Source organism: Nothobranchius furzeri, chromosome 2, assembly GCF_043380555.1.
Source record: "Nothobranchius furzeri strain GRZ-AD chromosome 2, NfurGRZ-RIMD1, whole genome shotgun sequence".
NCBI classification, from domain to species: domain Eukaryota; kingdom Metazoa; phylum Chordata; class Actinopteri; order Cyprinodontiformes; family Nothobranchiidae; genus Nothobranchius; species Nothobranchius furzeri.
The window spans coordinates 87,941,951-88,014,039 of NC_091742.1; the positions used below are offsets into that span (position 1 = coordinate 87,941,951).

At 41.7% G+C, this 72,089-nt stretch overlaps 2 protein-coding genes across 3 annotated transcripts in view; both read left to right on the plus strand.

Annotated features, from left to right (window-relative positions):
- The first annotated feature begins 32,853 nt into the window (after positions 1-32,853).
- LOC107376790 (GRB2-associated-binding protein 1) lies at positions 32,854-53,321 on the plus strand. 2 transcript variants are annotated; one of them, XM_070548130.1, is made up of 13 exons: positions 32,854-33,289; positions 38,721-38,849; positions 38,938-39,103; positions 40,424-40,601; positions 41,211-41,827; positions 43,348-43,424; positions 43,514-43,623; positions 47,285-47,583; positions 47,744-47,812; positions 49,248-49,344; positions 49,580-49,709; positions 50,028-50,162; positions 52,564-53,321. In XM_070548130.1, exons 1-13 carry the CDS (start codon positions 33,215-33,217, stop codon positions 52,747-52,749), a joined length of 2,268 nt encoding a protein of 755 aa, XP_070404231.1. In that variant the 5' UTR covers positions 32,854-33,214; the 3' UTR covers positions 52,750-53,321. The 2 variants fall into 2 exon arrangements, with proteins under 2 accessions (XP_070404231.1, XP_070404232.1); XM_070548131.1 differs by lacking the exon at positions 32,854-33,289 and adding an exon at positions 33,321-34,741.
- Positions 53,322-65,105: 11,784 nt separating this feature from the next.
- LOC107376791 (uncharacterized) overlaps positions 65,106-72,089 on the plus strand; it is a 17,346-nt gene continuing 10,362 nt past the window's right edge. Inside the window, exons 1-3 of the mRNA XM_015946061.3 lie at positions 65,106-65,203; positions 65,506-65,580; positions 68,903-69,352. Coding sequence (XP_015801547.3) covers positions 65,535-65,580; positions 68,903-69,352 — 496 coding nt within the window. The 5' untranslated portion in view covers positions 65,106-65,203; positions 65,506-65,534. The remainder of the gene's footprint in view (positions 65,204-65,505; positions 65,581-68,902; positions 69,353-72,089) is intronic.

Consider the following 72,089-nt stretch of genomic DNA (forward strand, 5'->3'; position numbering starts at 1 on the left):
TAAAGAAATTCCATGAGCCAGACAGGAAGTGAGACATGTTTCAGTGAGGTGCATCCAGTATATTTAACACTAGTAATACTGAGCTTTTGATTTTTCTGGTGAAAAATATCTATAACTATGTTAATTTTACTACACTAATTACTGATAATCATTGCCACATTTGCATTCATTTACTCAAGCCTTTTTTAGAAGACACACCATGCTGGCAAATCAGCATAATACTGCCACCATGGCGTGTCTTATGAAAGTGGTATGGCAGCATGGCATTGCAGGAGTTTTGCAGCATTTGTGCTGCCACGCCTGGTAGTAATATTGCCACAATGCCAGACTTGTGAATGCATATTATGCCTTGGCACAACAGAGGGAGGTATCGTGATCATGTGGGGAGTTACTGCAGACCTCTGGCCGGCATCTACATTAAAAATGAAGGTGAACACGGGCAGTAAGTTTCACTTTTGTAATCAGAACCAGTTGAGATGATAAGCTGGAGCAGAGCAGAGCTCCAGGTGCTTCTCTCCGTTAGACCTTGAGGTCAGCTCACCAGAGACTGAGTGACAGCCACCTTTAGGAGCGGCTTGTTAAAAAAAACGTTACGAGCGTTACTTCGATCGCAATAAAAAGCAAGTTATGTGGAAGTTACACAGAATTCTGCTGCACTTCGTCCAGGAAAAAATTCTCAGGTTTACATACTCATGTCCCCCTTTACTATCTAAAAGTTGTATTCAATAGCAGGTAGAGTAACAATGTATTAAGGGAGCAAAAGTATAACATCAATGAAACTTACAACTTTATACAGTCAAGTAGAGTTATTTTACATATTGAATCAAGAGGGTTTATAGCAACCATCTTTGAACAGAAGGGTAACTAACATTTCCTATGTAAGAGAAGCCTGAGTCATCCTTTCTCATTAGGATATATAGAATATTTACCTTCTGATTGGTACAACAGGGAGACATGAACTATCTACATATCAACTCGAGAGTGCACGTAAGCAATGTCTGAAACATCCTTTCTCCTTTAGGCCTCTGGCAATCATTGAGTCCAACTTTTTTATCCAAAAGGATTCTGGTTCGACAAGAGAGGAGCCTGATAGCTAAAAGATCTGCCTCCCATCCTATTTTTAGTTATTCTAGGAACCACCAGTAAACCTAAAGTCTGAGAGCAAAGTGCTCTGTTAGGAACATATGGAACAACCATGTCACTGATGTATGATGGAGCTTGATTATTAAGAGAGTTATATGTGAGAAGCAGGACCTTAAAGTCTATTCTGAATTTAACAGGCAGCCATTGTAGGGAAGCTAAGACAGGAGAGATGTCATCTCTCATTTTAATTCTCATCAGAATTCTGGCTAGACTTTTAGTTACATTTTGTGGACTTCCAGATAGTAATGAAATTACAGTAATCTAGTTTTCAGGTAATAAATACTTGAACTAATTTTTCAGCATCACTCCTGGAAAGGATGCTTCAAGTCTTAGCAATTTTCCAGAGGTAAAAAAAAGGAAATTCTACAAATATCTTTTTAATGTGGGATTTGAATGACATTTTATGGTCAAAGATAGCACTAAAGTTCTTTACCTTTTTCTCGGAGGCTAATTTAATGCCGTTCAGATCAGGTGATTGACTAAGCAGTTTCCTTTTCTGAAGTTCCAGTCCAAAGATGAGAACTTCAGTTCAGTCTTGATTTAAAAACAGAAAGTTTAGAGTCATCTGGGTTTTTTTTTTGTTTGTTTTGTTTTGTTTTTTGTCTTCAAGACAAGCCTGTAATCAAATTAATTGATGAGGTTAATCAAGGTTTATGGATAAATATAACTGAGTGTCATCAGCATAAAAGGGGAAGTTTATCCCATGCTGCTTAATGATTTTACCAATTGGAAGCATCCATCCATCCATTTTCTGTACCCGCTTATTTATGCAGGGTCGCGGGGAGCTGGTGCCTATCTCCAGCATTCTTTGGGCATTCAGGCGGGTAAACATTGGACAGTTTGCCAGTCTATCATAGGGCAGCACAGAGACTCAAAGGATAAACAACCAAGCACACACACGCACATCTAAGGACAATTTTGAGAGACCAGTAAATTGACAGTCATGTTTTTGGACTGTGGGAGGAAGCAGGAGTACCCGGAGAGAACTCACGCATGTACAGGGAGAACATGCAAACTCAATGCAGAGAGACCCCAGGCCAGAATGCAAACCGGGACCTCATTGCACTAAGGCAACAGCGCTAAACAAAACACCACTGTGCAGCCCCAGTTGGAAGTATATAAATAGTAACTAGAATTGCTCCAAGCAATGAGACCTGCAGTACACCACATATCTAAGGAAAGATCTCGAGTAGCCCCTGTGTTTCAAAGTTTGAAATAATATTTGGGTTGCCATGTTTTTGCCCTCCTGGCTTGAGGGTGTTCTAATGATTCTTAATATTTGTTATTTAAGGATGCCCTTGAAGACATGCTTGGGGTGATAGCTTAATCATTGTAAAAAGGAATGTGTGTCTAAGGTCCCTGTTATTGGGAATTGTAGCCCATTGTAGATTGTTGTGTCCAGGAAGTTCAGTTGTTTGTCATGTAAGACAAGGTCAACACTAGTCACTGGGTGATGGTTGTTTAAGGTGTTTTTTGAAATCTTTAGAGTCTTCTTAGAAAAAGTCCATTCTACCCAAATGTCATTGAGGCATCAGTAGTAATAGGTGGGAAGTTTGCAGCATTTTGTGAAAACTGTTTCTTCCCAATCCACCATATAGATGTTTGCATAGGCTAGGGCAAACCACTTGCCCATAGTCATTCCTGTGACTTGTAAAAAGTGTTGTCATTTTGTGTTAAGCTGAGATGTAGTAATTGCATGAGTTCCTGATCTGGTTGGTTTTCTGCCAGATTCATATATATATATATATATATATATATATATATATATATATATATATATATATATATATATATATATATATATATATATATATATATATATATATACATATGTATATGTACATGTTTATTTGTACTTCTTGCATGCCCAGGGATACCTCAATGCTAGTGTATAAACTATTAACATCCATAATAAACAAGAGGAATGGATTTTTGAGTTGCATGGTCCTAATTTTTGGGGAGGAAGTCGTGGGTATCCCTGATATAACTTGGATTCAACAATCCCATAACTTTTACTTCCATAATCTGACACAATAGGGCAGCCTGGTGGGATGCAGCTTAGAATGGTCCACTTGTTAGTAAATAAGTACATTTTCTTTATATAGCACTCATCAAAGGCAGAAAATCCGGCTTTAAGTTTGATCTGTCAGGGTCATGTTTCAAATGTTTCATTGTCCCATTGTCAATCTCTATTAATCTTTTCAAGTCTGGTGATAGTTTTTCAGAATTTGGTTTCTATTACAATTTTAACATAAATGGTCTTTGTTCTGATTGGTAGGGGCCAAAATATTCACTCAAATTTCAGTCGTCTGTTGTATTCAGAGAGGGCAATGGTTGTTGCATGTCTGGATTCCTAGAGGTGGCCCATTTTTGGTAAAAAAAAAAAAAAAGACAGGCCCTTTAAGATTTTCATTTTGGGTGGTGTCAATGTCAAGACTGTTGATAAATTGACTACTTCTTTGTCCTGGTTGTTCAGGCTTTTTGGTGGGTTGTCTACCCTACAAAAACTGATCATGTGTTTCAATGTTGTGTTTGTCCAGTGTATTTTGTCTCTGTCTGCGTCAAACTGGCTTTTTGGTAGTCCAGAGATATGGTGTCCCGTGTTCTTGTTCAGGAAGTTGAAGGTCTGAATGTCAGATTTGATACAGCTTGGCAATCCCTCACTGAAGTTTATTGTTGGGAAGGGCTTGTGGGAAGAGGTCTTTGGCTGCCTGAAGCAGTGCCTGTAAGTCTTCCCTAAGTAGGCTGGGATTGCTCTGATCTAAATTGTTTATGCCAAAAGAAAGAATGACCTTCATTTTCCTGTCAATTAGATTTGATACAGCTTGGCAATCCCTCACTGAAGTTTATTGTTGGGATGGGTATTTGTCAGGGTATTTCAGCAGGTCTGTAGCTTTGCTAAGATTTGCTGCCAGAAAACTATCAACTATCTATTGAGATTGATGGAAGATGTGCAATGTTCGAATCTCCAATGTCCATTGTGGGTCTGGTTGGATTGAGTTTCCAGTTTTGTGATTTATCCCCATAAGGTTTGTGAAGTACGGATAACAGGGTTTCTGAGTTCTGGTTTAATTAATTGTTCTGTGGTTCAAATGTTTCTCTGTTTGGACTAGGGGTCCTTGTGATGTGATTATTGGTATGACCAGGCTGGTCCAGACATTTGTAGGATTCTCCTAGGACTCTCCTTCAAGCGGCCAGTTGTCATTATCATTTGTTGAGAAACCCGGGTAGGGGCTCCAACATGTACTGACCGGTGTAACTCATGATGTGGTGTCAACATTAGCTCCATTTTTGATTGATTTGGGTCTCTAATAGGCTTTTTGGTTGGGCATTACATTTTGGAAATGGTCTTCAGTAAGGAGGTGTTTGAGTTCCTCTATAGCCTGATGCAGTGGTGCGGTTTTAATCCCCAGTAAGTCTTTTTGTGACCCACCTTTTGGCCACAGTGATGGCTGAATCCCAATTAACCTTGGGAAGAGAGTGTATTTTGTTAATGGCATCTGTCTGTAGTTCTTTGTAATGTACCTCCAGCATTTGTAGTGGTGTGTAGGCCCAATTCTGATCATTGCATGTCTTCAGTAAATCAGTCTTGTCTGATGGACCGGCTGGTCAGACTTTGCTGGTCCTCTCCATTTAGAGTTTATGCAGACGTATCTTTGAGTCTGGCAAGCAGGAAGCATGTTGTAAGTGATGCTTTGCTTTACTAAATCGTGCAAATGCACTGACCAGGCATTGGACGGGACTGAGTTGCTTATTTTGTGACATGGTCACAATCTGTGAAGGTAAAAGAGAAAGGTATATTGGTAAGTCAATATTAAACTGGAATGATAAAAAGCTTGTTATTCTGAAGCCACTGGCTAGGTTAGGTGTGGTTAGCTCTCTTGATGACTTCCCCTGTCTTATCCAATGACTGGGCAGTTGAAATGGGAAGCCAAAGGCAATGCACGAGTCGATGCATGTCATTCGCAGCTCTATTGTCCTTATTGCCTACCAAACTGTTTAGTAGTCATGACCTATTATTTCCTTCCATTGTTTTCTACCTTTTGTGTTTTCATATTTGACCTGTATTCATAATGGTTCGTCTCTATTTATATTTCTTATTTATATTTGTCATTCTAGTAATTTATTTTCTTTGTCATTTCCGGGTTAGTTTCATCATATCAATTCCATTTTGATGTCATAGGTCAATTTTAGACAAGTCAACTTCAAGTTTTGAACTTTCGACTTTATTTATAAAGCCCCTTCCTACCCCCAATCAAGGGGACCCAAAATGCTGAACAATGTGTTAAGAACAGCTGAAACACAATAAAACAGCTCTACAATAAAATGCTAAAACACAACATCTAAAATGAAATAAAAGATTAAAAAAGCCATGAAACTAAAATGATCAGAACATTAAAAACTTGAGTACAAAAATTAAGAACCAGACTTAAGATGAGCCATCAGCCTAGCTTTAAAAATGTGGATGGCTTTATTTCTAGTGGCAATTGGTTCAAAACCCGAGGACCCAGAACCGAAAAGGCATGATCACTTCTGGACTCACGCTTTGACCGCGGAACCACCAGGAAGTCACTCTGACCCAAACGTAGTGATCTTGCAGGGACATGTCAGCAGTGAGGCTAAATATGGTGGGGCAGTTCCAGACAAAGAGGTAAAAACAAAGACCAGGATCTTGAACAAGATGCAGTGTTTCACTGGTAACCTGCCCAAAGCAGAGAGGAGTGACATGCTCCAATTTCTGTGCTCCATAAAGAAACCTGGCAACAGCATTCTGGACCAGCTGCAGCCAAGTCAGTAAGGACTGGCTCAAGCCAGCATAGAGAGCTTCAATACTCTAATCTTGTGGTAATGAAAGCATTAGCCACGGTTTCCAACTCCTGTTTTGTAAGGATCAATTTAATCTTAGATAGCGCCTCAACTGATAAAAGCAGGAACGAACAACAGAATTCACCTGATCATAGACTTAATTCTCATAGGGGAGCAGCGATAAAAGGTCAGATCCATTTGGGATAAAAAGTATAACTTTGGTTTTGCCCTCATTTGCACTTAGGAAATTGGACCCCATCCACTGAGTAACATTCGTCTAAAAAATTCACCAGCTGCTGTATGCTACCCCTGGCTCCTTGCTGAATTGGTAAATAAAGCTGACAATCATCAGCATAGAGATGGAAGCTAATGTTATGTTTTTTAAATACCAGTCCCAGTGGTAACAGAGCGAAAACAGCAGGGGGCCCAAAACAGAGCCCTGGGGAACTTGTTTAAAAGAACTTAAAAATGCAGAGGGGTAAGAAGGAGCAAGCAAATTATCAGCTAAGTTCTGAGAGGAGGCCGACCTCGCAGCAGTGGATTCTGGAATCATCAAGTGTTTTCAGAAGTACAAATTTGGTAGGTCTGTTAAAGAATTGATTTGGGTTATTTGGGGGACTGGTCAGGCTTGGGGAATTCCCCACCATTCATTGTATTGGACGAATTTGTTGGCCGATATCTTGGTAACAGAATCTACTGGGTCTCTAATTTTGATATAAATCAACACCAATACATGTGTGGTCCCTTATAATAAAAAAAGAAAAAAGAATTTTAGTTGCTAACATTACCTATGTCATGCTTATGCTTAAACATTATCCATGCAAAAAACTACTTCAGTTTAGGTTAGTAATAGAATTTTTTTTTTTCATTTGTCTCCAACAGCAGCTGAATGACATTCTCCCTGAGATAATCCTGACTGATGCTCTGTGATGCCTTTAGGCCTCAGATAATTATTAAGGTAAATAATAAATAGTAAAAGTGAATTAATGATAAAAAGGTTAAAATGTTGTAGGTTTTGAAAATGGATCAAAGTGAGACATTGCTGTTACAAACAATCTTTGTTATATTTTCTGTGACAGCCCTCTCAACTCAGACCTATCACTGACATAGATACCGTTCTCTTCCACTCCCAGTGTTTACATTTGGGCTCAAATGAGACATTAAACGGCACATGAACACGGTCAACATGGTCATCTTGCTTTATACATTCACACCTTGGAAAATATTTCTTTTTAACTATTGACGTGTTTAGGGAATGTTTGCACGTGAGTTAAAGTTACTTGGTTGATAAAATGTAAGCACCATGCGTGTGCACATGCTGAGCTAGGCTAATTGCTAAGCGTGATGCTAAGATGTGCGTATATGTCAGAAACTTATTTTTTCTGTTTCTGTATTGTAGTTAAGGTGATAAAATATTTATAAAGAGCTTCATTTAAGAAAAGCAAACCTTGGGTGAAGATTCTGGTGCTTGTTTTAGTTGGTTGTTTGCTAGTTGCTAGCTGCACAGCTATGTCTAAGGATAGCTGATCCTTTATATAGGGTGAATTCCTAATTATTCACAAGTTGCGCCAAAAAAAAACTAAAATATATCATAAACTAAACCTCAGATCTGCCTTGCTTTTGCATTTTGAGAAATAATTGATGAAGCTGAAGAGTTTGAGGCATAATATGTGGATGGCATAAGTTTGGTCATTAAAGAGTAAAAACTGATACCGATATTTTCCAATATTACATTTTAAGGCCAATATCAGCCGATATTATCGGTAGACCAATATTGTTGGACATCCCTACCTTGAACCTTTATTATTCTGACAATGCACTATTGTTCCTGTTCTTATAAGAAACATCAGAGGTAATGCAAGACTGTTGGGCAGTTGAAGCCAGAAAAAACAAATCAGTGACACACAGTCATTTTCATTCCCTACCAAAATTAGTATCATCTGAGCCAGATCCCCTGTTGATCTCAATGACAGCAATGCCAGGATCAGCAAAATAATAAAGAACATTCTAACTTTTGATTGGTCAACCCTCTGCCTGCCCTCTCCCTGTTCTCCTGGCACTGGACGAATCAAAACACGGAGAACTGAGATGCTGCAGAAGCAGATGACCAATAAGGAGGACATCAAAAGACAAACGTTTATAATCAATTCAACATTATCCCTGATTGTAAGGGTCCAACCTGCCTTAATAATGGAAAGCAGCCAGACACAGAGAATGCTTATGTTTCTGATTCTGACCCCTCTCTCATTCTTCAAGCTCATGTAGATGAAGGGATGAACCACGGCCAGGTAGCGCTCCACACACGTGAGGACATGAAAGAACACCTCTCCATACCAAATAAAGTTCATAAACACAATCCCATACGACATAATGTTCATGCTCTCCAGGTATATGCCACCACAGTAGAGAGCATTCCCAAGCACACCAATGAGCTCCATCATGACTAGGTGGTAGGTGAAGGTGTTGATGTGCCCCATTGTTGCTGCTGAGGAGGTAGAAAGAGTTTTTCTCCACTCCTGGAGTCCGTGGTAGAGGATTGTGATGCTGAGAGGGAGCATGATGAGCATTCTGGAGATGTATAATGTTGTGAGTATTAAAGAGTTTGGTGCAGACATGTAGCACCACGTGGAGGCGTTCTCATTCACGGATTGAGAAGGTAGAGAGTCATTTGGGTATGAGAAGAAGCCTGCTGACATCTAGAAAAACAGGAACAAAGTCAAATGGATTAAATTGATTATCATTTAAAATTAAGTTGGGGGGGAAAATGTTGAATCTGAAATAACAGATGCCACTGGTTAGAAAAGTCAGCAGTAACTTAATTTAAAAGGTTACTTTGCTAAATCAGTTTAACTGGTTCACATTTGGCAATCCATCTGAGATTTAGTATGACATTGTAGAACTGGTCCCACAATAAAGCTTTACATAACCCCACTGTTTTTTTAGTAGAGCACCCACCTTGTGTGGAGTCTTATTCCTTTCCTGTTGCTCCTTTTCTGGATCGGACACCAATGTGAAGTCATTGAACAAGCAGCACTTTGTCATGTTCTGTCATGGCTCATTTCAGAAGGCAAATGTCTTCCATTGGTTAAATATGGCCTGTTGGACATATTCCCATTTAAAATCAGTCTACCTGTTGGTAGAAACTTCATCAACAAGCACAACCAGCAACACTTCAGGCATGAGCTGTAGTTTCGTTGGGGCAGCAGTTTAAAATCAGTAGAATATTAACTACTCTTAGTGTTTTCATGTGTGAGATTTAAAAAGTAAGCAAATGCTCACAGTTACTGAGCAGGACTTTTTTTAAATTGATTTTCTGACTCAATTTGTTGACCCTGTACCACTCAAGTCCAGTCTCTCTTTCCGCTCAGTCCCACAATATTTTTGTCCAACCTACCTCAGCCCACAGACCCAATATTTAATTAAACATGTGTACTTTTGATCAAATCTGGTGAAATGCATTAAGTGTTTTATTAAATGCACCAGGCTAAAGACTAAAGGTGACAGATCATTTGCTGCTGTGGCCCCCAGACTCTGGAAGTCTCTCACTCTGAGATCAGTGGACTCAGTGGTCTCCTTTAAAAAATAGCTGAAAACTCTCCTGTTCAGGCTTTGGTGTGACCTTCATCACCACCCTCTCCTTATTCAGCTCTTCCTTTTCTGGGTTCCACTGATATAACCTCTTTCTTTTTCATTCTCTTTACTTTTGCTTGCACATTTTTTTCACAGTGTCTTTATTTTCCTCATTTTATATTTTTTAATCCTATTTATATTTCTACGTTTTTTTCCTTGTGAATAGACTTGTGATTTTTATCTTGAGAGGGACTATGTAAAAGATCATTTCTTCTTCTTCTTCTTCTTCTTCTTCTTCTTATTATTATTATTATTATTATTATTATTATTATTATTATTATTATTATTATTAATTCACAAGTCTAAGCTGTCCCATTGATTGCATTTTCTGTTCTTTTTTACTTTTCTACTGTCCGGTCGTAATTGTAGTACCAACCTCAGATTTACTCACCATCTGGTGACCATGGTACTCTGTGTGTTTTTGGTCACCTGCTCCCATCCTCAGCAGTCTGACAACCACCAATACATACACGGTTTACATTGGGTCCCATGGATCTTGGAAGACTCCAATCCCAATGCATGGTTTGGTAATCAGATTCAGATGTCATGTTCCTGAGCCGAGGTGAGCACTCTCTTCTCACTAACAATCTCTGAGGCAATCTTCCACAGGTGAGGAGCGGAGGGTGCTGCAGGTGTGCCAAATCTCCAGTCTGGAGGTCAGGTATAAAAGGAGGATGGAGACACCACACTGCGCCGGATGATTGCACCTGTTAGGTAGCCCCAGCCTCTCGACTTCGTTTGCTTGTTAGATCTTTGATATTGGATTACTGGCTCTGAACCTTGGACTGTTTTTCTGGATTATGCCTTTTGGATTTTCCCCTGAACTCTGTTTGTTTGCTCTGCTCAGGATACTCAACTCTTCACACTTCTCTCGCCGCTTGAACCTCGGATTTCCAGAACCACGTCCCATCCTCTTCTACGCCTGCCCGTTTATCTCCGCTGCCTCACCCGCCTCAGCCCTCTGAATTCCACCTGCGCTCACCTTGGCTACCCTCCTTTCCCACACGTTGTGGACTACCATATGGACTAACGCCAAACGGCACACCCTCACTGGATTTACCAGTGCACTTTTGTTCCTGCTTAGAAAATAAAGAACTTCTTTTTACCCACCTATTGAAGTCGTGTTGATTCTGCATGTCTTGGGTTAAACACCTCCCGCGAGTCAAGACACAGATGACTTAATTGTCTTTTATTCATATTTGCTTTTCTGAGCAAAACTACTCATTCTGCAAAGCAAACCTTGGTCAAAATGACAATCCTTCCCATTTTAGATTTCGGTGACATCATTTAGAGGACTGCTTCAAAAAATTCTTCATGAACTCGACATCATTTATCACTCAGCAATCTGTTCCGTCATCGGTGCCTCTTTCACTACTCATCATTGTGATCTGTACTCCCCCATTAACTGGCCATCACTCCATTCCTGCAGGTCAGTTTATATACAAAACAATCATCGGTAGAACCCCATCTTATCTTCGCTCATTACTCATCACTTCCAACAGCCAGTGTAATTTATATTCCAGTAACTTAATCTCTATGGTTATTCCCATAGCTCACACCTCCTTTGGCCGCTCCTCATTCTAGTTTGCTGCTTCCAACGACTGGAAAGGGCTGCAAAAATCACTGAAGATCACTACCTACATTCCATTATCTACCTTCAATAATTCATTGCAATCAAGTATAGTTTATAAAAAAGAATACAATTCATTTTATAAACTATATGCTTGACTCTGTCTGAATTAATACGAAGTGTGTTTATGGTCCCTAAAGAAGCAAAGAACCCTATAATCTTCTGATTAAACATTCAAAGATCAATCAGGTTGATATTGCATATTTATATAGAATCATCACATCTTATTGGTCATTATTAATATGTAGGATCAAGTTCAATTTCACTACAATAGTTTCTGATGAATGTGCCTGCTCCTGATTACTTAAAGACTGTTTCAAGTCTGTTTTGATTGTTTGTACATATTGTAAATTAGAACAGCCATTTGTCTTTATGTCTAATTGTTTTATCTTATTTTTATCTTGTATTTTTCTAATCTTATCTGTTTGATGTAAAGCTATGTCTGTTGCTGCTGTCTCTTGGCCGGATCGTCGTTGTAAATGAGAATGAGTTCTCAAACGACTCATCTGGATAAATAAAGGTTAAATAAAATCAAAATCAACATGCATGGAAAGATACATTGATGATATAGCCGTCAGTTAAAACTGACGCAACCTGAAGCTACCGGTCGCTAATGTTATGAACCAACCACCGGTTCAGATTGGTGAAACTTTCCATCCCTAGTATGCAGCATATGATATTGTTGGTCATGTTTATGGATTCTGCAGATGCTTTTATTCAAAGCAAGTGGGTTATCACAAAGCTTCTGCAGAGTTTTGTGTTAACATTTTTACAAAAATGCAAAAATATAAATCATTATTTATTTACCTTGGCACACCGATGAAAAACTTGTTGGCAGTGCCCACGTAAGAAAACAATGTTTAAAATATGTTGTATTATAAAAGAAACAAGCAGAAAATAGGAGTAACTCTAGGGAAAATATAGATACGTACATTTGAAAATCCTATGTAACTCAAAATAATGTACAATAATTTAGTACAACAAAACAAGAGAGAAAAGACCTCAGGATCTTGAGCCTAATCAGACTTGGTTATAATTGTAAAATGTCCCAGATTTAAATTAGCTATGAAACTTACCACGGTAGGGCTGAACACTCTTATTTCTTTGCTCTATGAAGAAACAGCAGAGGCAAGACCAGACTGTTTGGTAGTTCAAGCCAGAAACCACAAATGATCAGGATACAGCCGTTTCCCTTTGTTACCACATTCGCCGTACTTTCAACAATGTCCCAAGTAAGCCTCACTACCAGAAATGCCAATATTATCAAAATTATATAAAATCCTTTCTTCTTAGATCGGTTAACCCTCTCCCTGACCTCGCCGTGATCCCCTGGGCATGGACCAGTCAAAACGCAGAGAACTGAGAAGCTGCAGAAGGAGCTGACTAAAAAGGAGAAAAGCAGCAGGCAGAAATCTGTAACAATGATTATTTCTGTCAAGGGTCTCATCAGACCTGCCATCACAAAACAAAACAGCCAGACACAGCCAGCGCTGATGTTTCTGATTCTGGCCCCTCTCTCGTTCTTCAGGCTCAGGTAGATGAAGGGATGAACAACAGCCAGGTAGCGCTCCACACATGTCAAGACATGAAAAAGGATCTCTCCATACCAAATAAAGTCCATACAAATTTGCCCATAATTTACAATGTTTAGATCCTCTCTATACATGCCGCAACAGAAGACAAGGTTCCCAAGAACACCAAAGAGCTCCATCATGACCAGGTGGTAGGTGAAAGTGTCCATGTGACTCATTGTTGCAGCTGAGGAGGAAAGACTTTTTCTCCTCTCCCGGAGCCCGAGGCAGAGGATTATGATGCTGAGAGGGAGGATGAGAAGGATTCTGAAGAGGAGAACCCCTGTGACGATAAGCGGGATTGGTTTGGACATGAAGCAATACATGTAGAAGAACAAAGGTTCAGAAGGAAGAAGAGAAGCATTGTTGGGTGAGGAGGACTGTGCCATCATCTAGGAAAGGCAGAAAGATAATTAAGTAGAAGAAATCTGCTCAAGTTCAACAATGTATTTTTTATTTAACTACTTCAATGTAAATGCCAACAGATGTCAAGTTTCTGATATCACAGGGGCTTCAGAACCAAACACCACTGTAAACATACGATAGCAAGTCCTGCAAAAGACTGAAAATGTTAGCGTTTAAAATGGTCCTGTCTAAAACTGTTTAGCATCTTCCGATGAGGTGCAGATGTTTTCTATTGCAAATGCAAAACCATTCAGTGAGGATCTGTGTCTACATTAAACCACCAAATAGCTCCTGAGCACAGCCACAGCTGCAGCTCACCGCTCGCCATGGAGATGGGTCAAATGTGGAGATGAATTTCACCCTTGTGTGAAGACTTTAGATTTAGAACAGTTTATTTTTAAAGTAATCTACTAAACATTAAAACAGTGTAACATTAATTCACTGAAACCCAGTGTGGTTAATGGTCATAAAAACTGGGTTCAAATGTTTTATTCATCATTCAGTACTCAAAACTGTATCACATTCTGTTAAACAAAATGATACGACTTCCCAAACCTAATCTATAAAAATTTCTTTTAAATAGTGATCAGAGAAAAAAAATTATTTTGTAAGAACACCCACCTTTATGTAGGTTCAGCTCGTTCTTTCCTGTTGCTCCTTTAAAGGATTAGACACTAATGTGAGGTTAATGAACAGGCAGTACTTTAGTACCTGTCTGTGAAACATGTAAATTAATAACTTTCTTTTTCTTTAGCCAGCTGCAAAACAAATCAGTGTTTGTTGTTGTTTTAAATGGTTTATTTCAGTAGGCAAATTACCATATAATAAATTGAGCACCAACTGGTGGCCCGTGACACACATTCACATTTAACGTCATCCTTTCTGTGACTGAAAGCCTGAAAGTTGGAGACCAGTGGAGCACAACCAAGAATACAAACATGTTACTAACCCTGGATTTGATAAATTGGTCATTCAGTGCGATTGATAAGATTTTTTCAACAATGAGAACGGAGCAGGGGGCTCCCACATGTCCACAGGGGACACACCCGATGGGATATATGCTGGATTCCTGGAAGGAGTGGACGATCATATGCCACAGCCAGCTGTCCATTGAGGACATCAAAGAATTGTGAAAATTTGGTCTGATGATCACTGGATTTCTCCTGATTGGAGTGGGAGGATATCTGGTTTTCTGGAAATTTGGGAGGACGGGAGCAATTGGAGGGCAACCCGCACCCGCGGAAAGCACCGTCCGTGTGGAGACCTCACAGACTGGGACGTTACTTGAAGTGAATTGTAAGCTGGACAATGTTCTAGCTGCGATACCGGTATTAGTGCGCAAAATGGATGTCATCTCGGAGAGAGTCACCAGACGGTATGGACAGGTTTAAAAACCCAGAATTGGCTTCACTGAAGGACTGGAAATGATCAGTTTAAAGACTGAAGGCAGAGAGGAAAATTATCTCAGCCTGACCCAAACAAATTCTTGTTATCTGAATCTGATGCCCTGGTAGCCTTGAGCGGCAAGCAACAAACCCCCACGAAGGAACGCAGACAGATGCTGTGAAAACCCGAACACCCCCCCCCCCCCCCCCCCCTCGCCTTTGGATTGGTGGACTTCAGCCTGGCAAGGTCATCAATATGCAGGAGTCAATGTACTCTTCGCTTCTCCCAAGATCTCCCTCCCACCTGTGACTGTACAGTAGATGAGCGCCGTAGATGGCTCCTTTCGCTGGGGGAAACAGGATCCCAGCACCCCGCCTTCCTATTGGAGTCTCATGTTATGTTGTGTTGTCTGAAGTCTGTTGCATATTTGTTGAGGTGTTTTTTTGCAGAGCAAAGCTGCCCTCCTGGTGGGAGGGTAACTGTGAAGTGCCTTTTTTTCCCTCCTCCTGAACCAATCCTCATGTTACCCTCTTTATTAAGGTATTGCGACTCGGGTTACGAATGACCACATTCACCAATTCTTGTCATGTGTCTTGCCCATGTATGTCTGATCTCTGAATTGTGTGTACTGAAACTCTAATTTTCCTCTGGGATTAATAAAGTATTGATTGATTGATTGATTGATTTACTAGGTTTCGTTTCCATGTCAAGACCTATAATTAATGATGGGTAAGTGCTCATCCTGCTGCATAAATCTCAGCTGTGGGGTACCACAGGGCCTTATCCTTGGCCTACTCTTGTTCTCTGTTTATGTACTACCATCAGTGTAGATTTTCCACTAAAATTACAATGAATCCCATCTGTATGCAGATGGTATAGACAAAACAGGTATAATTTCCACTGTAGCAGGGATCAATGCACATTGAGAGACATATGGATGTGGATGGCTTTTTAAAAATTCAATGAAAAAAACTGAACTCAGTTTCCAGACACAGTAAGAGAGGCATGAAGAACCACTGTAGTGGTCTTGCTTTGTTAAAGGAGAAAGCAGTTGTCACCATCCTAGAGGTAAAATTGGATGAGGACCTTAAACTGCATGTCCAGATAAATTATGTTGAAAGGTTTAGGTTCCCAACACTTTACACAAGATCAATACAAAATTTTTAAAAGGTTGTGTATATTTAAAAAAAACACACCTAAAGGGAGACCCAGGACACGCTGGAGAGACTATGTCTCTCGCCTGGCCAGGGAACACCTTGGGATTCCCCCGGAAGAGCTGGCCCAAGTGGCTAGGGAAACGGAAGTCTGGGCCTCTCGGCTTAGGCTGCTGCCCCCACGACCCGGCTCTGAATAAGCAGCTGAAAACGGATGTGTGTGTGTGTGTGTGTGTGTGTGTGTGTGTATATATATATATATATATATATATATATATATATATATATATACGATGAACCCAGCCCAAACCGCATAACACTGAAGTAATTATTTATTTACCCAACCCAACCCAACCCGCGGGTAACCTGCGGCACCCGTGGGTTGGAAGACAATCCACGCACCACTGATGCTAACTCATCACACTTAGATTGGGACATGAAATCAGAAGCCAACTGTGTTGGTTGATTAGTTAGCCTCTCGACAGTGACAAACAGAACACAAGAATTGTTATTGATCAATTTAGAGAAAAAGGCTTGTCGCGCCTTATTTAATTCAAAGTTTTAAGTACGCAGCCACTGTCTGTAGGAGTGATAGTGATCAGGAAGGTTACTTTATCTCAGCTTTGCGGCATTCTCTCATTTGGTTTGTAACTGATTTAGTGAAATAGTTCCTCAAACTACAAGTCCCACTTTCACAGTGGTTGAAGATCATGATAAGAAACTGGATGGTCTTAAGGCACGTTTTACCAATGCAGCAGGCTTTGGTCATCACATCAGTACTTTCATGCTAGAGTGGTCTGCAGAGTGAGTTGTGCATGAACAGTGTTCAGGGTGTGTAAGATGTGAAATTGCACTTCTGTGGTTGGATTATTTTTGAAACTCGCTACTGAAATACGCAGTGCACAGGCAAGTGTATCTAAAAAATGGTTGTTTTTAATGTCACCATTGCCTTCAGCCTAAAGGGAGTTTCCCTTTTTTGTGTTGCATTCTGGCAATGTTCAATAGATTGTGTGTTGTGAGGACCACAGCAGGACTTTCATCCAGTAAGAAGGAAGACATAATGGTTTAAAGAACACCAACTGTTAACAGTTGTGAATTGATTTATTAATATTCTATTAAAATAATAAAAACCAAAAAACAAACATTGTTTTTTGAACAAGAGGTTTTGCATGCACTTGTCATCTGTCCTATATGGCTCAGTTCTGTAGGCAAATGTTTCTTTCCATCCCCAGACTGGAAGGAAAACAGCTGGTCAAGTATCAATCAGGATTTATTACACGTCTGACATCAGGAAGGAGTTTGGTCTTTGGTTTCAGTGATAAATGGTACAAAAACAAATCGTCACTACATCAATACCAGAGCAGTTTAACTCACATCATACATCTGAAGTAATACTATAGCAACTCTGTCTGTTGCATGAGCCTTTGCAAACATTCAAATAGCTGATTTACATACACAACAAGTGATATTCAAATGAAATGGGAAGACGTAGATTGGTCGTTCTTGTTGCTTAAAGATCATGAACATGGAAACAGATTACTTCTAAAATAGTTAGCTCTTGTTCAACCTCTCAATTGATCAATTTATCTATTTTCACCTATTTATTCTAGTCTAGTCTTGAGATGGTCCGAACACCCTGAACTCAGTATTACCCTTTTTACAAGACACACCGCGCCGGCAAATCAGAGTAATATCGCAGCGGTGTGTCTTATAAACGCGCCATGCCGGGATGGTGATGCGGGAATTTTGCGGCATTCATTCCGACTCGCTTGGTAGTAACATTGCGGTAATTGTCTGCCTTAAACGGTGATTGCTCCTTGGCGCAACAGAGGGTGGTGTCATGATCACAGGAGTTACTGCCGAGCTCCTGCTGGCAACTATACTGAAAATGAAAGTAAACACAGCCATAAGTTTCACTTTGTAAACAGAATCAGCTGAGATGATAAAATGGAGCACTGCAGAGCTCCTGGAGCTTTTCTCCATTAGAGCTGGAGGTCAGTTCACCAGAGACTGTAGGGGACAGACACCTTTAGGAGTGGCTTGTTAAAGAAAATGTAACAATCGCGGCTTCAATCGCAATTAAAAGCAAGTTATGTCCAAGATAAATGGAAGTCGGCAGCAGCGCCGAGACCGCTCCCATACGCCCTTTATACCACCATCGCCAGATCTTTTATAGTAAGGACACGGTTGCTCCACATTACCGCCACGGTCTGACTACTTATAAAAAACCTAAAGCTTGGTTTATGCTTGACGCATTTACTTTCCGCGCGGTGATGCGGCTCGCGGATGGAACGAGCTTCACAACTTGCAGCGTTTATGGTTCGTGCAGCTCGTCTCTGCGGTGAGCCAATATTCTCTCAAACTGTAGGGGGCAGCATGGAGCTCTACGGCATGCATCCAACACTACACCGTAGTAGAAGTAAAAATTACTGTTTACAACATGGTATTTCAGCATTTTTAACAGCGTCCTCGTCTTTTCCGACAGTGCGAGCTATTCCTCTCCAAGAATTATTAACAACATGTTGATCACGGTGATCTCTGAGAGCTGAATCATACAAATGTCTGTATTTACGAACCTCTGCCATACTAGTTCTTGCCGGTCTGCCATGTTTTTCCGCGTCCGACCGTCCGCGTGGTTAGAAAATTTCCTAGGTGCGGAAAGTTTGGGCCGTGCGGAGGAGCGGTGGAGGGGCATGGTTGTTAAAATGACGCAATTTCGCCACGCGGAGCCGTGCGGACCTCGCGGACGCGTCAAGCATAAACCAACCTAAGGCTCTCTGATGCCGCTTCAGCGTTGCAGCAAATTGACGGCCTTGTTTTGTAAAAACGGCTTATGAGTCCACTGGGCTAGCCGACCTCTAGTTACTACCATGTCTTCTTCATACGTTTAGCTCTACAAAGATCAGGAGAAAGTTGAAAGTTTTCTCATTCTTGAAACTTGCTTAGCTACAAGAATTATCAGTACCTTCAACTAAACTTTGGATTTAACGTAAAGATTGAAAAAGACAAATATTCTACATAAAAACATACGCTGCCATCAAGTGAGTAAAATAACCAGCATTTACTCTGTTTGTCCTTTTAAATTGACATCTGCAACGTTTTTTGGTCTTTTATGTGAAGTCCTTCCACTTTGCAAATCCTTGTCTTCCCCTGGTTTGATGCGTTTCCTACAACATTCAAATTTCCCCGCTCTATGGAGGAAGAGAAGAGGTAAAACCAGACTGCTAGGGATATTAAACCACACACAAATGGCCATTAGCACACAATGGCTTTCGCTCCCTGTAATAAAAATGACCTCCCAGACCACATTGAAGGCAATCCTAGCTCCCACCACTCCCAGAATAGCCACAATTGTGAAGAAAGACCTTCGCTTTGATCGGTCCACATTTCCCCTGCCGTCACCACGTTGTCCTGGATGTGGACGAATCAAAACGTGCAGAACAGAGATGCTGCAGAAAGCGATGATCATTAAAGCTAATGCCAAGAGAGAGAAGTCTAAGATGAAGTAGAAGTTTGAAAACATCATCAGACCCATCCCTGTAATGCTGAGCAGCCAGACACAGCCGATGAGAAGGTTTCTGTTTCTGATCACACGTTGGCTTTTCAGACCGAGGTAGATGATGGGGTGAACCACAGCCAGGTAGCGCTCCACACACGTCAGGATGTGAAAGAATATCTGTCCAAACCAGGTGCAGCTCGTGAAAACGCTCCCGAACAGATTTATAGTTAAGTTATTATATAAAATCCCAATAAGGCTGAGGATGTACCCAAACACTCCAGTCAGCTCCATGATGATCATGTGGTAGGTGAAGATGTCCGAGTGGCCCGCTGCCGCTGAGGAGGACGACGAGGGCTTTCTCAGCCGTTTTCTGACACCATGTTGAAGGATGAAGACACACAGAGGGAGGATGAGGAAGATGATGTTGATGTGAACTGTCATGAAAACAAGGAAGCTTGGCTTCGAAGTGAGGCAGTAAAGATAGACGTTCAGTGAAGAGCTGCCAGAGGAGAGGGGAGCAGGAAGAAGAGAGCCATTGAGCGACGAGTTTAGAGACATTTCTGCAAAAGAAGCACAGACAGCTACTGTGTGACCCCCCCCCCCAGAATAAACACCGTGGGCAATAAAACACATCCTCTAGTAAATATGAGGTTTTATGAAAATAATCACAAAACTATTTTTATTCTTATCTAAATTATTTCTATATTTCAAATAGCTAATAATAATAATGCCAGATTAATGTGTCACAAGCATTTTTTAAATTAAACTAAAAGTTTAAAAATTTATTTAAAAAATTGAAATGAACTCAAATGCTAACATATTAGCTTGTGAGGAAACCTACCTTGTCTACAGGATTTCTACCAACCTTCCTCTGGCTGCTCAATAATGCCAGAAATGTTTGTAAACTGAAATCTGACCCAGGTTTAGATTACTTAGAATAATTCATCACTCTGTGCCTCTGTGTGACTGAGGCGTTTGCATGCTGCATATTTGGACATTTAGTTTTACCCAGGTCATTTCTGTAGGCCAGTTCTTTTCCCATTTACTTTCATTTTATTTTTCCCCAGAAAATTCCATTTTGAAAAACTGTTTTACTGCTCATGGTCCATCTGTCAAGATGATCAGTTCTCCATCCATCCATCGGTGTCCATACCGTCGTATCCATGCAGGGTGGCGCAGGTCTGGTGCCTTTCCCCAGCAGTGTCCGGTCAAACAGGCGGGGTACACCCCGGACAGAATACCAGTCCATCACAGGGACACACACACACACACACACACACACACACACACACACACACACACACACACACACACACACACACACACACACGGAAAATTTAGAGAAACCAATCAACCTGATGGTCATATTTTTAGACTGTGGGAGGAAGTTGGAATACCTGGAGAGACCCCCCGCTGGCATGTGAACCCTGGACCTTGTTACTGCAGGGCACTAACCACTGGGCCACTGTGCAGCCCACGATTACTTTAGTGCGAGAGAAAAGAAGAGAAAAGGCAGAATTTTATCCTGATTCGACAAGAACCAACTAGTTAACCACTAGAATAAGGAAAAGGGTTTTAAAACTGTTGTCATGTTGGGTTGTAGTGTTTTGACCCACAATCAAGACACAAAGGCAGAAGGTAAGTAAAAAAGGTTTATTTTTGTACGGTGGAGGTGAAGATGAAGGTCGGAGTTTGGGTGGTTCCGGTGGAGTTCTAAAACAGAGACAGGAGTGAGTAATTGCGGATCGGCAGCTTAAAGAGTTATGGGATTCAGCTTACGGTTTCCAGGTTGTTGAGAAGTCTTTGAGAGGAGGGTAAGTCAAGGCTGGCTGAGTGAGTCGAGTGAGAGTCAGAAGTAATGGCCGAGTCCGAGATGTCCAGGTTGGCAGGTGGGGGTTGGAGAGCAGGCGATCAGGGGCGAGCGACAGGGCTGGCATGCAGGGTTTGAATCGGATGAGTCTACTTCTTGATGATGGAGGCTGGCTGATGGAGAGAAGTTCCTGAGGAGGTCAGAGGAAACAGGACAGGTAAGTACAGGGAGGCGAGGTACACAGGAGATAAAAACAATCTTAGATACAGGCAAGGAGCTGGCAAAAGTACTACCCAATACTGAGTATCATCCGGCAATGATGAGTCGTCCCGACGCTCCTTAAATCCCCTGATGAGCAGATAGGCAGCAGCTGCTCTCCGGACACACCCACCTGCACACAGAAAAGACTCAGCACAACACAGAGTTTAACTCAGCACAGGCCATGACAACAGTTTCTGTACAGACTTGCTGATAATAATCTCATGTTAAAGCAGCCCATTCATGTTGGCTCAAAACCTTAAGTTGTTATAAAGTCCTGGGGTCTTATTTATCAAACATTGCGTAGAATCCTTACTAAAACCGTACTTCAACTCAGCAAAAAATATGTACTTACGCCAAGTAGGTTTGTGATCTATCAAACATGGAGTACGCACAGCTTCTCCGCTTTATAAATCACAAACTTCCTAGAAAGGTTCTCGGGTGTTTTTTGATCACTTTCCGCCCTCGACACACCCACTTTCTGCCATAAATGGTCAATGCAAAGTGCCTTGTGGATCTCATGTATAAACATAAGCCGGCTCGTTGCAGCGCTCCACCATTAACGATGGCGACCGCAGATCCAGGAAGCGCAAGGAAGAGAAAATCCACGGAGTGGCACAGCGTTGCTGAAGCCGTCAATGCTGTGAGTTCTTCAGAGAGATCTATGGAGGATAGAAAAAAATGGTCAGGTCTGAAGGTGGAGGCAATAAAAAAATATGTTTTGCCACCGCCAGAGTGTGTGGCAGCTCTGATCTCCCACCGCCCGCCGTTAGGATCTCAGCAGTACTCGGACCGGCAAGTTTGTGTGGTATCGTGGCGGAGAAGGAGGGAGACACTGACCATGCTGAGGAGACTGGTAATGCTTAAGCCTTTTATTAGCACAGATCAAATGTTTCCATCATCAAAATATTAAACAAAAGCAAATCTCGTTGTTTCCCCCAGTGACTCTGGACAAAGCGTCCGACGAGGCATCCAGGGCGGCGACCGAAGATGTGGCTGCAGGGTCGGCCTGTCTCACCAGTGCACCTCGGTTGCATGGCGCACCTGGAAGCGGCCGGGTGCTAACTGACGCTGTCCTGCAGGCACAGAGGGACATGATTAGTGCGGTGAATGGAGTGCAAGAAGAACTGCACAGAATGTGTGATGTCCTGACTGAAATTTCAGGAACACTTATAATGCTGCAGGATTTCATAATTTTATCCTTCTCAGCAGCAGCACTGCAGGTGCTCTCCATGTTCAAAATGTGTGTAAGCAAGGTCCTTAGTCAATTTAAAGTTGTGCACATTTTTCCGCTACGTTTTCTTTTATAAATCCCAAAGTTTGCGTGGAAAATTGCTTACGCAGTTTTCCGACCCCGTTTTATGCGTAAGCAAGCTTTATGAATGAGACCCCGGGTCTCTCTGCAGGTCTAGATGTAGATTCTTGTTTCATTTCATTTCCCCCCTTTCCTCACCCCTTCACATGTCACATTTCTGTCTTTGCATCCACTGGCATTCAAAATAAAACAATTCCAGTAAAGTTTTGATGTCAGATGGGTCTTTATAGCTACAGCTGTAATACACTCTGCCTGTGAGAGGAGCAATGGAACATCTGGGTCGGGCCGGTTTAGCCCTGGCAGGGTAATTGTGTTTACATCTAGGATGTCTGCGCATTTTCCGAGCTGGGCTGACTTTTTTTCTTTTTTTGGCCCTGCTCCTCAATGGTCAGCTTGGTGCTGAGCCGACTCAACACACCCAAGTCCAACTGATAGACTCGCCTACCTACTACAGGGAGACACTGATTGCCGGGTAGAATCAGCCAGTAGCGGCTTCGTGCATACTTAATCCATAGAAAGTGGATGCAGTTTGGTAAACTTCTCTGACCACAGAAGCTGCAGCACAAGGACTGCCATCTGCCATGAACGCTCTTGGATGGAAGAGGACTCCATCACTGCTCAGTGAGAGTAGGAAGCTGTGTGCTTCATGTCAGAGTCTCTAAAAGTCTTTGTTTACTAATCTGTGGCACTGAAGGAGGACTCCACGGACTCCTGTGCAACACTTTGCCCCACCCATGGGCTGAGGGACATCTTTGTTCCTGAGAAGACTGTAAAAAAAACCTGGCCGTGTGCGGTCAGGCTAACCCAACTAAAGCCAGACAGAGCCGTCCGAGATACAAACGTGGCCTGTAAGGTTTGTGTTTGGCCCGCAGACATAACCCCAAAATTCTGCTATCTCCGTTGCGCTGCGCTCCGCTCTGGCACGAACTCCGCAGCAAAATCGGTCTCGTTGTAGTCAATCAGAGCTGTTCCACTACTGCGGCCGTGCGGCGCAGTGCGCCGCCCGCCGTTCCGCCATCCGGCAAAAATAGGATCGATTCTATTTTTGCCGGACGCCGCAGCACCTCCGCAGTAAAAGGACAGAAGCCACAACCGCCCAACAGGAAAGGGAGCAAGCACAACTTCCGTTATTTCACAATAAATCGATAAACGGCGTTTTTTGTTTCATATGCACAGGTTTAACAACTTTTAAAAACTATCAATGGCAGTTGAACTTTAAATGCACAAAAATAAGCCATAAATACAGTTTCTACTATCAAAGTAGTCACACTTTGTTGATCCAAACACTGCTGACCTCTCAACACAAATGATGGGCAGATTAAACAGTTCATTTCGAATCTTCTCCCACACAACGGGTGTTTGGATCTAACTTCTGCGTTTATTGCTCAGACTGTATCGCAAGATCTCGAAAATCTCGCGCAAGCCTGTTTGCGCACCTCAGGTTTCCGCACCGGAGCGGAGCCGTTGTACAGCGGGTACCAATAAAAAGCAGGGGCGGAGCGGAGGTAGTAGAATTTTGGGGTAAGTACTAATTGCTTTTGCTGCTGAACAGAACACCAGGAAGTTAAAAAGGTTGATTTCAATGTGCAGTTACTAATAAGTTTCATATTTATTCAAATGTAACATGAATGCCATAACTTTCAGCATAAGTATATTGTAAAAAAAAGAATAATTTTATATTTTCTTGTTTACAGAAAATACTAATTACAAGAAAAATTCAGGATAAATAAATGAATCAGTAAATAACTCCAAGTAGCAGATGTAGTTTAAAACAAAACGTCAGTGTATTTTATCTCTCTGAATATGCAGCATTTTTGTTAACATTTATATAACTTTTGCATTGATTTGACTATTTAAATATTGTTTTATTGTATTTATGCTTTTAATGCGTGGAAGATAAAATTACTCTGCACAATTTTTGTTGCACTTTTTAATTCAAATAAAAACAAACCCACAAACACAACCTGAAAGAGCAAACTATCCATCACACGTCATGCTGACTGCTGGACAAACACACAAAAACTGTTTATTTTGCAATATTTTCTGAAATCCAATCATTTATTTATCTGCTTGTTCTTTTTCAGATTTTGAGAGGAGCTGGTTGTACTTGTATTAAGCTTGGTTTATGCTTGACGCGTCCGCGAGGTTCGCACGGCTCCGCACTGCAAAGTTGCGTCATGTTAACAACCACACCCCTCCACCGCGCCTCCGCACGGCCCAAACTTTCCGCACCACGCACCTAGGAAATTTTCTAACCACGCGGACGATCGAACGCGGAAAAACACGGCGGACCGGCAAGAACTAGTATGGCAGAGGTTCGTAAATACAGACATTTGTATGATTCAGCTCTCAAAGATCACCGTGATCAACATGTTGTTAATAATTCTTGGAGAGAAATAGCTCGCACTGTCAGAAAAGACGAGGATGCTGTTAAAAAATGCTGGAAGGTCATGTTGTAAACAGTAATTTTTACTTCTACTATGGTGTAGTGTTGGATGCATGCCGTAGAGCTCCATGCTGCCCCCTACAGGTTGGGAGAATATTGGCTCACCGCAGAGACAAGCCGCATGAACCATAAACGCTGCAAGTTGTGAAGCGCGTTCCATCCGCGAGCCGCATCACCAAGCGGAAAGTAAATGCATCAAGCATAAACCAAGCTTTATACTCTCTATTTGTCCCTCACTGCTCTCTGTAGCTGTTTCCTCATTACGCGGGGGAGGGGTTTGGCATACATAATGTTCCGGTTGGTAGCCACGGTGAATAGGCTCACTAAAACACACACAAACGTCTCCAAATAATAAAAGTCGCAAAGCTAAATGCAAAGTTTAGAGCAGAACATTGACTCAGAGGTTCCCTGATTGAGCAGACACGTGAGAATACACTCAATGACCACTTAGAGCTGGAGCAAGCTAGTGGCTAATGCTTCTTCAAAGATTCATAATCATTTGTCCGCACCTTAATGCATCGATTGTTAGATTATATTCCTCAGCTCTACCAAGCACCCCAGCTAAACAAACCAACACACTGCCTTGAACTTGCTCTTGGTGTGTCTGCCGTGCTGACAGAAGCAGACTAGCAAATAGCGCGACTCGGCTGAGAAAAAATGTGCCAGTAGATGTTTCCAGAAATAATGGCACAGGTGATAGATCACAAATAGTTGGTTCTACGATCTTGGAGATTTGGTAGATCGTCGTCACTTTATAATCCTTAATGGTCTTACATCGTCAGATGGCACAAACCCAGATCATAGCACTGCCCCCACAGGCTTTTACAACACTAGGCATGATGGGTGCACCACTTCATCTGCCTCTCTGCTTACCCTGATGCACCATCACTCTGGAACAGGGTCCAACTAGTCTCATCAGACCAGTTATTAATCAGGCATTGGACAGTTCTTAACCCAGTTTTAGTCCTTTCTGCAATCTCCTTAGATGGTTTCTCTGATTGATTCCAGTGATCTGACCCTTCTCACACAGACTAACGTCTTTTTCACGACCACCAGACGTGTCTTTCCACATGGTTGTTTAGGACCATGCACCAGTTGGGTTAAAGACCTAGTTTTCAGCTGAGCGATAACCATCCATGCAGTAATTATCCAATAGGAGACTCCTACCTACGTGCTTAGTTAAATCTAAGTGGAGACGCATTTTTTTGGACAGTATGTTGTATGTTCAACTATGTCTGAGCAGCTTTTGTTCCTGTTAAAACACACGTTTCCTTTTTACTGTCACCCCTCCTGCTGGACTTGCTCAGAATGGGAGGATTACACTAAAGGTGGGCTTTAATTTTCATATGAGAACACACACGAGGTTTTCTGGTCAGGCCTTTAAAAATGAACCAAAACAAGTAAAGTGAGTGTTTCAAACACCCTCTGCTGGAGAGTGTTCTAACATTATTATAGTTTAGCTAAATTCCTGTGATAATAAATGACTTTTAAAAAGAAAAATGTTATCCTCTAGACATTGTTGGCTGTCCGGCGGCAGACCAAGACTCCCGCTCTCTGCAGGAACAGCAGCAGTAGCACCAGACTGCTGGGCAGATTAAACCACAGGGTGCACATCAGTATAAGGCATGCATCCTCACTATGCAGCGCAACCTCAATGCTCCAGACTATACCCGAAGCAAGCCTAACCACCATTACTCCCAGTATCACCATGATGGTGTAGAACGCCTTCAACTTTGACTTGTCAACACTTTTCTCGGCCCCGCACGGCTCTCCAGGTGCCGGACGAATCAGAACGAGGAGCACCGCGAGGCTGCAGAAGGCGATGATCATGAGAGACGAAAACAGAACACACGGATCTATGATGGTGGCGATTTCTGTCACTGCCAAACCCATCGCTGCAAAGCTCAGAGTCCAGACACAACCCGTGGTGAAGTTTCGGATCCTGAGCCCTTTTTCTTTTTTCAGGATCAGGTAGGCGATGGGATGAACGACCGCCATGTAGCGGTCCACACAGGTGAGGACATGAAAGAATGTCTCCCCATGCCAGGTCATCTTACAGAGAAGTACCCCTGCAAGTGTCAGGTTAGAATCCCGAATGTAAGCAGCCCAACAGCTGAGGCTGTAGCCGGTGATGCCGATCAGCTCCATGACGACCAGGTGGCAGGTGAAAAAGTCCGAGTTTGTCATCACTGGTGCTGAAGAGGTGGAGCGGTTGTGTCGGCGCTGCTGTAGAAAATGATGGAGGATGAAGAGGCTGTTAGGAAGGAGGAGGAGGATGTAGGTAATGTAGAAGGACATAAAGATGAACAAGTTTGAACCGGAGACAACGCAATTCATAAATGAGAGGACGCCATCTCTGGTGAGAAAGGAAGGCTGAGGAAAGGAGTCGTTGGAGGTGGAAGAGTTTACCGCCATGTCTGAGAGAGAGAGAGAGAGAGAGAGAGAACAACTTCAACAAGTCTGGTGAAACAAAAATAAAAGATCAAATATAGGAATGTTTATGTTTGTGTCTGATCAATCCGATCTCCACACGTCAAACACAAAACACCTTAAAGTTGACTGCGGTAAGTTACGGTTGTAGATCATGAACTTTGTTTTACTTGCTTGAGCCTGATAAGTAAGATGTTATGGTCCACAGGGTCAAAGGCGTTAGCCAAGTCAACAAACACAGTCAGCTACGCAGTATTCCTTATGGTCAGTGGCACATATGATGTCATTTAGCACTTTAAGTTCTGAAGCCAGACTGCACGGGGGTATGTGCTTCTGTTACGGGCGCAGATTAAAAAGTTCATCCAATTAAGTCCAAATAAACCGTTGTTCATTCAAAGTATCCAATTTCATAATGATCTGATTTAAATAAAAAAGCTTTCAATGTCATCAAATTATTAGAGCAACATATTTAAATATTTTCTAAAATTATCCTGTTTTATTCGGAAGCATTTAAGGATTGTTCAATGTTAATTTGGGTTCAATCAAAAAAATGTAAACATCAATCAGTAAATAAGGCATGTCTTCAAAAGACGACCTGTTATTTTCTTTATAGTTGATTTGGGTATTGCTTACTTTTTCACTTTATTATAACAATAAATTTTATATACCTCCAAATGAAGTCAGCCAAATGTGATTTTATTAATTTGTGTCTTTCATCTACTGAAATAAACAATAAACAAAAGCTGATCAGGTGAAAAGTTTACGTGTTTTAAACTTTTAAACTAAACTAAGTAGACCATATTTAAATAATTCAGTAAGGGATTAGTTATTTAATAGTTATTTATTTACTATTTTTATTCTTTTCTTACAGTATGTGTTTGGTGAAGCGCGTGTGCGTGCGCGTGTGCGCGCGCGTGTGTGTGTGCGTGTGCGTGTGTGTGGCTTCGGTGAGCAGATCTAATCTAATTTGTTCTATCTTCACATTTGGATCTTTAGAATTCGGGTTCTTTATTCTGCATTTTTGGACAAATCTCTTCAGCCCTCGAATGCAACTTAAGCTATGCCATAATAATTATTAGGAACCCACCTTGTTGTAGTTTCTCCTTCTGTCTTCCTGCTGCGTTTCAGAGTCAGAAGTTCTGAACCTGATGTGGATCTGATCCAGTACCTCAGCACTTCTGTGGGACTGTTTGTGCAGCAGCTGCGGGGAGCTCTGTGGATGCTTTTTGCATAATGCTGAGCAAACTCCTAATTTATCTTTTCTATATATGCTTCATTTCTACAGGCAAATTATTCTATTGTGTTTCTATGGAAACAAGAAAACACATTTGTGAGCAGATGACCAGTCGCCTCACGCAGCCTCTAAAACCGTTTATCTATGTCTTTTTAATATTTAGTTGCTTTAGAGGAATATAAAAGGAATCTTCTGGAAGAACTGATAAATGGTTTTGAGTGCCTTCACCCAGATCTCATCATCAGATCATGCAGTTTGCACATTCTACCACTAGATGGTAGTATCAGACACAAAACCTTCACCGTCCTCGCTCACTTCAATCCCTGGACAGGTTGACAGTCCATCACAGGCAATCAGACTCAGATGAACTTAATTGATGCTTTGGAAAAAGTTCATTTGGGGAAATTCTGTCTTCCAGAAGCAGCAGTAAATCATCTAATAGTCATTTATACCGGATAAAGGAAAAGAAATGAGGCAGTAAGTAAAGCAAGAGAGAAAAATGTAGCGGTCACACTTCATAGAGTGACGACTGCAAATTAATCATGACCAATAAGATGTAATTATTTTATATGAATATGAAATATCAATCTGATTGATCTTTGAATGTTTAATCAGAAGTTTATAGTTACTTTAACTTGTTCAGGGACCATAAACACACTTCGTAATAATGCAGAAAGAGTCAGTATATAGTTAAAAAGGAATTTTATTATTTTCTAAACTAATGATTATACATGACAAGACATGAATAATGAGATGTGATGGAGTGGATATGCGGTGATGGAATGTGATGTGTAGGTGGTGTGATGTAAGCTAGATGTTTATCAGAATCTTTGTATCTGAAAGAAACTGTGAAATCTGGGTGTAAAAGAATTTGTTGTCCGCTATAAACTAGAGAGTTGATTATTAATAAAACAGCATCAGACGCAATCTGTTGTCTACATACTCTGGCGGAGACCCCCAGCAGATCTGGACTGTCAGAAGTCGGGTGGACCTCCCGGCACCGGGATTTCGTAGATTAAACTCGAATATATATATATATATATATATATATATATATATATATCTGTATACGGTATATATATATATATATATATATATCTGTATATATATATACAGATATATATATATATATATATATATATATATATATATATATATATATCTGTATATATATATCTGTATATATATATATATATATATATATATATATATATATATATATATATATATATATATGTATATATATACAGGGAGTGCAGAAATATTAGGCAAATGAGTATTTTGTCCACATCATCCTCTTCATGCATGTTGTCTTACTCCAAGCTGTATAGGCTCGAAAGCCTACTACCAATTAAGCATATTAGGTGATGTGTATCTCTGTAATGAGAAGGGGTGTGGTCTAATGACATCAACACCCTATATCAGGTGTGCATAATTATTAGGCAACTTCCTTTCCTTTGGCAAAACGGGTCAAAAGAAGGACTTGACAGGCTCAGAAAGGTCAAAATAGTTAGATATCTTGCAGAGGGATGCAGCAGTCTTAAAATTGCAAAGCTTCTGAAGCGTGATCATCGAACAATCAAGCGTTTCATTCAAAATGGTCAACAGGGTCGCAAGAAGCGTGTGGAAAACCCAAGGTGCAAAATAACTGCCCATGAACTGAGAAAAGTCAAGCGTGCAGCTGCCAAGATGCCACTTGCCACCAGTTTGGCCATATTTCAGAGCTGCAACATCACTGGAGTGCCCAAAAGCACAAGGTGTGCAATACTCCGAGACATGGCCAAGGTAAGAAAGGCTGAAAGACGACCACCACTGAACAAGACACACAAGCTGAAACGTCAAGACTGGGCCAAGAAATATCTCAAGACTGATTTTTCTAAGGTTTTATGGACTGATGAAATGAGAGTGAGTCTTGATGGGCCAGATGGATGGGCTTGTGGCTGGATTGGTAAAGGGCAGAGAGCTCCAGTCTGACTCAGATGCCAGCAAGGTGGAGGTGGAGTACTGGTTTGGGCTGGTATCATCAAAGATGAGCTTGTGGGACCTTTTCGGGTTGAGGATGGAGTCGAGCTCAACTCCCAGTCCTACTGCCAGTTTCTGGAAGACACCTTCTTCAAGCAGTGGTACAGGAAGAAGTCTGCATCCTTCAAGAAAAACATGATTTTCATGCAGGACAATGCTCCATCACACGCGTCCAAGTACTCCACAGCGTGGCTGGCAAGAAAGGGTGTAAAAGAAGAAAAACTAATGACATGGCCTCCTTGTTCACCTGATCTGAACCCCATTGAGAACCTGTGGTCCATCATCAAATGTGAGATTTACAAGGAGGGAAAACGGTACACCTCTCTGAACAGTGTCTGGGAGGCTGTGGTTGCTGCTGCACGCAATGTTGATAGTGAACAGATCAAAACACTGACAGAATCCATGGATGGCAGGCTTTTGAGTGTCCTTGCAAAGAAAGGTGGCTATATTGGTCGCTGATTTGTTTTTGTATTGTTTTTGAATGTCAGAAATGTATATTTGGGAATGTGGAGATGTTATATTGGTTTCACTGGTAAAAATAAATAATTGAATTGGGTATATATTTGTTTTTTGTTAAGTTGCCTAATAATTATGCACAGTAATAGTCACCTGTACAGATATCCCCCTAAAATAGCTAAAACTAAAAACAAACTAAAAACTACTTCCAAAAACATTCAGCTTTGATATTAATGAGATTTTTGGGTTCATTGAGAACATGGTTGTTGTTCAATAATAAAATTATTCCTCAAAAATACAACTTGCCTAATAATTCTGCACTCCCTGCAGATTAGATCTGACTTTTTACAGATTAGAATTTGATGTTTATTATCTCACCTAAAATCTAGAAGAGATTTGTTGTCATGTTTAAAAAAACGTTTTGTTTCTGAATTAAGAAAAAAATGGCAAAAAAGTATGGATATTTTTTTTAATGAGATGCTGATGTTAGTGGAAAATTAATTAAAACAAACATAAAAAGATCTAAAAAATATTACGGGTACTTTTACTGTCATTCTGTTGTGGAAAACATTCAATGAAAACTCTGAAAAGCTGCTTAAACCTGCATTTTTTTATTATTGTGGGCCGATCTATGTTATTAAAATGATCAGAGCCACTACTGAGTAATGTGGTAACTTGAGGGGAACAGTGAAATAGTAAAGCTTTTGCTGTATGCTTCTTCATGTTGAATTCAAATGAAATATATACAAGAAATATTTAATAATAAGAATAATCATTGTATGTATATGTAACAGTGATGTTAGGGCTAAAAGGCAGAATATACGTTTTGTGTGTTTGTTTTTTCTCATTAAAGTGGAGCTTAACGTTGTCCCATATTTGAGTTGTCTCTGTCCCACGTGTGCCAAGTTGGGATCTGGTCACCCTTAGGTGTGATGCGAGCGCCTCTACTTGGAAGTCATTTGGCTCACGTGCCCGGTTATTTTTGGGCACTGGAGCAATGCAGGGTGTTCTCCAGAGGGTGGGCATTCCCCCAGAGTCACCCCCCGTTCGCCTCCTTGTCATTAGTTCTATTGTTTTGTCTTCCCATGTGGAGCAGCAGTCCACAAACCAGTCGGTATGGTAAGTGCGCAGCTCCAGAGATTCACGACTAAACCTGCGTCTGTTTTAAGGGCAGAACAGCAGAGGCGCTTGTGCATGAACGTTATGAGTTTGGTAATAAAAACGGTTCAGTGTGTGTGAGTGTAAAGCTCAGGGGAACGCTGATGAATGATGTGGAAGAAAAAAACATTATAGTTTATTTATGAAATGTAATCATTTAATAGTAATTATCACAGAGTGGTGGCTGTGGTAAATATTGGTATAATATTACAAAATGATGCCTGATATTTGTTGTATTGAAAACTTATTTTAACATACAATCGATCATCAAGGGGGTTTCGACAGTTCTCAGAAAAATTTAGTAAAAACATTGAAAAATGTCCGTTCTCATAACTCGGGATTTAGTTTTTTGCATCAGAAGACCTGAAAACTGGCGACGGTTACTGAAAGTTTTGTTTGAAAACCATTCCTCACACATGGGGGGGGGGGGGATTTTTTTCCTGTCTAACAGAATAGGGGGAGTGAGCAGGAAGGGGAGGAGCCAAAGAGAGGGAGGAGAGGAGAGAAGGAATGTCTGAGCTGAGGGATTGTGTTTGGTTATGGAGGGAGGAGTGATTCTGTTGGGAAATAAGTCTCTCAGGAGGAGGTGTGACTGCGTTAGTCAGCAGACGCGGAGCAGCTCTGGTGTGTGTGTGGATGAGCTCCTCCCAAACAGGATTCTTCTCAGCCAGGGAAACGTGTGTGAGGACAGAGCTGATCTGAGGTCCTGAGTTGTTTTGGGTTCTTCTGATTCAAACTCCTGCCGGCTGGAGTCTGGTGCGAGGTTCTGCTGGTTGAGTCTGTGGATTCAGACGGGATCTTCACCTGATCTGACTCCCGACCGGCTGTTGACAGGGTGACTGACTAACCAGAAACATCAGGATGAGCGGAGCGGCAGATGTGGTGTGTGAAGGATGGCTGAGGAAATCCCCACCAGAGAAGAAGCTACGGAGATACGTGAGTCCTCTCAGTTTCAAAAACTCATCTATTTCTTTATTTCTAACTAGATTAAACACACTCCACCGGCACTGGACTGGTGTTGATGGATGCTCATCTGAGTATTTTTTCTTAACTTTAATCATCATCGGTGTGCTGTCACCGTGGACGTGAGTCATTTCCTAAAGCCATGACTGTAAAACAATAAACACGTCCAGCAGAGAGCAGCCGCTGAGCTGAGACCCAGAAACGTTCTCATCTAACTTTTGTCTGCTGATAATAAACCAAACTGTTAAATCTGGATCCACAGCACCAGGTTTCCATTTCCTACTGTAAATCTTTAACAGTTAACTCAACGGTTAGTGGAAACGACACAAAGTTCATTCTGCATCTTTAAATTCAAATCTCCAACACCTGATGCCAGAGAGCTGGATCGGACACACACACACACACACACACACACACACACACACCACATTTCTGACATGCCTTCCCCGTGACTTGACCTAATCTCATCTCTCCTCCATATTTCCTCCCGTTTGCAGGGAGAAGCAGAACAATGTCTGCGGTCTACTCTTCCATCACTCTTTCTCTTTCATTTGTTGTACTCTCTCTTCCTCTCCTTTGGTCACATGCCTTCCTTTCTCTGTTTGTACGGAAAGTAAAGGAGGACTAAATCAGAGCAAGAGGGATCTATTTTTAGTAGCGTTGCTGTTTGAAACCTTCAGTTCAGAGAAAACGAGCTCAGATATGGGACATCCCAGCATGCTTCTAACGAATCAGCTGGTTTCAGAGATGTTTGCAGGAAAAGGTTTTTAGGAGGGAACCACTGGACAGGACAGGCGGTCAGCAGGGGAAACCAAAGAGGAAGACATCATAAAAAAGATTTAGTCCTCGCATGTACAATCTAGCACACACACACACACACACAGCTATGTTTCCATTGTCAACACCATAAAACCAGACTCGAGCGGCCCTAAAGGCTGCAGCAGCCTCCACGTGTTCCTGTAAAGAATGTGGATGAAGTTCCTGCTGCAGCCTACCTCCTCTTAACCTCCCTGCTCTGTCGAAAGCAGTGTGTGTGTGTGTGTGTGTGTAGGAGAAAGTGCGTTCGGGTGTGAGAGAGTGTGTGTTGCGTAATAAACTAATCGCTCTCAGCTGGGCCTGCCTGGAAGCTTTTAGGGCATCTGGAAACGCGGAGAGAGCGTAAACGTGACGTCGCTGACGTCAGCGGGTGTACGCGTCACAGATGCGTTTATGACAGTCTGACGGGAGGGAAGCTGACCTGAAACTTGTTTTCAAATGTAAACAAGTCTGATTTCACATTGTTGAGTTTTATTCTTCATCCTGTGATGGAACCATTAAAAGTTCTCCATGACTTTCGGGATCGATAAATGAGTGAGCCACAGCCACCCTCTGAGAGTCTGATGGCGACGTCACGTCTGAGGTTTCATGGACTCGGCTCTAAAGTTGGTGAGAGAGAATCGACATGTAGAGGGTTCATCTAAATAAGGAGATGTTTCTTTTGGGGGTAATTTTAGTTTGGAGGCAGGAAAAGGGAAGAGATATTTTAACTCTATTGTAGCTGCTTCCGGCTGAGGTCAAAGGTCAAAGGAGCAAACATCAGGAAACCAGAGGAGATCGCTGCAGGAAAATAACTTATCTCTATTATTACTAATATGTCGCCTTCACATGATTAAATCAAAAATAGAACACTTCTTCACAGAATAATTTTTAAAAAGCGCTTTTTAAACTTTTTTTATTCTCTGGTTCAGTTTAGTGGTTAGAAATAAAGTTTTATGTGGTTTGCTGATGTTGCTCGGATCAAAACTCATCTGTCATCAAACCTCTCCAGTCTCAACAGTGTTTTTATTTTTTAACCAAATTACTATTTTTTATGCATGAATATTAAAGTCAGACATGTTCATGGAAACAGGCGGAGAAAGCACGGAGAACGCTAATATTTGATCCTGTTGATTAGAATCAGGATCTACTTAAAACATCACCCTTGTTATTCCTAACATCTCAGGGAGGGTGGGGGGTTGTGGGGTGGGGGGGTAACGCCTTATGTTTATGTTTATTTATTTGGCCGACGCTTTTATCCAAAGCGACTTACAATGTATAACCTATAGGGCATGTTGTGATCTGTGGGGGAAACCGGAGTACCCGGAGGAAACCCACGCATGCATGGGGAGAACACCCAACTCCACACAGAAAGGCCACAGCCGAGTTTCGAACCTGCAACCTTCGTGCTGCGAGGCAACAGTGCTAACCACTGCGCCACCATGCAGCCCTGATTATTTCATTTCATTTATTTATTTAAGGACCGTGCACATTAATATACGTTACTGTAAATGTGCCAGTGTTAGCCAGCAGGCTAATTTTCAACTGTAGTCCAGTGGCAAGATGTTATACTGAACACGATGGCTAAGGAGAAGAAAGAAAGAAAAAAACAAGAAAAAAACAGATTAAATGAGCATAGTAACTAATTAATATACAATTAAAACATAACACACAAAATAAAAACAAAATAGAAAAAAGAAATAAATAATTCATATACAACTCATTAGAGAATCAAAAGTAAGTGATAACTGAATAAAAAAAAATTACGAGTTAAAGAAAATTAACCATTTGGGCTCAAAGGCCCCCAGTTGGGGAATATTAACCCTTTGATGCATAACGGTCACTAAAGTGGACAGGTACTCAAAATTGTTATTTATTTAATTTTGCCATTAAGCACAGCTGTTGAAGACTTTAATGAATTTGAGCTCCTCCATTTGGACTTCAGTAAGTCAAGCCAACATATTTCGGTACAACTGAGGTGGACATGTAAGAAATTATTTGTAAATTATTCAACGTTATAAAAAATATTGGTTGAAATTTGTTTCATTCACACCCAAATATGTATGAAAAACAATTGTTTCAAAAATCTTGGTTGAAGATTTCATAATTCATGCATCAAAGGGTTAATTCATGCTCTAAATATGAATCGTTGTCGTCAAGCTGCACCTCTAAAAATACATCAGAACCGTAGCTGCACGGCCACGCAAGCATTTCTTATGTGCTCCCAATCAGTGTTGGGAGTAACGCGGTACATAAGTAATTAACTACTGTAATGCATTGCTTTTTGCTGTAATGTGGTAATGTAAGGCATTACAGGGAAAGAAAATGGTAATATTTACTCGGTACAATTGTCAGTAACGCGGTAATTACAATGCATTTTTAAACCCAGAATCTAGATGCGGGTTTCCTAAAAATTCTAATTGCGGGAAGCCTGAAAAAAGATCCAGTATCCACATATATGACGTCATTTATGGACTCAGCTTTGCGGGCATTCTATGAGCAGAGAGGACGCAGTGGTAATGGCTCAAACACTCCAGCTGCGTCCTGCGCGCGGCCGCTATTATATTCACAAAATCGCTCCACCAAAACAAAGTAATTCGTTTGCGATGGTTTATATCAGCCCATATTCTCTGGTACTTCATGTACTTTTCAGCTGAGTTCATAATCTGTGCACCGGTGATTTCAACTCCTTGCTGCTGGAGTGCAGCGCAAAGCTTTTTTTATTTATTTATTTATTTATTTATTTTTGTGTTCGGTAGATCCCTTTGGCTGATTAGTTAGAAACTAGGAAATCTAGTTTACAGTTTTTCTAGAAGACGGAGAAAACATGCAGCATGCAGGAAGGTTAGAGAGAGAAAGGGCAGGAAATTATTCACATAAAATCAAGAAAACAAAACAAAGTGCTTGAAAAGAAAAAAGTAGGTAGATTTATCCCCAACACACATTTTTACCAGTGAAAAGCAATAATATATAAGCATTTAATATTTATACATGTGATAGAATCAGATCACCCCAGAAGTCAGTCCCACATCCAGGGCCGTATCAAGGCATTTGGGGACCAAGGCAAATATAGGCTTGGAGCCCCCACCACCTCACTCCCTGCTCAGCTAATCTAAGATGGCAGCGTGCTGAGAGTACAGATCATTGTTGCTTTTATTTAACAAACAATCATTTTAAAGCACTGTTATTATATCTGACTGTTTTTAACAGCAATCCTAGCTCAGACACCACATCACTTTCCACATATATGTCATGAGCTCACTGAGCGTCACATGACCAGATTTATATTGAAGTTGTTTTGGTGAAAGTAACTTAAAGTAATGCAAAAGTAGTGTAATGCCTTACATTTTAAAATCAGTAATATTGTAATGTAATGAATTACTTTAAAATGAGGGTAACAAGTAATAAATAAGCCCTGCGCCTTAAAAAATACACAACATCACACAAACACCAAAAACAGTTGTGTTTATTCCAACAACCAGAGAACATAGCAGAGGCTTTACCGTGTAACCCGACTGAATAAACCCGGTCTGAAACGAGGCATGGCCAAAAGAAACGTTGCACAAAAGTTTCTCCGTTTAGAAAAAAACAGAAACAATATTTTCCTACGGACTCCCGCCTGCGTCCATCAGGCTGGAGCCTCGGGACAAGCGATTATCAAACAGATTGTTGGGGGAAGAGAATAAACACACACTTCCACTGCCACTTCTTACCAGCATTTCCTGTCCAGCTACTTCCTCTTCCTGTCTGTGTTGGGAGAGAACCAAGTGCTTTAAAGAAGGTCACCTTTGATCAGAGGAACACACTAAAACATCTTCAACCTCCACAGAAGCACCAAGCTAAATCCTGCTGTTCAGTTTAACGTCTGTCGTTCCACACAACGCTTTTAAATAAAAACCTTTCTTCATGCTCTGATTCACACCTTTAAAAATCATCAGGCGCATTTAGCACTACCTACACACTAGCGCTCTACAACCTCTGACACACACACACACACACACACACGGGCAGTGAGTCATGTCTGAAACACGAGGTGCCATCCTGCGGGTGTGGGAGATGTCCTCCACCCGTAACGCTCCTTGCATGAAGGAAACATCCAGAAAACATTGTCCAACATTTAAAAATCACCTTCATCTCCGTTTTGGGTGATTTAATGTTTGTGCTAACCGGAGTGTCAGATATTGGAGCTAGAACATGCAGAAGCTGATGGAGGGAGAGAAAAGACCATTACATAATCAGACTCTACAGTCAGTAACATGGACGTAATTTTCACTTTAAAAGTGTGTGTGTGTGGGGGGGGGGGGGGGGGGGATCTTTACAGTATACTCTAATGGGAAACAGGCTTCAACACAAATGGTTGTTTTCCGCTTGGTCCTAGAGCTCAACCAGTGTCAAATTAGAATAGCGTAATATTGTTTTTGGATGGTAAAAAGTGCAGGGGTCAAAACTTGACTTTGGAAAAAGTGGGGGGCACATGTCCCCCCCCTGTCCCCCCCAAAATTACGTCCATGGTCAGTAACCTACTTTAGTTCCCAGCTGCAGGAATGTCCACAGGAGAAGTCTAGAACGCTCTTGGATAGCTGATGTTTTTCTCCAACCGTCTGTCCAGGCGTGGAAAAGGCGCTGGTTTGTTCTGAGGAGCGGTCGACTCAGTGGAGAACCCGACGTTCTGCAGTACTACAAGAACCAGAATTCCCGTCGGCCAATTGGGACCATCAATCTGAATCTGTGTGAACAGGTACGTGTTGTAAAACGTGATTGGAGAAAAGGTCAGAGGTCGCGTTGACGTGTTTCACGAGTCTGGATGTTCCTTGTCTCAATTCCAGGTGGACGCCGGTTTGTCTTTCACAAAGAAAGAGCTGGAGAGCAGCTTCGTGTTTGACCTGAGGACGGAGGAGAGGACCTGGTACCTGGTGGCCGAGTCCGAGGAGGACATGAACCGCTGGGTGACGTCCATCTGCCTCCTCTGTGGATTCAACCCAACGGATGACGGTACGGCACACTCAGGCTGGAAGACATGCCTGTAGATTTGACTTGTTTGGTGTTTGGAGATGGACGGTTGGTCTGTGTGGGCTGATGCTGAGTCAGCGTGAAAACTGGTAGGAGGAGAAACCACGAAAGCAGCAGAGAAAGAGAGGGACAGAGAGGTCGCTGGGACTGTCACTGAGTCAGTCATGAAGGACGTCTTACAGCAAAATGTAGAAATCTGTAATCATCCATCTAAACCGGGTCTTTCTACAGCTTAAGTGAACTTTTTACCAGATGTCTGCTTGCAGATGCATGAAGGCGATAGTTTTCTGCAGAGATGAGTGGATTTTATGTTTCGGCTGCATGGTCCAGTGTAAGTATTTACTACAGCAGCAGGCTGACAGTCAGGGTGCCCGTGTTTATAGATCAGATACCATCTAACTGGCTAACTGATTCCTCACACCTGTCCCTGATGTCTGACGTGTAAGCGCCTCGTGTCCGTGTCACATCCTCCCTCGTGCTTTAGCTGGTCAGTGTTAGGGCTGCTGCACACATGGACCTGACCTCCTCCGGCCCATGCTCCACTTGGGCTGGGGTTCTGCCGCACCGCACCATCTAGGAAAAGATTCTGTCTGCTTAATCTAGATTAGATTATTAAAGAAAATAATCTGATTTTAACCGTTTTAATACACCAGACGGAACTGATGTGATGGACAGAATTTAAAGTTATCAGTCGTTTTTAACTAAACTTCTAATTTGGCCTTTTAGACTTTTCTAATGACGTTAAAGGATTATTTTTGTTTTTTAGCTCTTTTTGACCCACAGACACACACACACACACACACACACACACACACACACTCCCCCTCCTCTCTGACACCTTACCTGAGACACAACGCATCAGCAGGGTCCCTTTTGTAAACTAGCTTAAATTCCAATTATAGAAATGCGAACGATATTTGACCAACTTTTCTTTGTTAGCTGGTTTTGTTCCAGACTAAATGTCACCATTAATGTTGCACTCCTGGTGCAGCAAAAGGTCAAAATACAGCAGGATTTCCTTCTGCTGCCAAAATATTATTGCTGTGCAAAATAAGGACCACAATACAACATGTACAGCTGTGTAAATGTTTACATAACAACAACGAGATGTGCTTTGAAGTCGATGACAGGAATAGCCGCTAACTCGCCGGTCCTGTTCCTAAACCAGCAGCTGGTTTAGTGTTTATTTAGTTATCTAGTCCAGGTTTAACCAGTTTAGTACTGTTGTGTGATGGACGAGTACGTTTTAACACGCGTGACTGTTCATGATTATGTTACCAGTTCCATTTTCTACATTTTCAGAAAGACGTTTGAGCTCCGCCTCCACATGCGTGACCACAACCAGTGGTACCCCCTCTATCTCTATGGTAACTGGGTCTGTCCCGCCTCCGTATGACCCGGTGGGCGTGCGTCACCTGGAGCACGACAGCAGCACGGAGGAAGACTACCTGTGGTTGTCAAACTGCCAGAGTCACATGGGGTAAAAAACACAAACACAGAACTAAATTATTACTTAAAGCTGGATTTAACAGTTTCAAACCTCCCTGATCTTACAACTTAATGACCCGGTATTAGCAAGATGAGGGCTAATGACGTTACATCAAAGAGTGAAATTCGTTTCCTACGCCTCCAAAACGAGCCAAACGTGCTGCAGCTTGCTTCAGTTTCATGCGCTTCCCAACTGTTTGGATCCAGTGAGACTAACAACACACTGATGACAATCAGAGGGATTAGCTCAGGCCTCTTTCGCATCCGTAATGAGTCAGATGTGCCATGAAAGATTAGCTCATTTAGTTCCTAGAACCACGGGTGTTAGAACAAGCCGAGGATCTCCAGGAAAAACCAGAACAGAGCAGCTGAGAGTTTCAGGTTCAGACACGTCGGACTGAAGGATGGAGGTCCTCCGCCTCAGTCACACCCACGTGTTCCTGGTGCATCTGTGGAAAGGATCCACAGATTCTTGGCTATTTTTTGTATTACAACTTTAAAGGAAAAAAAACATCATTGTTTTCTTTTACTGAGCTAGATTAAACCCAAATGCAGCCTTTTTAATCTAAGCTAGGTTAGGATAACTCGTATTTTTCTTCAGGCCTCCTTTGGGTTCTTTCACTTCCCTGGAAACTGATTACAACGACAACATCTTCCCTCATCCTTCAGCCACCTCCACCTCCTCTTCCTCCTCCTCCTCTCCGTCCCTCCCTCCCAACAGCCTCCCCCCTCCATCCTCCAGCGTCAGGACAGCCCCCTGGACTCTATCTGCAATGACGAGCCCCCTCAGCCAATCGCTGGACGCCAGCATGACCTCTGACTTCCACAAACGGGCCGGCAGGCCTCACTGTCACCCCTCTCCTCATCCCAGAAAACACTCTCTAGATTTCCACCTGCGTCCTGTGGCCGCCTCGCTCAGAGAGGACACACATGTGGGCGGGGACCTCTCGTTCGCAAATAGCGGTTATCAGGTCCCCCGTCCAGCGTCAGCCTCCACACCTCAGCAGCTTCCTCCTCGCCGGCCATCATCAACGCCCAGTGTAGACTCCCTCACACCAGCAGAGCTCCACGCTTCCATCCCAGCGCCCCCTCCTCGGCCACCCAAGCCCCCTCCCAGTGCCACTCATGGAGAAAGCTCGGGACCTGCTACGTTACCCAGAGCCAACTCGGAGCCAGAGAGGAGAGAGGGACGCACAAACAGAGGACACCAAACCAAAGGTAACAGCAGCATAACCAGGGGCGGATTTAGGATTGAAAAAGATCCGGGGCTTAGCCCAGATGAGTGATCCTCTTTTTTAATGAAACATTTCAACTTTCACATTTTGACCAACAGACAAATGCACTACATTACACTTATTCACTCATATGATATAATGCATTTATTGTTAGCTGGTTCTGTGAAAACAAATCCTCTCTACTTTAGGATGTGAGCCACGTTTACACAGTAATTCTCACATTTATTCATATCCTTCCATTAAAGAGAAGGCTAAATTCACAGAAGTCACTGAAACTCAAAATATAACTAATGAAAAATATAATTAGGCAACAATAATTAGAGAATTAGAAAGCTCTACTGAGAAACTTTGGGGTTCGGGTTAGCCACAGTCTGGCTGAGTTACTGAAGCTCCTACGGGCGACGGTAGCGGAGGCCATTTACCAGAAACAGGCTAGCAGTTAGCTTCTTTCAGTTCGTCATTCATCAATGGCAACCATCTTGAAAATTTTATGTTTAATTAAAGTTCCATTAGACATCACACACACGGGTGAAAGTTGTCCTCTGCATTTGACCCATCCCCGTAGGGAGCGGTGAGCTGCAGACACGGCTGCGCTCGGGAACTATTTGGTGATTTTAATTTCATGCAATTTTGCAAAATTTGATGCAATCTGTTAGCATCAAGATTAAGTTGTGAAGCCACAGCAAATTCAATTTTGCTTATTATCAGTCAAATTAAAGCAATGCTTTTGTGGGGGGTTTGTTCCCCTTTTGCTAATTGCACCTAGCTGTGGCGGCCATCTTTATTTGAGTTTATTCTAAAAGTCAAAGAATTTTCTAGATTTTCTGTCTAATAGCATAGAGAGATTCAAAGTGTCTCACACACACACACACACACACACACACACACACACACACACACACACACACACACACACACACACACACACACACATTTCTGCCAAAGGGCAGGAAAAAACTAGCTGCGTTATTGACACATACTTAATCAAACCTTGTGACCCAGCAGGAAATTAGAACACTGATGTTAAGAAGCTTTGCTCCACTCACATTTCAGCATCTGAAACAATTAGCACTTGTTTTATTAGCTTGATCAGCGTTAGGATCATTAGGATGAGAACTTTGTCCACCAGCAGGACAAAGGTGTGTTTCAGCAGGAACATTCTTCTACTGCGATGCTGAAACCGCTTTATTCCCTGTTGGAGAAAAAGAACATTAATAGGGACGTTTACAGCCGAATTCTCCTCATCCAGACAAGCATGGACTTGGTTTAATACACAGATGTGTCTGGTGCCAGGCTGTTAGCACCATCTAGATTCAGATCTGGTCAAGCTCTGTTTGCACTGTGGAAAACACACACAACATGTTTGCCTGAAAGTTAAAAAATATATATATATATAAATATTAGAGTGTTGTTGTTTTTACGTTGTGCATTATCAGAGTCTATCATGTTTCTGCGCCGTTGGAAGTTAAACGAAAATAAAACACTGGTGCTTTTGTGTTTCAGGCTCCTGGCACATTCCTCTGTCTCGGTCAGACAGAGCCAGCATGTTTGAGTTCAGCGAAAGTTTCAACAGCTACTTTGTAAGTTAAACCAAATACTTGCTGAAACTTAAACGCACCATGTGGACCTTCGGGTCACTTCCTCTTTGAAATGCTGTTTTGTTTCCCAGTTTAATAAAGGCATGGTACCCCTGGGCAGCGTTTGCTCTGAAGACGATGACGTAGAAGAAAGCTACGTTCCGATGAGCGCCGCTGCCACCGAGCCTCCGCCAGCATCAAGGTGGGGGGGGGGGGGGGGGGGGGGCTATTTTGTTCATCCCTGTTTGTTTTAGGCGACATTTAAAAGTTAGTGAAAGTCGTTGTGAAGACTTTGCAGAAAAACCTGCATTCAATGCATCAGTCTATACATGGACGTAGTTTTCACTTTAGAAGTGTGTGGGGGGGGGCACGGGGGGGGGGGGGGTCGTTATTGTATGTGCTAACGGGAAACAGGCTTCAACACAAACGGTTGTTTTCCGCTTGGTCCTAGAGCTCAACCAGTCAGTTTCAAATAGCATAGTATTGTTTTTGGATGGTAAAAAGTGCAGGGGTCAAAACTTGACTTTGGAAAAAGTGGGGGGACATGCCCCCCCCCCCCTAAAATCACGTCCATGAGTCTATATAATATTACATTATGTAATTAAATGACAGTTAAACAGAACTATAGAAATAAAATGGCCACAGGTGTGGACTCGAGTCACATGACTTGGACTTGAGTCAGACTTCATTCATTATTTTAATGACGTCTGACTTGCCTTGATAAATCTATAAAGACTTAAGACTTGACTCGGACTTGAACGACTTGCATCGGTTGGCTTGATGATGACTTGAGCATATTTGATATTTTAGCACAAAAGTGGTGCAACATGGACAAAAATCCTAAATCATTCTTGGTTCTGGGTTTGATCTTGTTCTGCTAAATGCAGCAGCACTTTGTTTATAATCTGTTTCAGTTGCACTTTCTGCTTGTTTGAGCAAATAAATGAAGCTTTAAGATGCTTTATTTCTGGAATTTATTTATTATCATCATTAAATGAAGTAGCACAGATGACTTGATTATGACTAGAAAATTCAAAGTTAAGGTCTTGGACTTGCCTTGGACTTCCACATCAATGACTTTGGACTCAACTTGGTTGTCTTTGACTTGGACTTGACTCAAGACTTGACTGGAAAGACTCATGACTTACTTGTGACTCGCAAAGCAGTGACTTGGTCACACCTCTGAAAATGGTCACCTGTAGACCGTACCACCAGAGGGCAGTAGACATGTACTTGACAGGACATGGCAGGGTTAAGGTGATGGAGATACTGATCCCGATACTCCACCTGGCTGCTTTAAGGCCACAGGTGGGTTCAGGTTGCGTGCTTTGTAGTTTTGACTTGCTTTTAGCTCCCCCTAGTGTGCGTTTAGTAGAACCAAAAGCAAAAACTACCTCCTTGCGGTGCGTTCGTCTTCTTAACACCTTAATCTAACTGCTGAAATGTCTCCCAGCATCCATTAGTGTCTACAGGAGTGATGCATCGCTAAATTAAACAAATCAGCTGTGTTCATGTAGAAAACAATCAGACTGCAGTGTCAGGCATGTCCGATCCATTTTTATTAAGTCCAACAAGTGGCGGCCGGCACTCTGAAGTTGCAAGTGCAATATTCTGGCCACAGAGAGTGTTGGGGGTCTGAGTGACTTTTCATTAACCCTGTAAAGGGTCATCTTAGCACATCCTAGCTCAAGAAAATGATTTATTAACGTGGAAAGGTTGCAGGTAATCCTCATCGGGATAAATAAACCCGTCTCTGGTAACTCTGAGAGAGGGAAGCCAACCAAAGGAAACATTTATTACCCATAGACACAAGGGCGGAAATCCCATTTCAATTTTGGGGGGGGGACAATAAACAGTAAAACTTCAGAGAGTAATTTTTGGGGGGGACATGAAAAAATGCTCTCTACATACAACACTGTATGTCCTTATAAGAGACTGACCTGCGACTCTGTGCCTGACAGGCTCTGGCTGCCTGTGCTCAAGTGACTGGACTTTGCCTAATGAAACCATTTAGAAACAATTTCATAGGCATTTCATTTCTTTCTTATAGATGTCTTTATCAAAATGCAAGTTTCTACTTACTTGACGTTCTGGAGCATTAAAAATCGACCTGATGTCTGCCGTTTTTCATTTCTCTGCCATTTCAACTGACCTGGTCTGCTGACAGTTGGACAGCAACACACACACAGATGGGATGTACATCTCCATAAGCATCCTTTCTTTTTGTTTTCATTTCAATAACAAGACTGTGGCCTAAAACGGAATAAGCAATTCAGAATAAAGATTTAAAAGTAGATCGTTGATAGTTGAAGCAACCTGTCCTGAAATGGCATGGCTATTAGCTGACCAACAGCTACACGTGTGGACGGATGCAAAGCATTAATTTTAAGTACTAAAACATATCTAACTTTTTCACAACAAAGAGAGAGAACATAAATGTCAAATTAAAATTTTATTAAATCACATAACATGAAAGCTACTAAAATCCAAATAGTTCCATATTGATTTTAATACATTTGAAATTTTCCTTCTAAATATGTCTAGAAAAAAAAACAACCTTCTAATCAGCTTTCACAAGTCAAGTATCAAAATGACTGAAATCTCTTTAATAAATCATAGAAATGTTTGTAGGCTATTAGAGAATAACTCTGTAATATTTAATAACTTTATCTAAGTCCTACTGAATGAAAAGATGCACAAAATCTAAAAAATATATTCTTGAAATATTTGTTTCATTTTAATAATAAAAATTAAAAACATCTACTTTACAAATACACTAAACATACATACTCTATAGTTTATCTTTCAGATTAACAGATCTCTCACTTTTCTCAGTTTTCATAGTGTTTTTGGGTCTGTGTGGCCAACGCGATCTTTGGCTCTATGTTTTACACTGAGAGCTTTGAGCAACGTGCCTCCAACACACATTTGCTGCAACCAGTTCATCCCTAAGCTGCACGGTGCACCTGCACTTTGACATATTGTAAACAACTGCAGAGCCTGGGGAAGACGGGATAAGAGCGGTTAAACGCTGTGATTTTCCATACATCGGACCAGTTAGTTTTGATTCTACCATATTCATCTGCTAAATAGGATGAAACGCGGACATTTTCATCGATCTATAAATGCTCCGCAGATTCCAGGGGAAGACCGTGAAAGCGTACGTGTCCGGAAAAAGGAACTTTTGATCACCTTAGTGAATGGAATAATAATAGCAGAATAATCCTGGAATGACCAGAGAACATGAAGTGACAACTTATTTTTTTTTACTGTGGCGGTGGTGGTCTGTCATAAAGGGATCTCCGACCGGTGATCAAAATCTAAAGATAATCGGTGTCTATGTTTGACATTTATGACCACATCTGACATACATATTTAAGTTTGTAGAACAAGCGTGTGATAAATGACTTACTGCTGGAAACCGCTGGCTTTTTGATTCCCGCCTCCTGTGAGCGCGCGGGCTGCTGTGAAGTTGTGAGCGGGGCAGAGCCGGCAGCCCCGCCCGTTGGAAACAGTGCGTGTGGACCGACCGTACCAACTTGAGGAATTGGGGGGGTGGGGTATGTGTGTGTGTGTGTGTGGGGGGACTATAATTTCTCAACAATTAAAAACACATTGTTTTGTATTTGCAGACCAACTTTTATGTTGTGGTTTTAGAAGACAATACAGGTTTACTGATAGCATTTATGTGTTTACAATAACTTTTGTGGGCGGGACAACTTTGTGTGAGGGGGGGACGCGTCCACCCCGTCCCCCTGGGATCTCCGCCTATGCATAGACACATCTTATCAGATCCTTATTATTCATCAGTTTTGCAAAAATAAGAATAATAATTTGGATGTTTATTTATAATCTTATTCCAGGGTTCTTCCTGTTCCTCCTCCAGACCATTCTGCCCAGATTCAAGATGGCAACTACGTCCCCATGACCCCCTTGAGCTCCTCCTCCTCCCTTCCGGCTAATCCCATTTCTACCACAAGCGACTTGGAAATTCTGGGGAGGCAGGTTCCCCCACCTGCCCACATGGGTTTCCGTAATTCCTCGTGGACACCGGTCATTCCCTCGACCCCGCCTCTCCGAAGGAATGCTGTGAACAGCAGTGGAGGTGAGGGCGAAGTCGTCCCGCCTCCGATCCTCCGCAACCTGAAACCCCAGTGGAAAGGTCAGTGGAGGCGTCTTTATGTCTCCGTTCACACATGGTGGTGAAACACTACCTAGAAGCTTCTAGTTAGTGTTAACCCTAACCAGTACAACTTAATGCATGCTACTGATACTTTATAAGCACAATAAAATCTCTTTTGACTTTCTCTCATCGTCTGCAGGAGTTTGTGTCAATCAGACGAACAAAAGCCACAGCCAGACTCCCGGAGAGCTGACGCAAAAAGTCAAAGGTACGAGTTAGGGGCTCCAAAAGCATCAGCGTGTCATACAGGTGTTACATAATTAAAATCACAGTTTGGGATATTTACAGAACTCTCCAGCAAAACCCATCTTATAAATCCAACTTAACGATTGTCCACAATAGGATTAGTTTGTATTTTCAGTCATTTTTACATGTGAACTTCACAAACCAACAGAATTTCAGAATAAAAGGGTTTTTTTTTGTTGGAATGGGATTAAAATGAAATCAGTGTTGGCACAGAGCAAATAAAACTAACACAGGTCTAAAAACCTGATGAAAGACTGAACAATGATGAACACCTCAGAGGTAGAGGAAGTTATAAAGAACGATCCTCAGTTGTTTTCCTCTTAACTTTAACTTTCTGCACGAATCCGCATTTTTGGATGTTTTTGAGTTTCTGCAAAACATGTTTTTCTCCTTTTTTGTACAAAAACCACTTCTACAAAAAGATCAGTTCTGAAACCAGTTCAGGTCTAAAGCCAGTTTCTGTTCCTGAATCAGTTCAAGGTTTCTCCCCTCCCATACCTTCTGCCTGTAGGGGTGCTGCCAAGGATGTTGCCCCATGAAAAGACTTTAAGAATCATCCCAACGTTTTCTCCAGCCATGGAAGTAATTTGTGTGTGTGTGTGTGTGTGTGTGGGGGGGGGGGGGTCCATGTCCCCCCCACTTTTTCCAAAGTCAAGTTTTGACCCCTGCACTTTTTACCATCCAAAAACAATATTACACTATATTAAATTGACACTGGTTGAGCTCTAGGACCAAGCAGAAAACAACTGTTTGTGTTGAAGCCTGTTTCCCATAAGAGCATACTGTAAAGATACACCCCCCCCCACCCCCCACCCCACCCCGCCCCCCCACTTCTAAAGTGAAAATTACGTCCCTGTCTCCAGCCTCCCTGCTTCACATCTCAGTTATTTAGTGCTGCTCTTGCTCTTTTAAGCCGTGTTAGGCTTTAATTATTTACCTGCTCCCACTTTGCTCAACATGAGGCGCTGACAGCAACACAGCAGAAAACATGCAGCAGCTTAGAGAAATGAAACATTAACACTGCTTCAAACTGACGTCACCCTAAACCAAAATAATTACACGGATAAGCGAGGAAGCATCTCTGGGCCCATTTAAAACGTACAGTCTTTCAGTGAGGGCTGCATTCCACTTCTACAGCTAGGCGGGCTGATTCGGCTAACGAGCAGAACAGCTTCTAAATGGAATGCAGCCCTTGTCAGCACTCTTTTGAGTCTAATTGTCTGCAGTGAAATAATATTTTAATTCATGTTCTTTCAGGTGAGCTGCCTTAGAGAAATGGAGCTTTGGCGACATGAGAAAGTTTGGTTTCTCCCTGAATGTTGTCGCCCAGAGAGTGTTTGGATGTTTCGTTTCAAAGCTTAAAAAACAAAAACAAATCATTTGTTTCTGTTTTCCAGTGAAACCAGCTCCTCTGGAAATCACGCCAATGTCCCAGGACTGGCAGGAAGTCCCGCCCCCTGTACGCTCACCTATCACTCAAACCTTCACGCGAGGGTGAGTTTAAAAGGAACATTTAAGTAACGATGTCGCCAAAAGTAAATACATAAATACAAGGAAAAGCTTCAGTCACCCTACATGATCATCAGAACTGTGTTGTGCTCTGCCACCACCATGCGGCCATATCCAGGTGTTGCAGCCTGTAAGGGCAGGTGGGAGGCAACAGGACCCAATCCTTTAAAATAAAGGAATAATGTCGTGCGTTATGATCTGGACTCTATTTGTTTTGCAGTCCGTCCAGTCATTGGTCAGTCAGACCAAGCTCGGCCCAAAGCTCCTCTCTCTCTTCTGATTCTGATGACCCTGATGAAAACTATGTCACCATGACGACATCCAACCTCAGCTTTAGCGCCGAGGAGCCGGTAAACACTCCTCCACCTCCAACCTCTACAAACAGTTGCTGAACTTTTCCTTGCAGCTTCACTTTCAAACTCTCCTTTTTTGGTCCTTACTTCCTTCCTGTCAGCCTTGATTTCCTTCATTACTGATCTTTTCCTAGAGAGTATATTTTATCATATTTTAGCAAACATTACTATTTTCTGTCTGCAGTCCTTTGGTGGGTATAGAAAAATAACAGCTGGAAGACAGAATGTAGAAACAAATTATGATATAAAAACAGTTATTGTCAGATCAGGACACACCCCCTTGTCCACATTTTGAATGTGTGTGTGTGTGTGCAGTCTCTCAGGCTTATGCTCCACCGAGTGTCTGAAGGTGGGGTTGGCAGCCCACTGGTACAACGAGCCAAAGCTGAAAAACAAGTGGAATACCTGGACCTGGACCTCCACACGGGACGATCAACACCAATGAGACAGGTATCAGGCACCACAAAATAAAAGTAGATATTTGAACTCAAAGTTTTATCTGAGTTAGAAGTTTCTACTGCACAGTGTTACAAACCCAGTGGAAGTGTTGTGCCCGAATGCATTCATTGAACGACCGTTTGTGAATTTGTTAGTTTTTTTTTTGTTAACTGAACTCGTTCGTATTTTACCTGATTATATATATATCCCGTAAATCCTCTAATACAGGCCCAGGCCTGTATTCGACTCAAGTTCATCAAGCTCCAGGCCTTTATTGGAAGGAGGACCAGAATTAGAGGCAGGCCTCTATTTCTATTTGAGCAAAATGAACTAATGGTTCGCTGGAGTTTTTGAAAATTTAAATTGCGCCCACATTTTCAAAGTTAAACACATTTCTTTTAACAACAGTAGTTTCTGCTTCAGCCCTCTCCCCCCTCCCCCCGCGCAGCAGCCGCAAACTCACTGATGCGCCTGCAGCCTCTCGGAGTTCCTGCTGCTCTAAACATTAAAATAATTATTTCATTTTCTGTTCCTCACTTCTGATTACCTTCAATGGTGTCTGTTTGTTGCAACCACCAGGTACAAAAACTAACTTGTTTTTATTTGACTATTTTTCTGTCCTGCCTGTTTATTATCTTCCTGCATCTCCTCTCAATCCTAAAGAGAAACTGCTACCCGGGTTCATATATATTCACCTTATGAGTTACCTTTGAACTGCAGTTCTAAAAGATCTACCGACCGCAAAAACAGCGGAGTGCTCGCCGGCCACATCAGTGAGGTGCGTCACCGAGGACAAAACAGGTGATGCGCCCCGATCCACAGCAGCGAAACGCATCAGGCACAAATAAAAGAATAAAAGACAGAAAACATAAAAGGAAATGAGCCAACATGAACGATCGCGTGTTAAATTAGTTTTTGAGGTGGCGACACCTGATTTGATAATGTTACTGTGGTCGTGCTCAGGACACAGATGTCTGGAGCGCGTCAACGATCAGAGCTTTGCATGAGCAAGCTGGTTAAGGTTAGGATGTGGGTGAGGGGAAGGTTAAATTGCAAGAGGGTAAACATCACAATTTGGTTAAATGTCCGTTTTACGGCGGGTGTCAGTACCGACGCTGAGGAGCTTGTCACCTGCTGACAGCAGGCTGCTGTCTTTTCCGAGGACTGCATCTTGCCGGTCATTATCACGTGACAGCGACTAGTCGATGACAGGCAAAAAGTCACTATAGAGCGGTGAAGTCGACTAGTGACTAGTTCATACAACCCCTGCTACTGCTCCCCAGTGTTCTGCAGCATAATCAGCACGTTCTCTTTGAACTTGATATCAAATTTTCGCCTCCTCTTCGTCTCCGCACGGTTAAAGTTACCTTCGCGGTCTATCACTGGCAAATCAAAAGTGATACAGATGACACAACCGCCCCCCCCCCCCACCCCCCCACCCCCCCCCCCACCCCCGTACTTGCTTGTTACCACATTCCACCCGGCCACAATAAAAAACCGGCCATTATTCACGTCCGCCGACTCCGACACCGGCCAAAATATGATACCCGGCAGTTAATTAAATACAAGCTAATATTAGAGGATTTACAGTATATATACATTTATGTATATACATATATATATGGAGAGAGAGAGAGAGAGAGAGAGAGAGAGAGAGAGAGAGAGAGAGAGAGAGAGAGAGAGAGAGAGAGAGAGAGAGAGAGAGAGAGAGAGAGAGAGAGAGAGAGAGAGAGAGAGAGAGAGAGAGAGAGAGAGAGAGAGAGAGAGAGAGAGAGAGAGAGAGAGAGAGAGAGAGAGAGAGAGAGAGAGAGAGAGAGAGAGAGAGAGAGAGAGAGAGAGAGAGAGAGAGAGAGAGAGAGAGGGGGAGAGAGAGAGGGGGAGAGAGAGAGGGGGAGAGAGAGAGGGGGAGAGAGAGAGAGAGAGAGAGAGAGAGAGAGAGAGAGATTATCCCTTGAGGTCCACATGGCAGGGGTGAGGTGGTGCTCACTCCTCACCCCTGCCATGTGGACCCAAGGGATAAACCATGAACCCTGCTCAATGGTCAACTTTCCTCGTGGCGTCACACCCATTAGGACAGTGGGAGGGTTAAGAAATGAACCACCTTGTTTTAAAATGTATGAACTGAACTTTGAACTAGTTCATTTTTAAAACTAACTTTCCCAACACTGCCCAATGGGAGTCTGACCACTAGGGTGCATTTTATCATCTCAAGATTTTAGCATTTGAAATACAAAATGTCAGCGTAATTAAAAACACTAATTATCATTCTGTGTGTGTGTGTGTGTGTGTGTGTGTGTGTGTGTGTGTGTGTGTGTGTGTGTGCGTGTGTGTGTGTGTGTGTGTGTGTGTGTGTGTGTGTGTGTGTGTGTGTGTGTGTGTGTGTGTGTGTGTGTGTGTGTGTGTGTGCAACAAGAAACGAAGCACAGCAGAAGGTGTAACCAGCATCAGTGAGCAGGGCGGAGCAGGGGAGGAGCGTGCACGAGGCGAGTGTACACGTGTCGACTATGTGGTGGTGGACCCCAAAAGGACCAAAGCTCTGAAGAACACCCGCGAAGCGTGGCATGATGGGAGGATGCTTACGGAAAAGGAGAAAAGCTAGACCTGCAAAAACAGGCCATGTGTAAAGACTCTGCTCCTTTTTCCCCTAAAATATCCAACTGAAAAAATATCGAACTTCCCCCAGTGTGTTGGCGAAAAGGAGACATTAACATCATGATGGATCAACATTACTAGATTCAGTTAGCCAATAAATAATTAAATTCGTTATTTGATCAATTTTAAGCTTCTCAAGTTTTTTTATTTATTTATTTTTTTTTTGCTTCTTTTAATTGGTCAGAAACAATTAAATTCCCAGTAAAAAAAAAAAACACTGTTAGTGTTCAGGACCAGTAAAAAATCCAGGAAATATTACATAATCAACTGTGCTTCACAACAACTCGCAGGTCTAGTGTACGTACACTGTAACTCTGCACACACGTGGTGTGTGTTAGAAGTAAATGTCATTCTAGTTCTCAAAAGAAAATAGACATAAAAACATGTCTGTTGTTTCATGTAAATATCTTGGAGTAAACTGTTTGAATTTGTCAGAAAATATAAAAATAATTTGCAACTTTTCAAATGTGTGATCATTAACAAACCAAATAAACATTATAGATCAGTGTTTTTCTTTTATTGGTGTCAGTTTTTTTTTCCATCTTGACCATTTTAAAGCCTGAAACAGTGAATGGTAATAAGTTAAATAAATTAAGTTGAGTTTATTTGACTTTAGTTCATTCATCTAGTGCCTATCCTTAACACAGTTATCTCAGGGAGTTTGTTCATTATTCCAGTTAGTTACAATGTTCTATCTGAGGTTTCTATATAAACTTAAAACAAGTGCTTGTCCCAGATTATCATCTGTAATAATCTGCTTTATGTTATGATAAATATAAAACAGCAGCATCGTAATGAGCATAGTTGGTTGACTGGTTGCCTGGCAGCAAGCGGGTTCTAGCCCCATCTGTGGCGACTTTCTGAGTGGGTATTCTCTGGTAATCTAGTAGATTAACTGGAGTCTCTGAATTGTCCCCACGGGTCCCAGTGATGGACTGAAGCCCGCATGCTGCCTCTCGCCTGATGGCGTTAAGACACCTGTGAGAGTCTACCGTAGTATTCGCCCTTGCCACCTAGGTCATCCAGCAGAGGGCAGTAGACATGTACAAGTGAAACTAGAATATGGTGCAAAAGTTTATTTATGCCAGTAATTCAACTTGAAAGGTGAAATTAATAAATGAGATAGACTCATTACACGCAAATCCAGAAAGTCCAGCCTTTATTTGTTATAACTGGGTCTCAGCGGCTCACAGCGCCGCTTCAACAGTGCGATACTCTCACGAGGGACGAGCAAAATATCAAAAGGACCAGAAATTTGTGCGAGCTGACGATTGCTGATCGGTAGCTGGTCACTTGGTGTTAATCTCCTCTCGTAACCCCCTGGACGCTACTCAGCGCAAAACTCGCCCCATCTTGTAGATTCTCGCAAGAGGGGCAAATCGGCTCAAAAATGAAAAAGTTGTACAGTGTACACCCGGCCTTACACATTAGCGTCGGCACAGCTGGGCATGGGACTGGTGCGGAACCGGACTTTGGTTTCACACATGGGTCAGATATGTGTTTTCCAGTCTGAGGCAACTCTTTATTTTCAGACCTCCGTCCCAGCGGTCTGACTGGGGACCAACTGGGCTGGCTCCGATTGGCGAGTAGAATCAGCCAAACGGGGGTTCCTGCAGGTGCCATTCATTTTCATGGATGCTGTGAAGTAAATTTCTGGCTGTAGCACGGAGCTGCCGATCAGTGGGAACGGGAGAAGAGTGTCCCTGTTCTCTGCATCAGAGCTCTCACCCCAGGTGTGTGTGTGTGTGTGTGTGTGTGTGTGTGTGTGTGTGTGTGTGTGTGTGTGTGTGTGTGTGTGTGTGTGTGTGTGTGTGTGTGGCATAAGATTATGATGACACACACAGCAAATTAATAAAATAATGTGGGTCATAGTCTCCAAAAGCAACACAGCTCATGGCCGCCTTTGTTTCTTACTATGGAGGACACTGCGGACTGTCCCGCGCGTATTAAACGTTGCCCATGGGCTCTGGATTTTCCGCATTCCATGAGAAGTGCTTCGGATTTATATGTGAACACTACATCGCCCGTACCAGACCGAACTCGCCCTCCGGACCCACCAAACCCTGATGTGTAAGCGCCATTAGATGGTTTCTCAGTCTCGGCTGAGGACCTTTATCGTCGTTTCCACCTCTACGGAAGGTTTCTGGTTAAGGTATCAATTCTGTATTGGTGAATCCTGAACTGGATGCTTTAGGGTCAGAATCGGGTTGATCTGAATTGGAATAAGTTAGAGGAAGGGAATCAGCCCTTTAATGCTAAGAAAACATACACTGATGTCTGCATTTATTAGGCTTCTCTCTCTTTAGCAGAACCACACCTCAGATTCTGCTCCGTTTACTTTGTATGTCTTCTGCCTCCTTGTGGAACTAGTACTCCGTAAGAACCCATTTAATTTTATGTTGTATATGATAAATGTCTGCTATGCCTAAATAATTAATAGCCTATACATATTTTGATCCTTTGAATAAAATCTGGCATGTATAAGGATTTGAAACTAATCAAAGGTTGTTGTTGTGCACACTGGCCACTAGGTGGTGCTGAATCAGCACAACATCGACTATCTCTAATTTGTTTCTGACAGCCTTATTCACAGGTGTGACCAAGTCACAAGTAAGTCACAAGTCTTTCCAGTCAAGTCCAGGTCAAAGACAACCAAGTCCAAGTCAAGTCCAAAGTCTATGATGTGGAAGTCCAAGTCTTTAACTATGAACTTTCAAGTCATAATCAAGTCATCTGTCCAACTTCAATTTAATGACAATGATAATAAATAAATTCCAGAAATAAAGCGTCTTAAAGCTTCATTTATTTGCTCCAACAAGCAGGAAGTGCAACTGAAACTGATTATAAACAAAGTGCTGCTGCATTTAGAAGAACAAGATCAAACCCAGAACCAAGAATCATTTATGATATTTGTCCATGTCGTGCCACTTTTGTGCTAAAATATCAAATATGCTCAAGTCATCATCAAGACAACAGATGCAAGTCGATTCAAGTCACAAGTCATTGGCATTCAAGTTTGAGTCAAGTCCTAATTCTTTATAGATTTAATCAAGTCAAATTAGATGTCTTTAAAATAATGAAGAAGAAGAAGACGAAAGAATCATTTCTATAGCGCCTCTCGTGATAAAAATCACGAGGCGCTTCACAAAAACAAAAAATGTAAAAATATAAAAAAGCCTTTATAAAATGTTTAAAAATGTATTTAAAATTAGCAAAAATAGACAATTGTGATTTTAAAATGTGTTAAAGAGAGAGTGAATAGGAAAGAGGGAAATCGGTGGATCCTGAGGTAGGTGGAATTGGTGGGGAGAGCAGAATAAAGAGAGAGTGGTGAAGAAGGTCATCCAAAAGCCAGCTTGAACAAGTGGTAATAACCATGTCTAATGTTTGATTCTCTGTCTCATAATTTTAATTAAAAGTTTTACTTTGAAAGCGCATTTTCCTGAACGATTAAAATGCGATTAATCGAGATTAATTAATTACAAAGCCTGTAATTAATTAGATTAATTTTTTTAATCAAGTCCCAGCCCTATATATATATATATATATATATATATATATATATATATATATATATATATATATATATATATACACATATATACACACACATATATATATATATATATATATATATACACATATATACACACACATATATATATATATATATATATATATATATATATATATTTTTTCATTTCCATTTAATACTTGTTCAGCTGCTGTTTTGTATAGATATTTTTATTTCTTTATACATTCTTATACATTCACATACTGTGTATTTTGTTGTACAGTTACTTTATTCTCGACTTCAACTTATATATATTTTATCTTATTTATTCGCAGCTAAATGTACCTTTTATTCTAATTTGTATTGTATTGTGTATTTTGTTGTAAAGCTATTCTATAATTCAACTTTAATTCAGATATATTTTACCTTACTCTTTCCCAGTTAAATTTACACTTCATTTTAATTCGTGGTGTACAGTTTTTTTATTTTCAACTCTTAGGTCACGAGCAGTTGTGTAAGGCATTTCACTGCATTTCGTACTGTGTATGAATGTGTGACAAATAAAATTTGAATTTGATTTGATTTGAATTTGAGAGGTCCAGAGTCTGGGGGCCACAGCAGCAGATGATCTGTCACCTTTGGTCTTTAGCCTGGTGCTGCACAACCAGTAGGCTTTTATCACTGGACCTCAGGGACCTGCTGGGGGTGTAGGGACTAAGAAGATCACCAATGTAAGATGGTGCTTGTCCATGTAAGGCCCTAGTCAAGTCTGACTCAAGTCCAAGCCATGTGACTTGAGTCCACACCTCTGGTTATTATTGTTTAAGTAAGTCACCACTGGTCACTTTTTGTATATTTACAGATAAAAATGTTCTCATTTCTGCTTCTCCACAAAGCAGAAACAGATGTTTGACCAACAGAAGAGCAAAAAACAAACTGAGACACTAAATGAACCGGAGAATAGTCGAGCAACAACAGTTCAGACATTAAAACACCAATGCAGTTTCTCCCACTCCAACTCTCTTTTCTGGGTAATAAAAGCAGATTATAGTCAGTCAGGCAACAAGGCGATAAAGTTCAACACGAACCACTTTTATGCTTCTAAATGTAACATAGCTCAATAACACATTAATACATTTGCACCATTGTAACGTCCAGAAATGGGGGTGGGGGTGGGGTGGGGCGGGGCGGGGCGGGGTGGTAGGTCGGGTTTTCACAGCATCTGTCTGCATTCCTTTGTGGGGGTTTGTTGCTCGCCACTCAAGGCTACCAGGGCGTCAGACTCAGATAACAAGAGTTTGTTTGGGTCAGGCTGAGATAATTTTCCTCTCTGCCTTCAGTCTTTAAACTGATCATTTCCAGTCCTTCAGTGAAGCCAGTTTTGGGTTTTTAAACTTGTCCATACCATCCGGTGACTCTCTCCGAGATGACATCCATTTTGCGCACTAATAACGGTATCGCAGCTAGAACATTGTCCAGCTTACAATTCACCCTGGACACAATGGTCATTAGAGATCAATTAAAGTTAAAGTAATTTCATGCACATAGATATGTTCTTACCCACAAATCATAGAACCGTCTATCTGAAAGAAGGTGTGATGTTCTGAGGGCTGTTTGTTAACACCTCTTAACATGGCACATCCCGATTGGCCAGGTAATCGTAATATGGGAATATTAAAACCGAAACTTGCTGAGTGATTCAGTTAGTTTTGGAGCAGAACTCTGGACTGGCCACCGGGGGAAAACTCTCTAACCACTGCATCTCTTGACAAGCTGTCAAAAACCTGCTACACGCTGAAGCTGACACAGCAAACGGTTCCTGCAGAACAAAGCTGATACAGTTCCGACTCCTTAAGAGTCCTTCGAGACGCAAACTAGTTCCAACCTGTGTGCCTGGTGACATCTCTGGACTGGAGAAGTCGGTGCTGCAGTTAATCTACTGAACCTCGGTGCCCAGAGGTCATCCGGCCTCCCTAACCTCCAGATCCGCAAAGAGGGTCTCCAAAAGGGTGAGGTAGTCATGATTGTGTCTGCTGTGGTTTTGATAAGAACCAACTTAGTTAGTTTAATGCAGACCAAATTCTTTTCACACCCAGAACTCAGTTTCTTCTAGATACAAGGTTCTGATAAACACACACCGTTCAATCATCATACATCGCATTCCATCCACTTATATTCATCCATCTCAATTGTCTTATTTAACGTGTCTTGTTTAAAATTTGTTCAGAAAATAAATGTCTTACCTTTTATAAACCTGACTTTGCCTGAATTAATATGAAGTGTGTTTGATCCGTGAAAAAGCAAATTCTATATTTATCATTATTGGTCATAAGTAAAGGTAATATATTAAGCTGAAAAGCAACAATATTAACCCCCAATTTGTTACAGCATTCAGGTCAAAACTCAGCTGTTCACCTTCATCTAGATGTTTGATTTTCCACAAATGGAGAGTAGACTACAGGAACTTGGTTCCACTCAGATGAAACAACTACCATTAACCAGAGAAGTGCATATGGTTCTATCGCTCTTCGTCATACAAACACAACTCACCACCGGGCTTGTGGAGCTTGGTCCATTTGTACATTCGTGATAAGACTCAAACATTAGAGTAAGGAAACACCCAACATGGAAACTACAAAAAAAAATTCACGATTATTTTTCTTGCTCTTTTTACCTGCAGGCAGAAATTAGTTGACACTGGGAGGTTCCTGGTTTCATTCTAACGTTTGTCCAGAAATCACCCCTCAGGTCATGTTCCTCTGTGTTCTGGAGACTTCCTTTATAATGCTTACGTGACTGTATCGCCATCAGAACTCTCAGAAAAGGAGTTCAAGTAACTGAGGAAACCTGGTCGTGAATTTAGCCACATGGGTGATGGTGGCACAGGAGTTATTGATCCACCCCTTAAGTAGAAGTTTGCAGGTTTGATCCCTGCTTAGTCTGTTGCTGCTGTTGTGTCCTTGGGTATGACACTCGACCACCTTGCCTGCTGGTGATGGTCGGCGGGACCGATGGCACCTGTGTTCAGCAGCCTTGTTTATGTCAGAGCTCCCCAGAACAGCTGTGGCTACATCGTAGCTCATCACCAACAGTGTATGAACGTGTGTGTGAACGGATGAATGATACACTGCAGTATAAAGCACTTTGGAGTCCTCTGACTCTGAAAGGCGCTATCCTAAATCATCATCATCTCCATTGTAGCTCATCACCACCAGTCTATGAACGAGGGTGGATTTACATATTTTGGCATCAACAAGTCAAATTGACAAGTTTTCACTTAAGATGAAATATGTGAGTAATGTTTTTTCTTTATAATAGCACAAATAGCCTCTCACCCCATCCACTATGAAATCCATTCAAAGGTGAATCCGACTCAGTCTCAAGTACACAGTTTAGTACTGCTATTGCAGTATTTATGATAGGGGCTCTAAAATGAAAATGGTTTGAGGTTTTTACAGGTACGAATGATAATACGACTCTGATATGTGAAGATAAAATCTTGAACTGTGTGGATTTCTATTTCTTAGAAGAAGAAGAAGAAGAAGAAGAAGAAGAAGAAGAAGAAGAAGAAGAAGAAGAAGAAGAAGAAGAAGAAGAAGAAGAAGAAGAAGAAGAAGAAGAAGAAGAAGAAGAAGAAGAAGAAGAAGAAGAAGAAGAAGAAGAAGAAGAAGAAGAAGAAGAAGTCACTCACTGCCTCAGTTCCACTCTCTCGGCCCCCCAGGTGACCCCTCCTTTAGGTGCATTTTGCAAACACGAGGTTTGGGTGAAGAAAGACTCCACCCAGGTTGTTCTTGACTTTTTGAGAAAATTTAAAGGGACATTATGGAAGTTTGACAGCCAAAACATGTATAGAAATAATAAATTTTTTCTTCATACATTCTCCTGCAATGCCCTGGTCCTGTAGAATGAGCCCTGGCATTTTTACTGTGATTGCCTGTTTTTCTGTAAAATCACAGAAAAAGAGAGCTGCTCGGGTCGAGCAGGCTGCTTCATGCGCGTTCACGCTCAGGCATAGCCCGTAGCATTTGCTATCAGTAGCTTTAGCATCAGAGAGTGAGGTAGCGCCAACTCAGCGACTTTGTCGCTGTTCCTAACGCCTAGTGATGAACCTAGCTACATTTCTTAGGACCCTTAGCTACTTTTTTCTAGATATTTCCTGCAAATTAGCAACAAAATAGCCATTTTTGCTTCAAACCGTTTTTTGGTTTGACATTGTTTCAGCTGTCATCAAGGATATAAAAGTTACAGATACTGTGAATGTTACTAGAGTGTAGCTCACCTTGTAAGATGTCTGACTCCCATGCAGAAGACCTGGGTTTGATTCTGGATGTGAACATAGTTCATTTAGAGTTTCTTTTTTACATTAATGGTATTTTTTTACAGTAAGATGCCCAAATTTTTATTTGAGACTCGCCGAACGGCATTGCATTCACAGATAAAAAAGATGTGGGTTCAACTTTCATTTTGGAACAAATTTTCAAGCAAAGGGAAGGGAATGATCTGAGCATGCAGGAGGACTGACCCATCATAAACCTTTGTCGGCTGTGCTGAAGAGAAAGGTACAGAACCAAATTATTTTATTAATTAGCTGCGCATTCTCCTGTCCTCTGTCCTCCGGGCCACACACACACACACGGGACTGTCTCAGCTGTTATTTTTGTTAAGGAGTGTGCACGTACAGCATGCGCGCCTCGTGCACGAGCCTACAATGGAAGCTGCCATTACGCTTTTGGCCTGAGGGGGCAATCGCGAGCATAAAAATTCAAAAGTCCGTAAAGTCCCTTTAAAGAAAAGGGTTAGGGTAAGTTTTTGTCTAAATAAAGGTGATGTTATTGTTCATAGAAGAAAAATTTATGTTGAAGTTCAGATTATTTTGTCATGTGTGGTTAGGTGGTTCATTAAAACATGTCATGTTTTTAGATCCTGCCTCTTGAAAGAATTAGAAATTGATAAGAATAGGAATCAAAACGGGAAATTGGAATCGGAACCGGATTTGCTCAAATTCAAACGAAGCCCAACACTAGCCAAGGGGTGGGTACCAATTTAAACTCAGTGGTGAGAAAGTCAGGCATAAAGCATGAGTTAATCTAGTGGGTAAGCATGTGTAAAATGAGTCAATTTGTGCCTCTGAAAACTTAAAGTGCACAAAACTGATCGAACCTTTTGTTCTCCTGCTTTCAAACATTTGTTTTTCCATGGATGCATAAATACAGTGGTCACAGGTGAAGGGCACATCCATCACTAAACAGAGCTATGCTATTAGCCTTACGTTATGCAATGCTAATGTTCCTCCCCAGGCAGTTGACAGCGGTCAACATTGAGATTAACAATCTAACTCAAATATAGGATTGGCTGTGCCAGTAAGAAAACATCTAACAAGGAAGCTCTGATTCGGTGACGAGATATAACTTCCACATCTTGTTAGTTTTTCTTGCTGTGTTTTCTCCTTGCAGGTATGATTAGGTTGACACTGGCGGGTTCCGTGTTTGCATTTACTCACTAAATTCATGTGTTAATAAGGAAATCTCCCTCAGGACATGCTGCTGTCCCAGTCTTTATGTGTTCTAACAGCCTTTCTTATTTACTCTGTCTCCTACTGGACACGGCACTACACGCACTAATAACACCGTGAGAACTTTCTGTGATGTTTAGTGGGCCACTTGAAGCGTGACACCCTGGACAGGTCTGCAGCTCATCACAGGGACACATGAAGTCAAACAACCATTCACACTCACACCTAAGGACAGATTAGAGTGATCCTGACCCTGCATGTCTTTTGTCCCTGTACGAAGAAACTGGTGTAGCCATAAATGGACCCATTCATGCACGGGGACACATGAACATGAGGACGCTGCACAGAAAGGTTTTGAACCTTTAACCCCTATGGGATTAATAAAGTATCTTTGATTTGATTGATTTGATTTAAAACCACTTATTTAATCTAGAAAGTGATCATGCCATCTATGATATTTGTTTAATATCAATATCAATATTGTTCCCAGTAATTATTTAATTGTTCCTCTTGACACAAGCAGTTTCCCACAGGCTATTTATGTATGACAGCTATTTAGCACCCTGTGGTTAAATATAATTATTAGAAGAACATTTAACATCAGATTTCTGCCTTACTTTTATGTCAGAACTTAACAAATTCAACAAAAAAATTAATATATTTGATGAAGTGTAACAATTCCACTTGTGTATTTCCTACTGCGACAGGGATAAGTGCACTCTATCAAAATCTCTTTTGGACTGTTTGGGAGACGGCAGATCCTGGATGGGTTTACATTTCCCGAACTTTAATGAGAAGAAGACTTGGGTTATACATTTTAAACTAGTGAAAGGAGTTTGTTCAACCACTACTGTGACATTGCTTTGCTGGTCCTGTATGAAAAGGCAGTTGTCACTGACCTTGGGTTACAATGAGATACTGCTCTCAAAATGGAAGAGCAACTTGTGCTTCTTTCAGTTCACTCCACTCTCTAGGTTGAGATCCCTGTTGTCCTGAGCATTCAGAGACTGCTTGACTGGAAAAGCCTTTCTTACTGTTTCTTAAACTAAATTATTATCTCAGAGTGATTGGGCATTGCCAGGGATGGGTCCAACCTTCTGGAACAGTCTACCGTTGGCCATCAGACAAGCTTCACCATTCCAATAATTTAAGTGTAAACTATATTTTACTCACCAGCCTTCAGCACTGTGCTAATGAAGGCTATATCCCTTGAATATTTTATGATATTGTCTGTATCTTAATATTCAGTGATTTAACATTCTACACCTTCACGGGTGAAGAAAGCACCTTTATAAAAATTGGTTGGTTGGTTGGTTGGTTGGTTGGTTGGTTGGTTGGTTGGTTGGCAGTGTTGGGCAAGCTACTTCAAAACTGTAATGCATTATTTATTACTTGTTACCCTCATTCATTACATTACAATATAACTGATTTTAAAATGAAAGGCATTACACTACTTTTGCATTACTCTAAGTTACTTTCAACAAAACAACTTCAGTATGAGTTTGGTAATCTGATGCCTGGTGAACTCATGACACATCCGGTGGAAGGTTATGTGGTGTCTGAGCTAGGACTGCTGTTAAAAACAGTTCTTTAGAAGGATTGTTTATTTAATAATTGCAACAACAACCTGTACTCTCAGCACGCTGCCATCTTAGATTAACTGAACAGGGAGTGAGGTGGTGGGGGCTCCAAGTCTGTTTAGCCTTGGTCCCCAAATGCCTTGATACGGCCCTGGATGTGGGACTGACTTCTGGGGTGATCTGATTCTATCACATGTATAAATATTAAATGCTTATATATTATTGCTTTTCACTGGTAAAAATGTGTATTGGGGATAAATCTACCTACCTTTTTTCTTTTCAAGCACTGTTTTGTTTTCTTGATTTTGTTTGAATAATTTCCTGCCCTTTCTCTCTAACCTCCCTGCAAGCTGCATGTTTTCTCCGTCTTCCAGAAAAACTGTTTCCTAGATTTCCTACTTTCTAACTAATCAGCCAAAGGGATCTTCACATGCACGGCGCTCCAGCAGCAATGAGTTGAAATCATCGGGGTACAGATTATGAACTCAGCTGAAGCAAAGCTCGTCAGAAAAGTACAGAATACCAGAGAACACGCGCTGATATGAACGATCACAGGTGAATTATTTTGTTTTAGTGGAGCGATTTTGTGTATGTTACAGCGGCCACATGCTGGACGCAGCTGGAGTTCTTGAGCTGTTGCCGCTGCATCCTCTCTGCCCGCAAAGCTGAGTCCGTGAATGACGTCATATATGCAGATACTGGATCTTTTTTCGGGTTTCCCACAATTAGAATTTTTAAGAAACGCATCTTGATTCTGGGTTTAAAAATGCATTGTAATTACTGCGTTATTGACAATTGTACCGAGTAAATATTACCATTTTCTTTCCCTGTAATGCCTTACATTACCACATTACAGCAAAAAGCAACGCATTACAGTAATTAATTACTTTTGTACCGCGTTACTCCCATCACTGTTGGTTGGTTGCTTGCTTGCTTGCTTGCTTGCTTGGTTGCTTTGTTTGTTGGTTGGTTGGTTGCTTGCTTGGTTGGTTGGTTGGTTGCTTTGTTTGTTGGTTGGTTGCTTGCTTGCTTGGTTGCTTTGTTTGTTGGTTGGTTGGTTGGTTGGTTGGTTGCTAGGTTGCTTTGTTTGTTAGTTGGTTGGTTGCTTTGTTTGTTGGTTGCTTGGTTGCTTTGTTTGTTGGTTGGTTGTTTGTTTGTTGGTTGGTTGGTTGCTTGGTTGCTTTGATTGTTTGTTGGTTGGTTGGTTGGTTGCTTTGATTGTTGGTTGGTTGCTTGCTTGCTTTGTTTCTTAGTTGATTGGTTGAAAAATAACTGTTGAAAACAAATTAAGTTGGGACCAAGATGAGCCTGTGAACAGCAGTAACAGCTGATTGAAGCACTTCCACGGCATTATAGGGCACCTCTCGTGGAATTTCATAATATTTAGAGCCAGAAAAACCATGCAATGCAAGTTTGAAATGAATATTAAGGTTTGGATATTAGCATTGCTTCAGGAATACAAGAAAAAGAAAGAGATGGATATTTGGATCCATCATGTAATGATGGAAGTTTAAAGCAAAAGTCAAAAACTGCTGATGAGCTCATGGATGAAGGTGCCACAGCAAACAGGATGCTGAGTCCGGGTTTACCATCATTGATGTGGAGTGAGATAAACAGATGCTTATAGGTGTTAATCCTAGTAGTGGGATGTCTCTGTCATTCAGTGCCATTATCAACTTTTCCTCCTCCCCTGCCTTTGTTTGTTTTTTCTTCCAACATAAAAGGAGCTAGAGAAGAACAAGACAGAGCATCCATCAGACAATTCCAAAGCAGCAGAACCTTCAGCTTTCTAAACGTAAGATGTCCTTTTTTAATGAAATATACCTTTACAATCCTAATATGGTTATTATTCAACCACTACTTCACGAGTCAATAGAGTGTGTGGACTTTAAATTCAGTAGTGTTTCTATGTGCAGCAGCTTTAATCTACCATGTCTACTATTGAAGATCTGAGCATGAAGATGGGGGGAATAGTCCCTTTTGGTCAACCTGAACATTTTATGTTTCTGATTACTCCTTTATTTACTTGCATGTTTGTGAAGCTCATTTCTCTGCTTGATGGAAAATGCGTATTAGCTGGTAAGTTTTGTCTTCCAGCTTTTGTCATCTGTGAGGAAGCCTCCAATATGCTCGTGCTCCTGCTTTATTTGGGCTCGCTCATCGCGCTCTCAGGTAATCTGCTGACGCTGAGAATTATTTATATTGTTTACTCGAGTAAAAGTAAAAACAACTCATGAAAACTGTTATTCATTTGTGACCCAAGTATTCTTTGTGTATGAGACTGAATTTAAATGAGGGTGCTACTGGGATTGGAGTGTTTGGAGACAATTATATTCAGGCACTCCTATCATGCATGACATAAATGTTGATTAACCTCAGTGAAGGAATCTGCAGGATTAAAGGGACACACTGTTGGCTCCCCCAGTCAAGTTCACCAGTTCCTCTGGCGGGATCTCAAGTCGTTCCCAGGATAGCCTTGAAATACACAGGTGCAAGTTTTTAAAACTAGCGGAGACACTTATTTTAATTATGTATATAAAAGTATTAGTTTGCCGTTTAATTACATTGCACTCATCAGTGTATCGACAGGTGTTTAAAATCAACGCTTTATTCAATAAATAAAAGTTAAAAAGTCAGGATTGATCCCACAGCAGTTAGATGATGAACACCTAACCTCTGGACCACAGCTCCACTTTCAAGCATGCTCAGTAAAAAAAAAAACTGTGTCAGGTTTGGGTTAACTCCATATTCCCTCATCAGAGCCAAGCTGTCCGTGATAGTTGCAGTAGGACCATCCGAGAGGACAAACAGATATTTGCCTAAACTGTGCTGTAAGTGCAGCCCTAACAGTAAAACCATGTGTGACCAGTTTGTTCTGTTAGGGTTAGGGTCCCCTGAATTCTACGATTTATTGTTTATTCAGGGATTGTGAACACGTCGTTTTGATTCAAGAAAGAGTCAGGTTTGTAAAAGTAAGAATTTATTTTACAAACAATTAAAACATGACAAGTTAACCAATATTTACTGTGATGGATGGATCTAGATGGAGGAGATGTGGTATATGGTGTCTATGTGTGAATATGATGTTATCAGAACCTTCGTATCTAGGAAAGCTGAGTTCTGGGTGTAAAAGAATTTGGTTTGCATTAAGCTATGAAGTTGATTCTTATCAAAAGGCATCAGACGCTATCTGTGCGTCTACTTCACCCGTTCTTGGAGACCCCCGTTTGGATCCGAGATGTCAAGGAGCCGATGACCCTAATGCACATGGTTCGTAGAGAAACCCTCGATGCGACCAAGTCAGTCCTGAGTTGCCTCCGGGTCACACGATAGATGAAATTGGTTGCGTCTTAGAGCAGCTGCTTCTGAGTAGCTGAAGGAGCAAGTTGCTTTGTTCTGAAGGAACAGGTTTGTCTGTGTCAGCTTTGCAGCAACCTTGACGGCGTGTGAAAGATTGCTTTTGGGTTAAAGAGACTTCACTACAGACGGCCGTTTCTGTAGCTTCCTCTAGAACTGACTCACCGTAAAGTGAGTTCTGTTTTTATGTTCTCATATTAATTTCTTAAAGAGCAAGTCACCCCCAAATCAACTTTTTTTTCCTGATAAACCATATAAACGCGTGTCTAATAGTGCTGCAGACACGTCAATAGTTTTGAACTTTGATGCATTTTAGTTAAAATTTTAATTTTCTGCCTAAAACTGTCAGTGTTGTGCTCGTTGTCAAGTAAAAACACTGCAATGCATTTGAATTTAAATCTGCCATTGCTGTTGGCTAAGAGGTACCCTAGGACGTTAGCTGGTACATTATGATGTCGCAATGTCATTGTGAGCCTGTGTGTGTGTATTTGTTAGCGGCTCCACCCCCTCGGTCAGCCAGGCAACAACATTTGTTGCATTTTTCAAACAGGAAGTGGAATAAAACTCAGGTAGGGGGTGACTTGCTCTTTAACAAATCAGAGCATGCCATGTTAAGGGATATTACCAAGAATCTCAGAAACACACACCTTTCAGATACAGAGGTTCTGATTTGTGGGTAAGAAAATATCTACGTGTCACGCGTTTGACTTGACTTGACTTTATGCTTGATGAACCTTGTGTGAGTGTGGATGGTGATGGCCTTGTCATATCAAAACATTACTGATCCATACATAAATTCATTTCACAGATTAATCAAAACATTTCATTTAGTGTTCGTATAACATTTGTCCATCAACCTAATTATTCTTTAATGATTAATTAACCTATAAGATTTAAATGTTCACATTATATTTAAGCGTTCATTCTTTGATTAAGCAACTCATACAAGCTGAGGGTGTTCACTTTATTTAGAGGCATGAAGAGTCCTGTAGAACGATAGGGAAGCTTGAGGTCTTGAGGAGGGAACGTGATTGTTGACAATACGTTATCATGTGTTCAGAGCTGCAGAGAGGCTCCAGACTCCAGCTGATGGGATGCAGGATCCGGTAGATTAAAGGAAACACATGCAGACTCGTGTCTCCATGTCGACCAGATATTGAAGGGTCAAACTGTACTTAAAAACTGACCATTACCAGACATTACACTGATATAAATGGATTTCACACCATTTTCGTGTTTCTCCTGTAAAGCCTGATTCATGCTTCTGCGTCAGTGCGGAGACACGCAACGCCATTATCCGTCCTTGCGGGCCTGCTGGAGTGATCCACAAGGATGGACGAAGTCAAGCTCTCTTTTCTAAACATCCATCCATCAAGACGGACAACGCAAGCTTGTGATTGGTCAGGATGCAGCTGTCGTCTACACCGTCGCCATTGCACCCTCAAAACATAAACAGAGCCGAGGATAACTAAAGGCAGACACGGAGAAGCTTGAAGAATACCTCGCGAAAAAACTTTAAAAACATGAACGTTTAATGCCCCCGTGACTGGAGGAGTGAAAAGATGCACAGCAAGCCTTTTATTTGTGGACGGAAATGACGGGAAACGTGGGTTTGGAGGTGGTGAGCGCATGTAGAGGTGGAGGAGGATGAGAGACAAATTTGTCTGTTAAAAAGTCTCTTATATACAAAAAAACACAATATAAACACACTATCTTGGACCGATACATGACAGGATACCACAGAACAGTGCTCCGCCCTCTGCTGTCCTGGTGGGGAATTGCTTGTCAGGAGACAGAGAAGTATGAGAGCAAAACGTTTCCGTCAATCCGTGCGGGTCTGTCCCTTGCCGAGCTGACGGAGAAGCATGAATCAGGCTTGATTCCTCCAGCGTGTCCAGGGTCAGCCCTGAATTACATTTCTAAAACATTTATCCTGGTAAGCATCCAGGGGTAGAAGGTGTAATGTGTCCTCACAAGGCGAGTTGTGCTAATGGTCTCTCTCTCTCTCCCTCCCTCTCCTTCTCTCTCTCTCTCTCTCTCTCTCTCACACACACACACACACACACACACACACACACACACACACACACACACACACACACACACACACACACACACACACACACTGAACATAAAGAGGAGCAGCTTGTTTCCTGTGCAGGGAAAGTTTGTCCTTTGGGCTTTGACTGCATCAGTGTAAACGGCGTTCTTCAGTGTGCCGACCCCTGTTACCAGAACTCTGTACTGAATGATGCCTGGCGTTCTGTGGATAACACAAACAACAACCCAGTGCACTGTGACCAGAATATTAACTGGGATGGCTGGTATCGGTTCTATCTGGGCCAAGCTGATGCTCACATTCCCCAAAAGTGTGTAGCAGAGCAAAGGTGTGGAACCCACGCTCCTTTGTGGATCACAGAACCTCACCCCACACAGATGAATCAAGTAGTAAATCGCACCGTGTGTAGCGCCTGGAGTGGTTCCTGCTGCCTATTTCCCACCCACACCATCCAAGTGAAGCTCTGCTCCGGATACTATGTCTATAAACTTGGAAAGCCATCAGTGTGCTACCTTGCATATTGCGCAGGTAATGTTTGTTTTATTTATCTTTAATAAGTAGCAAATAATTCTGCCTTCTTTTCCAGTCCAGTCATTTCAGTGCCATCTTGCTGAGCTTTAATTAGTGTAAAAAGACCCGTTACTTGCTTTAGTGGCGGTGCTGCTACACTCAATGTCAACAAGAAAGAAATCCATTTGATAATGAGCACAATTTCAAATGTTAAAGACCAAGTTCACTGATGCATTTTAATTTGAAATATGATTAATCACCCTCAGTTTAACGTGAAGGCTAAGCATGAAAATATAGAAAATAGTCGTTTAAATGTCAGCTCTGGAAAAGCCGCACAAATTGACACATTCATGAACTCATCTTGGCTGGTGATGGGGAAGGTTTTTGTTGTTTTAGCCTCCAGGAGAAAACAGAGTGCTTCTCGGCTAGTAGAAGTTAACCGTTAGCATTAGCACCTTCACCACAGACTCCTCTAGGCTCGTGATAGGGAAGGCTGTTGTTGTTTTAGCCTCCAGGAGAGAACAGAGTGCTTCTCGGCTACAAGAAGTTAACCGTTAGCATTAGTACCTTCACCACAGACTCCTCTAGGCTCGTGATGGGGAAGGCTGTTGTTGTTCTAGCCTCCAGGAGAAAACAGAGTGCTTCTCGGCTAGTAGAAGCTAACCGTTAGCATTAGCACCTCCACCACAGACTCCTCTAGGCTCGTGATGGGGAAGGCTGTTGTTGTTTTAGCCTCCAGGAGAAAACAGAGTGCTTCTCGGCTAGTAGAAGCTAACCGTTAGCATTAGCACCTCCACCACAGACTCCTCTAGGCTCGTGATGGGGAAGGCTGTTGTATTTTTAGCCTCCAGGAGAGAACAGAGTGCTTCTCGACTAGTAGAAGCTAACCATTAGCATTAGCACCTCCACCACAGACTCCTCTAGGCTCGTGATGGGGAAGGCTGTTGTTGTTTTAGCCTCCAGGAGAGAACAGAGTGCTTCTCGGCTAGTAGTATCTAATCGTTAGCATTAGCACCTCCACCACAGACTCCTCTAGGCTCGGGTATTTGTGGAGATAAAACATCAACGATGCAGAGCAAACAGAGTCAGTGGTAGATTTGTGTTGCTGTTAGACAATCAGAGGGTAGATGATCTTGTTTTTAACTATATTTTTAATCTAAATAACAATCTCAATACTTTTGCCCTACTTAAGCATAGATATGTGTCATTTAACTGCTCAGTGCCATGGTTTAGCTACGACCTTCACTGTCTTAAATCCGAAGGACTCAGATTGGAACGTGTTAAGAAAACAGGCCTTACTATCCATAAAGATCTATATAAGAATCATTTGTTGCATTATAAAGACTCCATTCACACAGCTAAATCGGTTTATTATTCTAATTTAATCAGCTCAAGTGAAGGTAACTCCAAGACCCTTTTTTCTCTGTTCTCCAAAATTACAAAGCCTCCTGATTTATTGCTTAACAGTATGGTTTCCTCGGACTATTGCAACTCCCTCATGTCCTTCTTCACATCCAAAATCTCAAATATTCACCAACAACTCCACGCTACTAGAGATCCTCATTCAGAAGTTGAGCCCATCCTGACAACTTCAAGTCATTTATTCTCAAGTTTCAGTCTCCCCTCTGTAACAAATATCAAATTTCATCAGGGAATCTAAGGCCTAGTCCACACGCAGCCGGGTTTTTTTAAATCAAATATCCGCCCCTCGAAAAACTTGCATCCAAACCACCTTGTTTAAAAAAAACTCTGTCCACACGTACCCGGATAAATACGTTGTTAAAGACATGCCAGACCTGTAGGTGGCAGTACTTGGAGAAGCCAGGTGCCGGGCAATAGCCGTTCTTAACCTCGTCCATCATCTGTGGTCTTCCGCAAGGAGCAGTAATTCTGCTTGCAAAAACAAACAAGCAAAAAGCGCTTGGACAACTGATAAAGCGAGCGCAGCTCTGAGGGCATCCATGCTGTCGGCTAGTGTACACACAGGTTGGCCGGAGTTTTTAAAAAGATCATTTTCGTGTGAAAAAACTCCATTTTCGTGTGGATGACAGGCTAAAATGTAGAAAAATATCTACGTTTTGGCAGATCCCCGGCCACGTGTGGACAGGGCCTAAATCATCCACCTGTCTGCTTGACCCTCTCCCCACAGTGCTACTTAAAGCTTGTCTTCCATCATTGGTTCCTCTCATATCTAATATCAAATACTCTTCCCTCAGTACCGGAGTTGTTCCTGCAGCATTAAAAACTGCCTGTATCACTCTGATTCTCAAAAATCCCGGTGCGGATCCCACCAACTTTGATAATCTTCATTCAATATCTAAATTACCATTTATCTCCAAAATCCTTGAAAAAGTTGTTGCTTCTCAGCTTCACTCATATCTCAGTTCTCATAATCTATATGAACAATTCCAATCTGGTTTCAGACCACACTACAGCACGTCGACAGCACTAGTAAAAATCACAAATGATCTACTAATGGCAGCAGACTCAGGCCATCTCTCCATTCTGGTTTTACTAGATCTAAGTGCTGCATTTGACACAATTTCTCACAGCATACTTCTCAAAAGATTAGCATCTATCGGCATTAGTCACACACCCTTAGCCTGGTTCACCTCATACATGTCGGATCATACTCAGTTCATTCAACTTCAACCTCACTCTTCTAGTCCATCCCCGGTTACTGCAGGAGTTCCCTATGGCTCAGTTCTAGGCCCTCTTTTATTTATCATCTATTTGCTCCCCTTGGTTACATTTT

Bases quoted from the DNA above. Each gene is read 5' to 3' on its own strand.
- LOC107376790 (XM_070548130.1), top strand. From the start codon at position 33,215: ATGAGCGGAGCGGCAGATGTGGTGTGTGAAGGATGGCTGAGGAAATCC. The intron at 47,584-47,743 runs GTCAGTGGAGGC...CATCGTCTGCAG, and splicing joins CCTGAAACCCCAGTGGAAAG to GAGTTTGTGTCAATCAGACG. The intron at 49,710-50,027 runs GTAAACACTCCT...GTGTGTGTGCAG, and splicing joins GCTTTAGCGCCGAGGAGCCG to TCTCTCAGGCTTATGCTCCA.